This window comes from Arachis hypogaea, chromosome 19 (assembly GCF_003086295.3).
Source record: "Arachis hypogaea cultivar Tifrunner chromosome 19, arahy.Tifrunner.gnm2.J5K5, whole genome shotgun sequence".
In the NCBI taxonomy this organism is placed as follows: domain Eukaryota; kingdom Viridiplantae; phylum Streptophyta; class Magnoliopsida; order Fabales; family Fabaceae; genus Arachis; species Arachis hypogaea.
The window spans coordinates 18,767,068-18,839,156 of record NC_092054.1 but is presented as its reverse complement, the minus strand read 5'-3'; the positions used below and the strand labels follow the sequence as shown (position 1 = coordinate 18,839,156).

General features: G+C 31.9%; 2 protein-coding genes and 1 long non-coding RNA gene across 3 annotated transcripts; 1 reads left to right on the top strand and 2 right to left on the bottom strand.

Moving 5' to 3' along the window:
* Positions 1–607: 607 nt before the first annotated feature.
* LOC140181782 (uncharacterized) lies at positions 608–7,892 on the bottom strand. The gene is made up of 2 exons (XR_011877089.1): positions 7,464–7,892; positions 608–2,226 (listed from the first exon to the last, which is right to left on the bottom strand). It is a non-coding gene; the product is annotated as an uncharacterized lncRNA (long non-coding RNA).
* A 17,012-nt stretch (positions 7,893–24,904) lies between these two features.
* Positions 24,905–32,519, top strand: LOC112775199 (seed linoleate 9S-lipoxygenase). The gene is made up of 9 exons (XM_025818688.3): positions 24,905–25,338; positions 27,972–28,258; positions 28,807–29,047; positions 29,617–29,940; positions 30,251–30,336; positions 30,425–30,532; positions 30,637–30,938; positions 31,288–31,551; positions 31,642–32,519. Exons 1-9 carry the CDS (start codon positions 25,107–25,109, stop codon positions 32,393–32,395), a joined length of 2,598 nt encoding a protein of 865 aa, XP_025674473.1. The 5' UTR covers positions 24,905–25,106; the 3' UTR covers positions 32,396–32,519.
* Positions 32,520–35,089: 2,570 nt separating this feature from the next.
* LOC112779426 (linoleate 9S-lipoxygenase 1) lies at positions 35,090–42,288 on the bottom strand. The gene is made up of 9 exons (XM_025823692.3): positions 41,789–42,288; positions 39,765–40,051; positions 38,189–38,429; positions 37,584–37,895; positions 37,410–37,495; positions 37,029–37,136; positions 36,609–36,916; positions 36,247–36,510; positions 35,090–36,041 (listed from the first exon to the last, which is right to left on the bottom strand). Exons 1-9 carry the CDS (start codon positions 42,030–42,032, stop codon positions 35,288–35,290), a joined length of 2,604 nt encoding a protein of 867 aa, XP_025679477.1. The 5' UTR covers positions 42,033–42,288; the 3' UTR covers positions 35,090–35,287.
* Positions 42,289–72,089: the final 29,801 nt, after the last annotated feature.

Below are 72,089 nucleotides of genomic sequence, written 5' to 3'. Positions count from 1 at the left end.
TATGATTCTATTAAAAAAATAAATTAAATAAAAGAATTAATCATAGATAATAATAAAATCATAAATATTGGATTCCAAATTAATATTAAGAATAAGATTATTGAGAGTATTGGAATAAGAGTACGATGTAAAAAAATACTAAAGTAACATTCTTAGTTAATACTTAAAAAAAATATAACATATTTGATTAAATATTCTTTTATATATATATATAAAATTTATATTGTTTTATTTTTATTTAAAAATATATTTTATCTATTTTTATATGTTATTTTTATTTTAATAAGTAAATATTAATTTTATTATAAAATTAATTAATAAGATCTATTTAAATATCTAAATTAAAATGATAGGATAATATAAAAAAATTATTTAAGTTGAACTCTATTTTAGTAATTTTTTATCTAAAAGTGATTTTGAATGGTACAAGCCAAACAACATTTATTTTACTATAATCAATTTTGATACAAAAACTACCAAACATAAATCACTTTAACACAAACTTATTTTTTTATCAAAACCAAGTTTGCAAAATCAATTTTATGCAAACTCTCGCTTACAAACTGTAATCCAAATACACACTTAGCCATACAACAAGAAGCACAAGTAGAGTTATAAACACCATCTTTATTTATTGGAAAATGATTCTTGGCAACAATAGATTTTACAACTGAGAAGGAAGAATGTCCAAAACATTTGTGATAGACATCTAAAGAAACATAGCGAGTTAAGAACACACTAGCATTAGTAGGAGTAGTTTTAGGTAGGGGTGGGCAAAAAAATCCAAATTTTGGATTTTAAACCAAATTCAAACTAAATCATTTAAAAAAAATTAATTTTAAACAAAAAAAAATTCAAACCAAATTATATTTATTTTATAATTTGGTTTTTGATCCAATCCATTTAAACGGTTTTAAATTCGGATCCAGATCCAGATCCAAATTAAGATCCAAATTAATCAGCGCCTCAAGGTATCTTCTTTCCAATAATTTAATTGATTGATTTCTCTTTTGCCGTAAATTTACGAGTACATATAGAACTATTTATTTACCATGATTTCTCATTACATAACATAGACTACCAAAAAATAAATAAAAATGATAGTATTATTATTATTACAGAAATGTTTGATAATAAAAAATAATTAAAAATTATTTTATTTAATATTTATTATAATAATTAATAAATACTAAATAAAATATTTTTTTTGGTCTCTCTGACTTTATCGTTATTATTATTGTTAGGTGTAAAAAAGTGCATGCGTGATGTTCTTTTAATGCAGTTTGAACTTGGCAATTGTCATTACCACGATTTGCAACTATATATATATATTTTAAAGCAATAATGATGATGAAGATCTATATCTGATCCGCTAGTGTGTTACGCTGTGAATGTTATAAAAGTTGCAATCATGGTGGATGGTGGACCCTCAAGATCGTGCCATGACAATATTCAAATCAAATGTATGGTTCTAGTGACAAAATTAAATGTGTTTAGAACTTTAGATTATTCAAATTTCAAGCAGGAGCAATAATAATGTTTCGTCCTCAAATCAAATGTTCAAGAATTAATTTAAGAAAAAGAAAAAAACAACATGGGTTGTTGCATATATATATAGTAATTTGATTATTTATTATCATATTTAATATGAGTAGAGACACCAAAAAATGTATCAAAATTGTTCTAAAAAGTTTATACTTAATATTTCAATAAAAATAAAAATATCTATTTAATATACTAAACTTGGATTTTCCCAACTAATGGAAGTAAAGTGTCAATTCTTAATTTGGATTTTTAAAAACTAGTTTTAAAATTAGATTTTTGGTTGAAGAAACTGGTTTTAAAACTAGATTTTCGAAAATTGGTTTTAAAACTGGATTTTTGGTTAAAAAATCTGGTTTTAAAACTGGATTTTATAAAAAAAACCGGATTTTAGATTTGGATTAAAAAAACCGAATTTAAAATCGGTTTGTAAGTAAAACCGGATTTAAATTCTAAAACCGGTTTAAAATTAGTTTTTATTTTTTCAAACTAATTTAGAACCGATTTCTCTCTTCAATCCAGTTCTGGTTTGGTTTCATAAACCATAAAACTGGTTCTGAAGTGGATCCAATTTGGATTTATAAAAATCCAAACCATGCCCGCCCCTAGTTTTAGGTATAGAACACATTCAAATTTGTACATGCCATGTTTAGCTTTGCCTCGAAGAAGAACCTCCTTGGTAGCCTACGATTTAATCAAACAATAATCAGGCAAAAAAATTGAAATAAACATGGTTGTCCCTTGCGAATCTTGAAACATTAATAAAGTTCTGTGTTATGGAGGGAACATGCAATAAATCATATGATCTATAATGTCGTCTTTGAGTGCAAGGATTAAGTAAAAGAGAGTTAACAATGTGATGAATGGGCATGCCTACTGATAAATTCTAATTTTGTGGTTTATCTTGAGTTGAATTTAGTGGATTTTATCAACTTATCTCACATTTATTCAATGAAATAGCATGGTTTTGTGAATTTCTCCTAAATTGTGCTTAAGAGTGAAAACATACTTTTTAGGCCTTTAATTTGCTAAATTTAATTCACTTTGATTTCACTAGTTGCCTTGATGTGTTTGCTAAGTGCTTTCAGGTTTAGGAGGCAATGATTGGATCAAAGAAGTGAAGAAAAAGCATGCAAGATGGAGAATTCATGAAGAGATGAGGATTTGGTGGAAACCATGGCCACGCGTACACATGACTCACGCATATGCGTGACACTTGTCACGTGACCTCATTAAAGGAACACGCTGGAGGCGATTTCTGAGCTGCTTCAGGCCCAATCCAACTCATTGCTGAAGCTATTAGAGGCCAAATTCAATAAGAATGAAGGGGGGAGTAATTAGTGTAGTGTAGAAAATATGCTTTAGGTTAGTTCTAGAGAGAGAAACTCCATCTTCTCTCTAGAAATTAAGATTCTTAGTTTAGTTGTCTCTTAAATTTAGGTTTTGATTCTTGTTTTCAATTAGTTTTCCTTGCAATTTCTTATTCTTACATTTTAATTTTCTTAGTTCTCTTGTTAATTTCTCCACTTTATTACTTTTAGTTTATGAACTCTTGTTAATTTTAATTCCATTTAATACAATTTGATGTTTTATGTTTCTATGATGTTTGTTTGAGTTGTTATTATTTTCTTGTAATTGGTAGTTGTAGATTTTATTAATTCATGCAATTTCCTATGTTTTCTCTTTTTTGCACACCAAGTATTTGATAAAATTTTTGGCTTAGTTTTAGAGTAGATTTTGTGCCTTCTTGGCTTGGAAAGAGAAATTAGGTGCTCTTGAGTCATTAATACCCAACTTATGTTGGTGATCTAGAGTTGTTAGTTAATATTGTTTCCATTGATGCTAATCTTTTGCTAATTCAATTAGTAAGTTGATTAGGACTTATAAAATGAGATTAACTAGTCTTATTTGATTTTCTTCTGATGTTGGAGATAACGAAATAGGATTATCTCTTGGTGATTACTGTGTTATGATTAATAACTAGGATAGAAAACCTTAATTCTCAATCCTTGCCATGAATGCCTCTTTTTAGTATTTGTTATCTTTAGTTGTTTGATTTACTTTTATTGTTATTTAAATTTCTTGCCATTTAATTTCTTGCTTCTTTATCAACCCACTCCCGTGAAACTCATAACCAATAATTGAGCATTCGATTGTAATTCCTAGGGAGAACGACCCATGAGCAATACTCTCGGTTATTTTTATTGGGTTGAACTTGTGACAACCAAAATTAAACTTTGATTGAGGGTTGTTTGTCGGTTGGGAACTATACTTGCAATGAAGTGATTTCTTTTATTGAGAAGAAATTCTAGACCGACGATAACCTCACATCAAGTTTTTGGCGCCGTTGTCGCGGAATTGCAATGTGTGCTTGTTATTAGTTATTATCCATATGTGAATACTGTGAATATGTTGGCTTTTTGTGTATTTATTAGTTCTTGCTTGTTTTAGGAGTTGTTTTATTTTTTTTACTAGCTTTTATTTTTATTTTCTCTTGTTACTATGAATTCTCATCCCTTTGGCTATGAGTTTGGTTCAAACTATGTTGTAGAAAATAGAAATGGGAACTTCTACGAGAATTTACATCAAGGATTTGGAAATCAAAAGTGGGAGGAGTCTCAATCTTATAAACACTCTTCTTGGCAACAACCTCCTCCGGTTTCTTATGGGTACAATCCAACTCCTAATGTATACCAACCTAATGGATGTGACGGATCTTCTTGTGATTGTCAAAACCCCTCCTCAACATAGCCTTCAACAACCTTACTCACAAGTCCTATACCACCATTCACCTCCATATGATCCTAACACATATCCATCATACCAACAACCATATGAACCATATCTAGAGCCACCACCATTCCAATATCAATACTCCCAAGAACCAGCAATACCATATACACCACCTCAAAATATGCACCAATGTGAACCATCTTCCAATTATGAAGCTTTCTTCCCAAATAATGAGCCTTCTTTTCTACCACATCTTTCATTGGATGAAGTTTTTCAACCCCTAATGCAAGAACAATAAGAACTTCTAGCTCGTTGCCAAAAGCAAGGGAAATTCGTAGCTAGCTTAATCGAAGCGGTGAGCCATTTGGCATCATTGTGCTCAAGTATCCAAGACACCCCCATTGTTGAATGTGTAGAATTAACTGAGGAGCACAATAAGAAGGAGAATTTGGAGCTTGCCCCACTACCTGTATAGACTTGTTCTTGCCCATGGTAATTTGATTGATGTTGAAGATAGTTCACATCATTAGTGCAGTGATGTATTGCCCTTGAATTTGCATACCAAGAGGGATTTCAGATGCTTCATGGGGCGGCAATCATAGCACGAGGATTATGAAAGGATGTGGGTGGTGGAAGAGTCGTGTTTGCATACGAGGATTGGGGATGAAACTATTGATTTTGAAAACATTGGACAAACCGAAAGAAGCAAGATGTAGCAACATGACCCAATTTGCCACAAATTTAGTATTGAGGTCGATTAGGTGAAGGCCAAAAACTTTTCCACCACAACCTGATCAGCCTTCACGTCCTCTACGGCCAAAGCCTCCTCATCCAGAAAAACTATTGTAGCGATGACCCTGGTATGAAGCTGAAGAAGAATCATATTGCTGGTTGTTTATAGCACTAGTGTGAGCAACATTAATCTGAACCATAGATGTATTTGGCTTTCTAAAGCGCTTAATAATGTCTTCTTGTGCCATTAGAAGAGCCTTAAGATCAGGTATAGTATAGGGTGGTTCTTTGATAGTGACAAGAGTTATAAAAGAATGATGATTTTTATTTAACCATCAAGAATCACATTGGTGTATTCAGAATCAATGATGGGAGCCCCAACGGCAGCTAGTGAATCCGCTAATTTCTTGATTTGTAGAAGATATTCAAATGTAGAACCAACCTTTATAACGGACTTGAGTTCTTGTTGAAGCTGGCGAATGCGAGTTTTCATTTGAGAAGCAAAGTATGTATGGACTTTACTCCAAATTTCATCAGCAAGTTCAAACCCAATAACATGATATTTAAAGGAAGCATCAAGTGAAGCAAAGAGCCAAGAATGCACGTTGTAATAATCGGTATGCCAATCTTGATATTTCTTGGATTCTGTTTGTGAGACTTCTTCAGGAGTAGAAAATCTTGGAAGAATTTTGGAAGGATCTAGATGATCTTGTCATTTCTAGCCACATATTGTGAGTGTTGCAAGGTGTCTCCAAGCAAGAATATTTATCTTTAGAGAGTTTATCAGCAAGTGGAATTGAGAGAGATTTGTGAGGTGATTGAGTTATTGTGATGGATGAGGAATTGGAATAGGTGACACGAGATGAGAGTGGTGTAGAGTTTGCTGAAGAATTTGCCATGGATCATGTGGCTCTTTTGATACCATGTGTACACGCAGAGTAATAACAAAGAGAATGAGAAATTGAGAATTTGTATTATCTATCTCTTTACACAATGCACTTAGGTATTTACATAATGCACTACCTAGGATAAACTACACTCAACTATAGTTACATTTAAGACTGATTAAAGAAAGGTCCAACTTCATAGACTAAATAAAGATACATGAACCCATTAGACAATCCTAGTATCCAAACTCACAAAGTTCAAGTGTAGGGTTCTCTCTAAATCCCAGCAGGGTCAATATACTAGCCACATCAGTTATCTCCAATCTCAGTTCTTTCCACTAGCGGTGTTCACGATGTAGTTTGGTTAAGTTTTTTAGAGAAAAGTCATCCGATCTAATTGTCTAATTAAACTGCAGTTCGGTTTGGTTCGATTTTTTTACCGAAACCATCCAAACCAAACCAAACCAATTAAAATCGGTTTGGTTTGGTTCGGTTTATTTGGTTTTTCAATCAATTCAGAAAAAAATACTACCATACTATTTCACAAAGTCATAACATTGAAATCAATAAATACAAATACAAAATAACTAACAAAGTCTTGATCCAATGAAATTCAACGACAAAAGAAATTAAAATACGACAATTAAAAAAGTTTAAAAGTTCAATAGTCAACTCAACCAAAAAAAAATATAAATTTTCAGCAAAAGATAACCACGTTATGGTGTCTTCTCCAACAAAACAGCTAAACTTCTTTATGCAAACCAACTTGAAATAAAAAAGCAGTTACATAATAAGAAGTAAAAACACAACAATAAATACAAATTTGTCAAACCTACTCTATTATATTTGGTAATTTCGTACCACATTATTGATAACAGTATGTAGGTTTAATATAATTTGAAGATGAAAACATGTTAAATTGATTCTTAAGTGGATTGTATTTTCAGAAAACCTTTAACAACTACCATATGCAAAAAAGGGAGAGCTTTCTATTTTAATTGTTAAGGACATCTTTGAGCTGGAACATTGAACCATAAACAGTGAACAACATAACAACAATCAGAATCAATTTCAGTAAATCAATAAGAAGTAAACAAGAAAATCTCAACCTGATGCATGGTTAATCAAGTATATATCGCATAATATTTGTTTTCCCCTTAGAAATCAAAGTACCAATTTCCACATCCTAAAAGTTACAATGCATGCCCAGGCCTCAACCTCATTAATCAATTTACTAATGGAACTTAGAATAAGAAACAAATTGATTCAAATACAGGGACAAGAGAAAACAGCTCCATTTTAGAAACGAAAAGATTTATAGTTAACAAAAACAACAGTGCAAAGCGAACATGATAAGCGGACACCACAATCAAACAAGATGAAATCATATTTGTAGAACTAAGCTAAAATTTACAACAGAAAAGGATTGCAGATAAATTGATACGGTATAGAACGAATGAATCTGTTAGGGTGAAAAAAGCATGAAAAGATGTATTTCATTGGTAAAGTAAACAAGTCGTAGAAATTGAACAACAATGAATCAATGATCATTGAATAGAAATTGAATACCTAACTTGGAGGCTCCATATCTGACTTGACTCGGTGGCTGGGTGTTGTCTGCGAGGCCATAAATGATGTTGTGAGTGGCTAGGTGGTGCTATCTTCGCGAGGCTAGAAACGGTGTTGTGGGTGGCGGCGGGGGTGGTGCTAGCTAGTGCTGGGTCCGCAACGGTGGTGCTGAATGGTGCTGTCCGCGAGGAGGTGCTGGGAGGAAGGGTTGGCGGCGCTGGGAGGTGGTGGGAAGAAGGTGTTCACCGATGCTGGGAGGTGGTGGGAGGAAGAGGTTCGCGCGAGCTGGGAGTGGGAAGTGCTGGCTGTTGGGAGAGTGGGAGTGGCCGCGGGTTTCGAGAGTAGAGAGTGTAGAGTGAGAGTGAGAATTGGCGGCTAGGTTAAGTTAGGTCGCGTTGGGAGGGGAGGGTTGGTTTTGTTTGGATTTTTTGTCAACTGGTTCGGTTCGGTTAGGGTTTTCAATGTCAGAACCGAAAACCGTACCGAACCACAATAAAAACAGCAAAACATGGTTTTTTTGGTTTTTTTATTTTTATTTTGTTCAATTTTTTATTTTTTGGTTCGATTAGTCGGTTTTGTTCGGTCCGGATCGATTTTAAACACAACTACTTTCCACTACATCTCAACATATTTATTTCCAACATCACAGTTGATTGATGTTCAGTATATAATTCAATAGTAACAAGTACAAATAATGCAATTCAAGCACAATCAAAGAGCAAATACAACAAATAGTATATTTAGCAGTTAACCAGAATTATTCACATAAGCAAACCAAGTACAACAAGCACACCCAAACAATAGCAAATAGATATACATGATGCATGCCTATCCTATTGGCCATGAGCTTACGTGTCGATTATACTGCTAAACCCGACACAAAATCTGACTGGCATCTACCCGGATTAGTCTCTCGGTGTGCATCCCCATGATGAATTAAACAAGTCATGATACCATTATGTCAACGAAGAGTGTTGTCTCACATTCTCCTGGAGGAATAAATCGTGCCAAGACAACGAAGAATCTTGTCTCATTTCAACAGAGAGTGCCGTCTCACCTTGCACCGAAGAGAATGTGGGCAGGATAAAACCACCATCCCCACATCACACCACAACCATGAAACAAGCGGGATGGAACCTCAACCCTTGCCCGGTGCAGGTGCAACATCAATTCACAAGTGGGACAAAACCCATGACCTTGTCAATCAATAATCATTATTAATCATAAACACGCAAGCAAGACAAACCTCTATCCTTGCCAATTCAGTCATTTAAACCACAATTAGTCAACATCAATGTCTTTAATCAATTTCATAATTATTAGATTCATTAACCATAATCTCTTTGTCAATTTAATAATTCATTACCTCGTGAGTGAGATAACACCACCGTCCTCACTGCAGGCGGGATAAACCTCCGTCTCCATAACAATTTAATTTGTCATATCACTAGAGCTGTCAAACGGGATAGCCCAGCCCATTTAGGCCCGGACCGTTTAAACCCACTTCATTCGTGGGCCATAATTTTTCAACCCGGACCATTTATGGTCAGCCCGATGGGTTAAACAGGCCAGCCCGTTTATTATTTTATTTTATTTTTTGAAAAATATTTTGACAAAATATACCACTTTTAGGTCAAAAATCTTAAATAAACAATATATTTTAGTTGATGGATCGGATTTTCGGGTTGGATCGGGAGAAATATCAATTAAATGTGCTATTTTTTTGAAAAAAAAATGTAAAAAAAAAATAAATGGGCCACCCGTTTAGCCCGTGGGCTAGCCCGTTTAACCCGTCATTTTTTCGGGTTAATCGGGCTCAGCCCGAAAATTAAACGGGCTTAATTTTAGAGACAAAGCCCGCCCAATGGGTGAACGAGCTGGCCCGATAGGTTTAACCTATTTTGACGGCCCAACTTGAAAATCCCCAATCACCCGAGTTAGGTTTTGCACGTACACGCGAGGTGTGTGTACACACAACTCCCCTATTTTTTAGAACTGTTGTTTTTGAATTGTTCTGCCTTTCCAGTGAAGAATGTAACCCCCTTTAACCTCCGTATGGAGTTGAATAACTAATAATTGTCATGCATGCGCACGCCTCATGCGTACCACTTTCAAAATCAACATAAATGCCATTTCCAATTTTGCACAACTTCTGCATAATGCCATTTTTTCAAATTTTCAATTCTACCACTTTCAAATCAACATAAATCAATTCCTAGGCCCCCTCTATGCTCAATTTTCAACCCCAATTCACATCCTAGCCGCTAAGGCCTAATCTACCAATTCAAACGCAATAATCCATTTTCAGTTTACATTAATTTCATTCAAAAGCTATAATTCGTTCACAGTAACAATTCCACCATATTCAGTACCTCCATTAAGGCTTATCACTTACCAAATGGATGCATCTCACCCAAATACGGTCTCCGGCCCAAATTTTCATACCAATAGCCATTTTAGGTAATCAAATCACAATTTATATCAAATTCAATCATACTCACACATATAGCTCATCACAACTCATTTCTCAAATCCATGCCACATCACAAAATCAATCATTCATTAACCAACCATCAACTATTCATACTAATCCGTCAATAATTCACAACAACAATTATTTCCATTCAATCCTATCCTAGGGACATTTAACCTAGGTTTTTCACATAACCTTACATAATATTTACCCGAAACTAAAACTCGTACTTTGTTGACGGCGATTTCTCAACTCCTAGATTTCCTCTCCGATTGCACCCAACCTTTAATCAACCAACCAATTCTCCACCAAGTTCTCTGCAATCAACCCAAGAGTCCAACTCGCAACACATCAAGTCATTGAATCTTTTTCCTCCGTCAATCTAAGTCAAGCACTCAAACAACTCTATTAAATCCAAATTCACCAAATTCTCAACCTAGAGTTCATATAAAATGGAGGCTTAAAGAAGAAAAATGTCATCTCACCTTATCCCACTCGAAATTTGGATGAAAACCAACTATAATCTATGTTAGAGCTTTCCTATTGAATCAAAATCACAAAATTTCAACACTAAACCCCAAAAAATGCAAAATCAGAGAAGAAACAGAAAATATAACAAAGATTTTGAAATTTTTTACCACAATAATTAGATAGAAATGAAGAGAAAGTCGAGAAAAATGCGCGGCCACAAGCGGCTCGTCGATCGGAATTACGGTTTGTGATATATGTGGATTTGAACATATGAGTGAATATTGAACAAGGGTTTCTCTTTTTCTCTTTCTCAAGCTCTTCGAGCCAATTTGGGAGAAATGTGATGAAATTGGGTAAGTGAGGGAGTTTATATGACATGAGCTTGGGCTTTAATATGGGCACATTATGATTTTAGCCTATTGGCCCCTCCGAGAGCCAAAATCTTTAAGATAAGTGTTTGGGTTTTATTCTAAACATTTTTCTTGTTATTTTTACCGTTTTAATTTTCTCGCATGCAATACCGGACAGATTTAAGCCGGTGAAATTTATTTTAATGTCGGTACGCATTTTTGCGCAATTAATTATATTTTTGTGTTCAAATTTATTTTCTAACTTAATTTTTCACCAATAATTCTCCAAATTATAAATTTTAAATATTTAACTTTTCTTTTTGTTCATAGTTAATTTATTAATTAATTATTCATTATTTATTTAAATTTTACACACTAAGGCTACCAAATCAGAATAGATTCAAAGTCTGGAGCCCTGTAAACTCACTAGGCAAAAATGCAACTGTACGAGAACTAATGAATGATATCATCAAAGAAACATTCATAGAATTTGAAGCACAGCAAATACTAAAAATTCATCTACCAATTACCAATAAAAAAGATGAATATTATTGAAAATTGACAAGAAATGGTGAGTTCAGAGTCCGAGATGCATACCATAGAATCATGAAAGATAGAAACCTCCAGAACAAAAGCAGAGAACCCAACTGAAAAAAATTATGAAAAGCCAAAGTGCATCCAAGAGCCATCAAGTGTATGTGGAGAGTGATGAACGACTCCCTCCCAACCCGGCTAAACCTGTAGAAAAGAGGGATAAATTGTACAGCCTTATGCCTAATTTGCTGGAGAGAATGCTGGAACATGGCTTGGACGACTGCTGCAAATCCTGAATCCCCACATGCAAGGACTCCTCTGACTGGAAGAAACAAAGCGGTGTCTGGCGAGCAGCAAAGCATGCTAGCAAAAGTAGCGGAGAAAGCCATGAAACTTCATGAAGAGTTTAACAAAGCCAAGTGCAATTTTCCCCGCCTGGAGCTAACAGCGAAGTTGTATGGAGGAGCCACCTACCCACAAACTCAAAATTAATGTGGATGCTTCATGTAGTAATAAAGGAGAAGTGGGAGTTGGTATTGTTGCAAGAGACTCTGATTGTATCATTTTGATGGCATCCATGTGGAAGACCCCTTATCCTTCCAACCACATGAGGTTGAAGCTCTAGCGTGCATGTTGGGCTTAGAAAATGCCTTACAATATTGTGTTTTTGAAGTGATAATAGAGAGTGACAATGTGGAGGTAATCCTGCCTTAAGCAAGCGTCCGAGGTTCGAATCTCGCCTTGTGCATGCAGCAATTCATTGGCCAGTGACAAACTCTTAAATAAAGTTCTGATTCGCGACGAATTAATCCTTGATCTGTCGGGTTAGGAGATACTGTGGGTAATAAAAGAAACGTAGAGATAATCCAGAACATGAAAGCACATAGTCCACACAGCAATTATTTTGGATCTATTATTGTTAATTGCCTTAATTTAGCTTCTAACCTTAGATCAGTAGAATTTTTTCATGTTAAAAGAAGTGATAATAGGATAGTTTATAAATTGGTTCAACTAGCTCTTATCAATTCAAGTTCAATGTGAATGGAAGATGCGCCCCCTCACATTTGTAATCTAGCCCACTTTTTTCATGGGGTCCCTCAAAGCCCCTGGGGATGATGGGCTTCCTACGGGGTTCTATAAGGAGAACTGGTCCATAGTGGTAAGCTAAGGGAGTTTGTTTTTAAATTGCTAGGCCAATCCCAATGAGATCAAAGCTGTGAATAATACCCTCCTACCTTTGGTGCCAAAAGCTAAGTGGAACATCCGGAATTCATAACCCAGTTCTAGCCAATTGCACTGTGTAATGTCACTTATAAGGTGATTAATAAAATTATTGTTAACAGAATTAAACCCATCCTCAATGATCGTATCTCTCCTGCCCAAACCAATTTTATTTCAGGTCATCGTATTCAGGAGAACATCATAGTTGCTAATGAGATCATTCATTCAATGAGAAGAATCAAATCAGGAAGTGGTTTCATGGGTTGATCGATCTCGAAAAAGCATATGACCATGGGAGCTGGGATTTCATTGAGCAATCTCTCAAGGACTTCTCCCTCCCCCCGGAGCTGATAGAGATTATTATGATGTGTGTTAAATCGGCCAGCTTCCAGGTTTTTTGGAATGGAGAGACAACCAATAAATTTATCCATTCTTGTGGTATCTGACAAGGAGATCCATATTTTCATTATTTGCATGGATAGACTCTCGCATCTCATTGAGGATTTGGTAGAAATGGGAGACTGGAAACCCTTCTTTTTTGGCAATAGAGGCCCAGCGATATCTTATCTTATGTTTGCTGACGACCTCATTGTTTGCGGTAGCATCAGAATCACAAATGAGAAAGATCATGGGTTGCCCCCAAAGATTCTGTGATTCCTCTGGTCAAATTATAAGTATCCAAAAAATCCAAATTTACTTCTCCAAGAGAGTTGCCAATTCGACTCGAAGAGACATTGCCTCCTGTTCAGGTTTTACGGAGACAATTGAAATTGGTAGATATTTAGGGGCCTACATCCTTGAAGGACGAAACAAAAAGCGAGCTTATGCTCGTATACTTGACAAAGAAAAGATCAAACTTTAGGGCTGGAAACAGAAGTGCCTTTCAATGGCGGGAAGAGTGTTTTGGCTCAAACTGCCATCACTCGGATGACGTATTACCAAATGCAACATGCTTGCATCCCTAAGATGGTGTGTCATGAAATTGAGAAGGCTCAAAGAACCTTTGTGTGGGGATCAGACCACAACACATGAAGGCCTACCTAATCATTTGGAAAACTTTATGTATGCCCAAGGAGGCTAGAGGTCTGGGATTTAAGAGCTTAGAAGGTATGAACACTGCCTTTCTCTTAAAAATCTGTTGGGAGCTAATCAACAACCCCAACGCTCTATGGGTTAAGGCCCTCCATAGTAAATATGGTTTTCAAACTCACTTCCTAGTGCGAGAGCTATTGGGGGGGGGGGGTAGCGACCTCTAAAAAAGCTTGTCACATTTATGGCCTATTATACAAGAAAGCTTAATACACAGGATGGGTGATGGTACCTCAACCAAGTTCTGGAAGGATGACTGGATCAATTTAGGAAGCCAACTTCTGAATTATAAACTTTTCAATGTCAATTGCAAAGGTAAGGATGCGAAAGTTTGTGACTATGTGAATAATGAAGGAGATTGGAAAATTGAGGACCTTCAACAACTCCTACTGGTTAATTGCATTCAAATCATATGTGCGCATCCTGTCCCAAGAGTCACCGATCCCCCTGATAAGTTAGCCCAGAATCACTCCAAGGATGGAAGATTCTCTATAAAGTTTGCTTATCAACACAGTATTGGAGCCCTTTCCCGGGGCAGGGATGTTTGGAAATGTATTTAGGCCTGGAGGAGACCACAAAGGATGAAGTTATTCCTGTGGCAAGCTACCTATAACAGAATCATGACAAACAAGAGAAGAAGTTAATGGTTTGGTATTTCACCTATGTGTCATCATTGTGGGATCAATATTAAAGATACCCTTCATGTTTTTAGAGATTATGGTATTGTTAAACCTGTTCGAAAAAAAATCATCAAACAAAATAGCATTGCAACCTTCTTCCAGTTGGACTTGGTGGAATGGGTTGAAAAAGGTCTCGGTACCAATTGGGGCTTCTCTAATCATAAAGACTGGATAAACATCTTTATTGTGTGCTGGAAATTTTGGAATTGGAGGAACCAGAAAATTTTTCAGTATCCCTACAAGAGACCGTTTGTAGGTTACATTATCATCCAAGAATCTGTTTCTGAAGTGGAAAAAGCTATCTCCAAATAGAGTTTGGGGCGTCATCTCAATGCCTACATAACCTATATTAAATGGCACCCCCTCCGGAAGGTCGGGTCAAAGTCAATACAGACGGAGCAGCTAAGAACAATCCTGATAAAGATGGGTCTGATGGCGTAATTCAAAATAGTGATGATAAATGGGTGATGGATTTCACCAGAAATTTAGGAGCGTGTTCTATTTATATTTCAGAATTATGGGGGCTTTATTTAGGACTGAAAATGGTGTAGACCCTAGATTTTAGAAGGGTGAAGGTGGAGCTTGACTCGCAAGCGGTCATCAGTAATGTTATTTAAAGTAAAGACTCCATTGACGCTGGATCGGTGCTCTACTGCAGAATTAAAGAATACATGGGGAGAAATTAGATGATCCATTTGGTTTATATCTATAGAGAGGCTAATACATATGCCGACTAATTAGCTAATTACAGCCTTCAACAAAATTATAGTACTCATTACTGGAATTTTTCCCCGACAGAAATTCATTTTTTGTTATTTGATGTTGAATCTGGGGTGTCTCATCCCAAAAATGTAGCTGCTGTTTAGTTTCGGTCCTTTAACCCCTCTGTTCACAAAAATAAAATGAATACTACCTATTTACATGGTCAAAAACAAATACAAAAATACAGAACTATGAGTCACGCATGCCAATTATATCATTTTAGGATCACAGGTTGACACACCAATCATGAAATAAAGAAGAATAAACAAACCAACTTGTCCACCTCGGGGAATAAATTGGGCTTTTTAATACATTTGGTGATCAAGAAGAAGATGATAGACCAACATTAAAATAAGGGTGCAGCCAGTAGCAATAATATATATGTTGATGACTACTTAATGTAACGTTTATGTTTATCTTGTTTTGTATAGCATTAAAAAATATATGAGTTATGTTAAGTAACTAATAATTTTCTTGAACAACATTAATAACGAATTTTAAAATTGATCTAATTTAAGTAAATTACACTACAACTCTAAATTACTCACATAAATCTTGATATTAGAATAACTATTCACACACTTAGTGAAGTAAATATTCGATATATTCATTGTTCGCATTATTTAATATTTTTATTGTTTACCTATACTTTTTTTAAAAATATATATGCAGGTGTTGTGTTTGGAATTATTATGAAAAAATGATTGTTTTAATAACTAAAGATGTGAACCAAATTAGGTTGGTTTATTAATTAGCTCATTAGTCTGCTTAAATAAATATTTGGGGTTCGAATTTCATTTTGTGTACGCAACAATCTATTAGCTAATGACAAATGCTTAAATGGAGCTCAATACCACAACAAATTAATCCTTGATTTGCCGAGTTGAAAAATACTATAAAAAAAAAACTAAAAATGTGTAATTAATTTCCATAGTCAAATAATATATTATTATTATTATTAATTTTAAACCCATTTCGGAAATTTTGTACTTAAGGTTTTGAATTTTAGATCACTCCATAGTCCATATGCAACAGGAGTTCTATTTTAATAAAATTATTTTAAAAATATTCTGGTTGTGTCATTGACAATGAAAGGCACCAAAGGAAAATGACCAAAATTAAAGAAAACATCTTAATAACATTTTATAGGCTCAATTGGTCAGGGTAAGTAATTTAGTATTCTTCTTTTTAATTAAGTCCTGAACTCAATTCCCATTGCAATCACTAAATAAAAAAAATAAAAAAAAAAAAACATGTCATGTATTTAATTATGTAGAAAACTTTTTTTTTTATTTTTAATTTTATTTTAAAAAAAATTTCAACTCTTAATCAGTTCCATAGGTTTTTTATTTTAAAAATACTCTTTTTCATCTCAAAAAATGTTTGATTTTACTCAAATGTATAAGTATCAATTTAATATTTAGATAATTATACGAAATTAGTCTTATTTTTTTGTACTTATATTGTTTATTATGTTTCTCTTTCATTAAATGAAAAATATTAGCAACCGAGCGATTCATGAACATTATTAAAGGTATTTAAATCCAAGTAAAATTTTTCAAAATATTTGTTTGCACGCAATTCGAGAAATTACATATATTATATCCTCACCAACAAAGTGTTGATGATCAAACTTACGCTCTAATATAGTTCGAGCGAAACTCTACTCAAATCACAAATGCATTTATTCTTATTGGTAACATGAGTGATGGTTATAGTGGCTAAGAGAAGGGGCTTTGAATCTTAGCTTCTTTTTTGCTTGATAATACTTGCCTTCTTTTGAAATCACTTCTGGAAATTTTTTGATTTTTTATATCGTAACTAGCTACGAGACTTTTTTTTTGTCTCGTTCTCAGCTACGAGACTTTTCTTTTTGTCTCGTCAGTCAGCACGAGATATTTTTAATTTTATCTCCTGGACAGCAGAAATAGAAATGGAGTACAAAAAAGAGAGAATTACACCAAGATATATCCTGGTTCAGCTGCTAAGTGCAAGGCAGCCTACATCCAGTCTCCATCACAACAATGATGAAATTTCACTATAATCATCCTTGATTACAAACACCAATTCTCCCTAGGAACTACCCTTCATATCCGGGACAAATTCAGAATCTAAACCCAAACTGTACTTGACTTGGTCACTGCCAAGCTTTCAACTGTAAAGTGCTAACCCAACTTACAAGGGGATTCCCACAGAATTATGAAACACAACACAGATGTACAAAGGACCTTTAAGGACATCTATGGATTTTTCTTTTAATTTTGCACTCTCTGCCTTTTTCCGCTCTATGACTTTTTCTTTACAAACCTCACTGTTTGCCTTTTTCCCATGAGACTCAAGACATGACAAAATTAAACAGAAAAATTACAAAATGAAGAACATTGAAGGAGAAGAAATCTGTTAGCTTGGGGAGCTATAGAAACTCTGTGCTCACTCTTTTCTTTTCCTTGAATCAAACCCTGACTGTTCACCTTTACTTATAGGGAGAAACCTTCAAGGTTGAAACCAAACAAACCAAGCCAATCTTCTTCTTCTTCACACAGAACCGGTTCGGCCAGAGAGAGAGAAAAGATAACCCATGCAAAAACCAACATGCAATTACCTCTAGTCCTTCCTTGGTCACCACTCTTCATCAATCCGAGCCCTTCATTCTTGTCTTGCTCTCCAAAATGAACTTCTGGCCCTTGATGCTTCATGATGATGATAGCTTCATCTGCTCCAATATTTGTCTCTTCCATCACGTAGCCACTGTAGCTACCTCCTGTGATAGTTGAGCAGAATTAGAGACAAGCCATCCTCCCAAGATTCTTCTTCTCTGTTGGCCGAGATCTTCACTTTCATTTTTGGTATGGAGGAGTCAAGATCTCTTCACAAAATCTTACCACAAGTGAAAGAGGATCTTAGCCACAACATACTTTTAGTTTGCTTTTTCTTGTCATCATTGTGATGGTCTTGTTGCTTGCACCATCTTCTTTTCGGTGACTAGGTGTACCTTCCATGGTTGCTGGATAATGACCGAAATAGAAGAAGGAAAAATGAGAGAGAGAAGATAGAGTTTAAAAGAAAAGTAATTAAATGAAATAAAATAAATTAATTAAAGTAAGTTGCTTTTACTTCCCTGAGTTGCGTGTAGCAATGAAGCCATCAATCAAATCAATGACAACTTCTCTCTCATAGTTTTCATACAAGTATTAACTTCACTTTAATGAAATTTGAATTCCACCACATGGTTAAAACTTGAGGTCCGTTGGAGGCAAAGAATATTTGTTTTCCCTCAATAGGTTTCGGACAAAGCATGCAAAATTATTTGGGCTTGTATCAATGATAATTAAAACTGATCTAACTAACAATTTGCTTCTGCCAAATCACTTAATCATTTTAACCAAGGCTGAGTATTTACAATCATATTAGGCTTATAATGATCATGATTGAATTTTGGCCCAAATCAATTCAGCCACAATGATTTAAAATCAATTTGTATCAATGCTGAATATTTTTAATCAAATTTGGCTTGTTGCTGGTTTCTTTTATTTTCGGCCCCCAAACATACATGTATAGCAAAAATTAATTTAATCAACATATATGAATTAATATTTTTACAATTAATTAAATTAATAATGTTTAGTCATCACAAATGTTAATTTAGAATTTTCCAAACTCATAAATGAGAATCACATTTTAATTGCTTCTTTAACTTCATTTCGAGTTAAGCTTTGAAGTGGTTGCTGAAATTACATTGGAGATTTAAAATAGTCGTTAAAATTAATAATTATTCATTTTTATTCTTGAAGTTATATTTTTGATTTAAAATTGTCTTTCAGGTGCATTTCGTTTGTCTGGTGTTACCGAAAAGTTGATCTGAACTCTTCTATAACACGCTGGACACGTAATAACTAACTGATATAGATTAGTAAACTTTAGTGTGTGTTTGGATTACAGTTTACAAATGGGAGTTTACATAAAATTAATTTTAGAAACTTAATTTTGATGAAAAGTAAGTTTGTTTTGAAGTGATTTATGTTTGGCCATCTTTATATCAAAATGGATTATAGTAAAATAAATATTGTTTGGATTACACTACTCAAAATCACTTTTAGATAAAAAATTACTAAAATAGGCATCAACTTAAATAATTTTTTTATATTATCTCATCATTTTAATTTAGATATTTGAATTCTTATTAATTAATTTTATAATAAAATTAATATTTATTTATTAAAATAAAATAACATATAAAAATTAGCAAAATATATTTTATATTAAAAATAAGAAATATAAATTATATATATAAGAGTATTTAATCAAATATATTATATTTTTTAATTTTAAATATTAACATAAAAATATTAATTTAATATTTTTTTACATCGTATTTTTATTTTAATATTCTTAATAATTTTATTCTTAATATTATTTTTGAATCCAACGTTTATAATTTTATTAATATCTATAATTAATTTTTTATTTAATTTGTCTTTTTTAATGAGATCATAATCTATATTATAAAAAAATTACAATAAAAAATTATATATACCAAAATTATAATTATAAAAAAATACTAAAAATAATAAAATTAAATATTTTGGTAGTGATGGAAACAAATCTAAAAGTTCTTGATGATGTATTTTATATAGTATATTTTTAGTTTTTTACTATTATTATTATTTATAGTTAATTTTTTGTTTGATTTACTTTACCTAATGGGATCAATAAATCATATTATAAAAAGATAATAATAAATATAATATACAAAAATCACAATTATAAGAGTGTATAATGTCAAATAAAAATTTAACAAAAAAAATAAAAATAATAAATAATAGAAAAAGAGAGCTCATAGCCTCGTATAAAGAAAAATAATAAGAATTCCATAAATAATACAATAACATGTCTAAAGAATAAAATTGGTAAAGGAAAAATAGATGTTTAATGTTAAAACGAAGAAACTAGAAATTGTTGTTTCTGTTAAACGTGATTTTGACTATAAAATCACTTCTACGTTTACCAAACCAAAAATTAGCCTAACAAAAAATTGAAACTTTCAACTTAAACGTATTTTTTTTCTTCAGACGGTTTGCCAAACACACCCTTAATCCCTAAATCAAAATTAAAAATCCAATCTAATCTCCAAATTTAAAAAACACTCTCTGCAGTCTCTACTCTTCTCTTCTCTTCTAACCTCCATTCCAGGAGCTACAAAAAGAATCCCACGTGCTTCTAAGCTCATCAATGCATGAGCTGTGATTGTACCGAAACCCATTGAGACTTATCAAAAGGCAAAAGACACATGACAAGTGCAATGTTAAAAATTGGGGTTATACTACCGTCATGAAATGCAGAAGTAGGATAGCAGTAGACAAACTTACCAGAATTTTCGTTTCTAACATTGCCAAGAGATCCTCGAATTTTTTCATATGCTGCAACATAACAATGATGCATACACAAATAAGCCAGATGCTAAATTAGGCTACATGATAAACATGAAAATTCTCAACAACAATTAAAAAGTATAAGAAATTAGCAAGATAATGAAGCATATGGAGAATGCTTACAAAGAAAAGCTCGATGCATGAATCCAGTTCCACGAGTGTCACTACTGAACACATTCCTGTAACCAACCAAGTCCCTGAACAAGCAACAACGAAGAAGTTACTTGTTAGACTTGTTGAGTACTTCACATGATTTGATTTCACTATAAGTGTGTTGTGAAAAAACTTATGATCAATTGATCACAATGTAAAAATATTTTATTACCAGCCATGGGGCTAAATTTCGTAAGTTCAAATTACTCAGTTACATCAATAGACTGTGATAAAGTTCTAGCCCTCTATTAAAAATATGGACTTCGTCAGTAAGATACGACCAAACCTTGTTTGAATTACTGGCAAAAACTATTTTTGAGTGGAAAGTATAAAAATTAGGTCAGACTATTTAACTGATGTATGTTTAATTATTTAAGAGGAAATTAATAAGAGATTTCTCCCTTACAATCTTCTTTCCTGGTTATTTTAGAGTAATATTTAAAAGAAAGCCACAAGGATTGCAACATGTTATCCTTATAGGAAGAAAAAGCACAATGAATAAAAAAGAAAGAAAAATGATAGACCAATGTGATTCTATCAAAATCAGGTATATACTCTAATCTTCCTCATATGTTCACATTTCTCCCATTTTTCAGAAGCTGCATATATAGGTATTGAACAAAAGCACATTGGGAGAATTAGAACTTGAAATAGTGCTTGCACCGATTAACTTCATTACTTGTTCTACCATTTACACGTTTAAATTAATCTGGCATGCACCAAGCAGTGCCCCAAAAACAGCTTCATTCGGTTTCATTGGCATTCTCTTTATCAAGTCATAACCTTTCTTTAACCTCCCTGTTCTTCCCAATAAGTCAACCATGCATCAATAGTGTCTGATTCCTATTTTAATTCCATATCTTTTCATTTTAGCTGCTATTTCCAAAGCCTCATTTACCAAACCACCATGAGTATAAGCAAAGAGCACGATGAGACAGGTGATTGAATCAAGTTTTATATTTGATTATTCCTCCAATCTGCCGAAACCCTTCACCCTTTATTTCTTTAAAACGTTGCAGTGCTTTTTCACCAAATCCATTCTGGACATGTTCAGCAATTATTGAATTCCAAATCTCCACCTTGTGTTCTGGAATGCGCTCGAAAATCACCCTAGCCTCTTCGACACTGTCCTTCTTGCAATAACCACAAATCATAGATAACCACACAATGCAGTTCCTCATTGGTATCTGTTCAAAGATCTCCTTGGTAGCTTCCATATCCCCATTCCTAGCATACACATCAACCATTACAATCTATGTCACGCGTTTTTTGCCTTATCCGGAACCTTATTGAACAACCTCCTAGCGAAAAAAAGAGAAGAGAGGGAGTATTGTAGAGAGTAAATTTTAAATTTGGAGATTAGCGTTTTTAATTTTGATTTATGGATTAAATTGTACCAAAAAAATTTACTAATCCACATCAGTTAGTCATTACGTGTCTAGTGTGTCACAGACAAAGGAGTCCAGATCAACTTTCCAGTGACGCCAAAATGTGTCTGAAGGATGATCCTCGGTCCCAGAGTATAACTTCAGGAACAAAAATAAGTAATTATTAACTTTAAGAATTAACTTGAGTCTTGAGTGTAATTTCAATAATCACTTTGAGGCTTAACTCATTTTATTCTTTTTTATAAAATTATATGGATGCTTGTTTTTTGTCCAGAAAAGGCAGAAACAATGAATCTTCGATGCGCCTTGAGTCCTTGCCTTATGCGTGATGAGCCAATTTAATTACACCATTGTTACGCCTTATAAGCAAAGAAAAGTGTGTTTACGAATTTCGTGGATATATATGTGTAGAAAACTAGAAATTATAGTTAAAAATGATAAATAAATTTTAAAGATTTATATTTCGAATAAAATAGTCTCCGCAGAAAAAAAGTATTAATAAGATTATAGTAGATGTGGACATATTATTTTTAAATTAGTTTTTGGATAAAATGTCTTAATTTAAATTAATTTGACTATTTTGTTATCTTGTAAGACTTTATTGATATTTTTTTTAAAGATTAATCTTTCTAAAATGTAAACCTCTCAAAAATTTATTTATCATTTTACTTTATAATTAAATATTGATTCGATTTTATTAATATTATATGTTTTGAATTTATATTTTATTTAAAAATTTAATTTTTATGTACCATTAATTTTATACAAATACCCAATTAATGTTTATTACATTAATTTTATATATTTCTTCCACTGTATGTGATTAGATGACGGTGAAATTCATATCATGTTGTGTATTTATTTATTTAAGCCTTCGTCCAGTAGTAATAAAAGAGTGAATCAACTTGATTTATAATAAGATTTGTGTTTTTAAAAACACATGGAAACTGTGTTTGGAATGATAAATAAATTAAATGGGTACTAATAATCCATACCGAAAGGCATATTCTAATTTAACAGGCGATATGTATGATGACAATTAACTTTATTTTTTAAAAACTAAACCTACTTCGTTGCAAGTTTATGATCATCACGTTTAGCATATGGATTTTTTTTTTACACTTAAAATAAACCATTATTGGAACCCACAGGACCAGGCACGGGCCTACTTACTAAAATGGGGGACACGATCTCCCCACTCTTATATATATATATATATATATATATATATATATAAAATGTGTTTTCATTCTAAATTTTAAATAATTTTACTATAAATAAATTAAATTCAATTGTTTAAAGTTTTAAATTTATTTTTTTATTTTTTTATTATTTTAATTATTAATTAATCTAATTAAATTTAATCTTTTTTCATTCTCAAATTTTAGTCATTACTCTTTTATTTTCTTAAACTCTCTTTTTAATTTTATGTTTTTAATCTTTTTTTCTACTCTTTGTTTATTAGTCATCTTTTTTTCATCAAAAAATAAATTTTAAATTCTTTATGTTTTTTTATATAGTTCTCTATGGCTTTATGCATCTTATAATTTTATTATTTCTCTTTTTAATATTTTCAATTATAAATTTTAACCCAAGTAATTATAATTTAGGTGCCAATAAGTTATATCTCAAATGACATAGTCTCTCCATACTCACAATTCACCTAAGAGATCACGGGTTTGAGTTTTTCTATCTTTGGTAAAAAAAATTATTATTTAAGTATTAATCTAATTTTTTATTTACTTCACGAATTTATATATGTTATTTTATTATCAATTTATTGCTCCTTATTATTTTGGTTTTTTATCTTTCATTCTATTCTATTATATGTAACTATGTTGCATATAAATTTTTAAAGTGAATAGATCAATTTACTAATTTAGAATATATTTTTTTATTTGTAAAAATATTAATGGAGAAATATTCCAAAAAAAAAAATTTTAGAATCTGAAGTCACTGTATTAATCTTTTTAATATGAAAAGCCTGATAGTTAATCCTAGACAACGATACAATAAGTATTTTATATTAGTAGACAGTAATGGATCTTTTTACAGTAAAAGATAATTAAAGTATATAAAACATAATAATAATTTTTATAACATAAATATTATGTATACATAAAAATGCAACTACTAAAACATAATAATAAATACATATATTGTTTAACTCATTGTTAACGTGTATTCTATAAAAGTAATTATTTTTTATGTACACGTACGTAGTATGATTATTATTATTATAAATATATTTTTTTATTATAAAATATGATTAATTTTTAAAATATCTAATTAACAAATTAAAATAGTAATTTAAAATCTACTTAATATAATTTAAAATTTTTTAAGTTTTATGTTTTGAAAAGATTAAATAATCTTTTCCTTGACCATATAACTAAAATGTTTCTCTTAATTTCTATATATTCACTAAACAATTATCTAAAAATTCACCTCTTATATAATTAAAAGTAGTCGACTCTTAATAATATTTATAGTTGAAAAATTTTTTTTAATTAATGTAATTGCTATGACAAAAATTAAAGCTAACTTTAAGAAAAGAAACACCAATAAATAAATAATATTTTTTAAGTTAATTTTTAAAAAAGAATATTAATTCTATTTAAATTTGAGAATTATTAATAAAGCTTTTAAATTGAATATAAATACTAAAAGTTAAATTAAAAATTATTGTAAAAATCAAATTTAATAATTTAATAAAAATAAATAAATAAATATTATTATTATTCAAAAAAATTTTAAATTGTAGCGCAGAAGTATTTATACCTCCAACAATATAAATAAAATTATCTTGCTAGTAGATGATTTCGATGGTTTAATATACATCTAATATAATTAATAATATAAATATTTGATCGAATCTTGTTAATATTTTTAGTGCGAATCAAATGGACATTTTAGTAGTATCTAATTTGATTAATGTGAACCATACTTTTCTTCATAGATTGTACTTGTTACTTGGTCTATAAATAGCACAAAACATTCCTTTGGATCGTCACAAGCAACCAGCTTCTTCCACATATATAATTTTCCAATATAGGAGTTTTCTCTACGTTCAAGAAAGAACAATTTGAAAAGATGTCGTTTCTCTTCAACAAGGGTCAAAAGATCAAGGGGACTGTGGTGTTGATGCCCAAGAATGTCTTGGACTTCAACACCATATCCTCCATCCCCAACGGCGGCGTTGCCGGGGCATTCGACGGCCTCCTCGGCACTGCCACTGACTTACTTGGCCATGCAGTTGATGATCTCACTGCCATCTTTAGCCGCCAAATTTCGCTTAAGTTGATCAGTGCTACCAAGACTGATGGTGCGTTAATTTCTTTTTCATCATCATTTCTTCCATGAAATCATATTTTGATAAGGGAAAACATATTTTCTTCTAATACATAATAAGCACTAAAAGTTGCTTTTTCTCACAGAATTTTTTGTTGGTCCTCTTGATATATATATATATATATATATATATATATATATATATATATATATATATATATATATATATCATTTTTACCTTTAATTTTAAATTTTGTAATATGCAAAAAGATTTTTTATTTTTTAAAAAGTTAGAAAGAATTTTTTGTTTTTTTGGAAAATAATGTTTATAAGGCTAGTTGAATTGTCTAAATTAAATAACATAATTCTTTTTTTTTTAGTCTACTATTGGATTACTCTGTCTTCTTGTCTTTCAAGTTCTTGTGTTTGACAATCAACTCTAACTGGCCTTTTGAAATTAAACAAAGAATTAATAATATCAGAAATTAGTTTAAAAATGATATTTACTTCTAATATATTATAATTTTATATTGTTAATTAATCATATATATGTAAACTAAATCTACTTAGTGTGTAAAAAAACATATTTGCATTGTGTAAAAACCTTGTAATATTATTTATCGCAAAAATTTAATATATATATATATATATATATATATATATATATATATATAATTTAGTTTTAAATATATTGCAATTTTAAAGAGAGGGAAGGGGGGGGGGGTTCTTAACTCATTTTAACTAGTACTTCGAATACATTGATTACCTATACTCTTTAAACCTTATATGTAACACTTTTAAGATAATGAATATAAAAATTGGAAAAGAATTTTATACTGAATTAGTGAATTAGGTACGTAAACTATGCACAAGAAAAAGTTGACCAAAACCAACAACAAAAACAAAATATAGGTCAACATCTAACCAGTATTATTATTATTATTATTATTATTATTATTATTATTATTATTATTATTATTCCCACCAGTTCATGTCCGTGAAAGTGTGCTTTTGAACTATGATTATTCTTTTGGAAGAATTTTAAATATACTAAATAAATAGGTGTTTCAATAATTTTAATAGTTAATTTTAATTATAAAAAATATATATAATATATATTAGTTAAAATTAATAGTTAAAAATTATTAAAATATCGATGTATTAAGTATATTTAAAATTTTTTCTATTCTTTAAGATAGGGTCAGATCCAATAATCATGATTGTTACCTAACCACCGAAAAAAAAAATCATGATTGTTACCCACTCTTGTTGTTATGCTAATTTATTCACTAATTAAATGACAATTTTATATATATTACTACTCTTTAGTTTCATCCACGCATGTTGCTAATATTTTTATAAGTAGTTAGGGCATAAAATATTGTGCAAGGAGGAATGCCCTATTTTTTAAAATTTGAAATGGAAGATAGAAAAATATTTTATGTTTGAATATATTATAAAAATGTGTCAGAATTAGAAACAGTTAAATTGTTTAAATATAAAAAATATGTATGTACTTTTTCTAAATAAAATTACAATTAGGATCATACATAATAAAATACTATTTTATATTATCATATGATACTTTTGAACAAAAATTTAATGTATTATTTATATATTTCTATAAAATAAAATAAATGATTACATAAATTATTAAGAAAAAATAGTTATATTATATTTTCTATATTATTTTAATTAAAACATTTATTTTTAATAAGAATATGAAATATAAAAAATAAAATTTTTATACATACATACATCATACGTGTAATGAGGACACACTAAAATAAGAAAAGATTATTCTAAAAGACAGTTAAAAAGATATAATTATTAAAAAAATTAATATTAAAAATGGCCAAATTTTTTTAGTGATGTACATCTTTACCATGGTTCTCATTCTTTTGAGATGTTTATAACGGTTGGGTTTATATATTGGGTTTCTATTATTAATGAGAAAAAAAAGAATGAAAGATCACAAAAATAAAAAATAAATAATTAATAAAAATTATTATTATTTTAGGAGAAATAAAAATTGTTAATATAAAGATTATAAACAATAAATAAATAAATAATTAAAGATATATTTATCTTTTTTATAAAAAAATTTCGTTCTTTTTCTTAAATATTATAAATATTATAAAAAAAATTTAGTCCTTCTTAATAATTTTGGTGTTAAAGATCTTTTTTAATAATTAAATTTTTCTAACAGTTTTTTAGAATAATTTTTTTCTAAAACTACTTTTTTAAATTTTAAAATGAAATTAAATTTAGTTCTAACCAAGATTTTGGTTATCTCATTTTTAATATTGGTATAATAGTATCAAATTTTAAAGGTATGCATTTTTTTAAAAGAATGCACTTATTCCTTTCAAAAATTATGAGAATAAATTTGTAAATTAATGATTTATTCTTCTCTCTCCTCAGTTGCTTCTTTATTCTTACCTGCTTCTCAAAAAAAAAAAGAGGCAAAAATTGATTATTTTCTACCTCTTTTTAGTTTTTTAGAAGTATAAATACATAATTGAAAAATAAAATAAATAATCATTTTTACCAAAAATAAAATGTGTTTCTTTTATGTTAGAACTTAGAAAAGCAAACAAACAAAGCTGAATATCACTGCAAATTCTTTCTTCTTTTTTTTTACATTTTGTTACAATTTTTTTTCAGCAAACGGAAATGGGAAAATTGGAAAGGAAACTTATGTAGAGAATCATCTTCCAACCTTACCCACATTGGGAGCAAGGCAAGAAGCATTTGATATTCATTTTGATTATGATGCCGAGTTTGGAATTCCAGCAGCATTTTATCTCAGAAGCTACATGCAAACTGAGTTCTTCCTCGTTAGTGTTACTCTTGAAGACGTTCCAAACCATGGAACTATTCACTTTGTTTGCAACTCATGGGTCTACAACTTCAAAAATTACAAAAAGGACCGCATCTTCTTTATCAACAACGTAAGCCCTTATACATGTAAACGTCACATAACTGAATTCAATAATTTTCCAAGTTTAAGAAAATAAGAAGAAATATATGAATAATTATATTTTTTATTTTATACAGGAATTTATTTTTGGATTTGTGCAGATTCTTTGTATAGACTTTTTTTCTCTTTTTATTTGTCTTTGCTAAAATTCATTTTGTTTTTTGAGTCTTCAAAAGTCAAAATTTAAATTTTTAGCTCATAGAAGTTTTGATATTATCTCATAAAATTAAATTATTTTTTTTTAAATTTAAACTAAATTTAAGCTGATAAAATAAAACACATGATAAAAAAAATTATATGATTTATATCTATAAAAATAATTAATAAAAACTCACGTGCAGGCAACTTTATATAAAGTTGATAGTTGAGAATCGCTAAATAATTTAAATGTTTTGACTAAATTTTCATTTAAAAACTTTCAGTTATTAACTATCAACTTTATAAGAAGTTAATTGCATTTAAATTTTTACCAAAATAATTATTATTAAAATTTTTAATTTATATATAAATATATTGCAGGTGTTTTTACCTAGTGAAACACCTGCTTCACTATTGAAGTACAGAAAAGAAGAGTTGCAGAACTTAAGAGGAGATGGAACAGGGGAGCGCAAAGAATACGATAGGATTTACGATTATGATGTCTACAATGATTTAGGTAATCCAGATCGTGGTGAAAAGTATTCTCGCCCAATCCTTGGAGGCTCTTCCACTCATCCCTACCCTCGAAGAGTTAGAACTGGTAGAAAACCAACCAAAAAAGGTAAAACTTAATTCTAAGTGTACTCAAATTATCAATTTAGCCGTCGAGATTTTAACATGTTAATAAATTAGTATAAAAGAATAGAGTTATACTACGAGTACACTAAAATTAGTCACTAAAGTCAGTTATCAGTATAATATACATGTTAAAATATAAATACACATTGAAAATAAATTAAACCACACATGTATTTATATACAAATACATTGGTGACTGATTTTAATAGCTGATTTTGGTGTACAAAGAGTATTTTTGAAAAAGATATTATATTTTCTCATGACTTAACAATGATCAATGCATTAAGGAATGTAACTTTTAAAAATATCAACGTATTGTGAAATTAGTAATTTAAAGATGAAGTACGTACTTGTTGACAAAAAAGGTTCCTCATCATTAACAAAACTAATATTCGTCATTAATGTAACATAAATCTAATGATCAATGCATTTTATTTTCTCATGTAGTATATATTAACAAACTAAAAAGTGGTTGCACTCAAACATAGATCGTATTGTAGAGCGGATTATTTATCGCACATAATGACTTTTATTTTTTTTTATTCTGAATAGATCCTAAAAGTGAGACTCCACCAACGGAGACTTATGTTCCAAGAGACGAAAATTTTGGTCACTTGAAATCATCTGACTTCCTCATATACGGAATCAAATCTTTGTCTCAAAACGTGTTGCCTCTTTTCGAATCGTTGATCTTCGATTTAGACTTCACACCGAATGAGTTTGATAGCTTCGACGAAGTACGAGAACTCTACGAAGGAGGAGTCAAACTGCCCACAGATATGCTCAGTAAAATTAGTCCCTTGCCGGCGCTCAAAGAAATATTTCGGACTGATGGCGAACAAACACTCAAATTCCCACCACCTCATGTAATCAGAGGTATATATATAATATGGTGGAAATTCAGGTGCAGTCAACTTCGCGTGAAGTTGATAGCTGAGTGCCGTTAGATAAAAAAAGTTGATAGCTGAGAACCGTTAAATGATTTGAATATTTGACTAAATTTTTATCTGACGGCTCTCAGTTATCAAAGTTGACTGATCACTGTATAACATATTATATGTATGTGTCTATGTATGTCCCCATAAAATGAAACTACTATAACAATATAAATAACTTGATGCCTAAGAAATGCAACGTTTTGACTTAGTTAATTAATTAATTAATTCTTTCTAATTATTTGAAACAGTTAGCAAATCTGCATGGATGACTGATGAAGAATTTGCAAGAGAAATGCTTGCTGGTGTAAATCCTTGTGTGATTCGACGTCTTCAAGTAAGTTCAAACAGTTTCTACCATATTTATATCGTTAACCATTAAAAAATTAAGTTTTTCTCATAATATTGTTTTAACAAAATGACAGGAGTTCCCACCCCAAAGCACACTAGATGCTACCATCTACGGTGACCAAAACAGTAAAGTTTCAAAACAAGAGATGGAGACTAACCTAGATGGGCTCACAGTGGAACAGGTATATTATTAAGAATTTCCACATAATCAAACTCATATGCTTATTTTCATGAACCAAAATTATATACATAACTAATTAATTGAAATTACATATACATGGTACAGGCACTTAATGGTAATAGATTATTCATATTGGATTACCATGATGCCTTCATGCCATATCTAGAAAGGATCAACAAAATTGCAAAGGCTTATGCTACTAGAACATTCCTTTTCTTGAGTGACAATGCGAAATTGAAGCCAGTTGCCATTGAGTTAAGTTTGCCACATCCTAGTGGAGATCAATATGGTGCTGTTAGTAAAGTCATCTTGCCTGCTTCTGAAGGTGTTGAAAGCACAATTTGGCTATTGGCCAAGGCTCATGTAATTGTCAACGACTCGTGTTATCATCAACTCATGAGCCACTGGTATGTATAATTTTATCTAACTAACTCAATCTTGAATGAGTATCCGGTCAATATTCAAATTCCTCTCATTTCTTAAAGATAATATATTTTTTAAATTAGTCTCCAAAAGATACAATTATAAGTTAAATTGATTTTTCTGTTTGTTAAATAATGTGTCACGTTAAGTGTCACATGTTAACCAATTATTTTATTACGCGTGATATTAACTTATCATGTTATCATGCTACATGACAAACACATCTTCATCTAACTTACGAAGTGATTAATTTGAATTAGGGTCGTATCTTTTAGAGACTAATTGATTAATATGATATGGTTATTGATCTTGTTTTGTTGATGGGGATTATAGGTTAAACACACACGCAGTTATTGAGCCATTTGCCATAGCAACAAATAGGAATCTTAGTGTGCTTCACCCCATTAGTAAACTCCTACACCCTCATTATCGTGACACCATCAACATCAATGGACTTGCTCGTCAAGCACTAATCAATGCAGGTGGCATCATAGAGCAATCATTTTTGCCTGGCCCCAATTCCATAGAGATGTCTTCAGCTGTTTACAAGAATTGGGTATTCACAGACCAAGCTTTACCAGCTGATCTTGTTAAGAGGTAATGCAATATTAAACAATATATCTTGGGGTGTTAAATACTTAATAATTGGTTTTGATGATCCAACTCAACTGTTTGTGTTTGATACAGGGGATTGGCAATTCAAGATCCTTCTTCACCTTATGGCCTTAACCTAGTGATAAAGGATTACCCTTATGCAGTTGATGGACTAGAGATATGGGATGCAATTAAGACATGGGTCCAAGACTATGTTTCCTTGTACTACCCTTCAGATGAAGCAGTTAAGAAAGATTCAGAACTGCAGGCATGGTGGAAGGAAGCTGTAGAGAGGGGTCATGAAGACTTAAAAGACAAGCCATGGTGGCCAAAAATGCAAAGCATTCAAGAATTGATTCAATGCTGCTCTATCATTATATGGACCGCTTCGGCGCTTCATGCGGCCGTTAATTTCGGACAGTATCCATATGGAGGTTACATCCTTAACCGTCCAACTCTAAGTAGAAGATTGATCCCAGAGAAGGGAACTAAAGACTATGATGAGATGGTGAAAAATCCTCAAAAGGCTTATTTGGGAACAATCACACCTAAGTATCAGACCCTTGTTGATCTCTCAGTGATTGAGATTTTGTCAAGGCATGCCTCTGATGAAGTGTACCTTGGGCAGAGGGATAATCCTAACTGGACAAGTGATTCAAGGGCAATACAAGCTTTCAACAAGTTTGGGAGCAAGTTGGCAGAGATTGAGGGTAAGATTCAAGAAAGGAACAAGGATTCCAGTTTGAGCAATAGGTTTGGACCTGTTGAAGTTCCCTATACTTTGCTTGTTCCTTCTAGCACTGAAGGCTTAACTTTCAGAGGTATCCCTAACAGTATCTCCATCTGAAAATAGGGTTTCTTTGGAGTTTCATTTTTATTTGTTGCCATTTCTAATAACACCATGATGATGCATGTCATCCATATGATCATATTACTGTATTTGAATAATGCCCATCTCGGTTAGCATTTAACATAGGCTTTATTAGAGCAATATTACAGAACAACACAATTTATGTTTTTAACTTAGTCAATAATAATTAAAAGTATTCATTAAAAATATTGTGTTAAGTTATTAGGCTAAAAATATTGGATTGTTGGTTAAAAATGTTGGCCAATATAAATTAAAATTATTGGTTTTTAAGTTTTTTCTTCTTGATATATGACTTGTATCATTTTGAATAAGGAAACTATTTAAATAAAGACTTTTAAAACGTTTTTTTTAAATATTTTTTAGTAATTAAAATTTAATATATATAATCAATTAAATTATATTATTTTTGTTAAAATTATATCAGATAAATTGATTTAGTTGAAAAATTGGTAAAACAAACATTAAACTGATTAAAATTAATATTTTTTTATAGAAAATTACTATAATAACTCTATTATAAAAAATGACTAATATATATATATATATATATATAATTTTGAGAACTCTAAATTCTAATCCTATGGTAACATAGAGAGAAGAGAAAGATTAAAATTTAAGGTTCTCAAAATAATAATAATAATAAAGTATTTTAGTCATTTTTTATAATAAGGATATTGTACTCATTTTTATTAAAAAATATTAATTTAGAACGATTCAATATATAATTTATTGATTTTTTGACTAAATCAATTTGTCTGATCTAATTTTAATAAAAATTATACGATTTAATAATTATATGTATTAAATTTTAATTATTAAAAAATATCTTTAAAAAAAAGACGTTTTAAACGTTTTTATCTGAGCAGCTCCCAAAATGTTTAATTATAACCCCAAGGTAGCGTTTGGTAATTAAGGAGTACTGAGATTGAGACTAGAGGACTGGAATTTAGTATTGTGTTTGGTGACTAGAGATTAAAACTAAAATTTTAGGCTCCATCTTCAAATTTTCAATCTCTTCAATACCTCGAGAAAGTAGGGACATAGAAGACTGAAATTTTTGGAGATAGAGATTGAAACTTTAATATCATTTTATTCTTGAAATACTTTTTTCAAAATTTTATATTTCAAGTCTACCCTTCGTCCCAACTCCACTCCACCTCTTACCCTACCACCATACTTCTGCCATCACTAAAGCATAACCATCAATAATAATATCAAAAACAACAACAATCTCATCAACATATATTAAAATTAGATTCATCAATATATATCAAAATCAGATTCATCAACTCATAACAAGAGAAATTTTAAATTAGAATTAAAAAGAGAAGAATAGTGGGAGAGATTAAGGTAGCGCGAAATTGGAACTGAGACTACGTGACGAGCACGGTAGAAAACAGAGGCAACACGACGCGGCGCGCGAGAGAGAGAAAGGGAGGGAAAAGGGGTTAGGTTTTATTAGTAAGGGTATTTTGGTAATCTCACTTATTTAAGTCTTTTTTATATTTTAAATCAAACAAGATACTGAAACATAATTCAATCATATACATTTTATACCAACACACAATACAAAAACTTAATTTAGTCTGTCTTTCACTTTTAATTTCTCTTCTAAATGCTACCCAAAAAAATGAAATAAAAAGGAAAGAAAAACGAGTTAATACTTAATTTGGTCCTTGAACTTGCATGTGAATCTTAATTTAGTTCCTGAAATTTTAATTTCCTCTATTTAGTCTCTAAATTTTATAAACATGCCTCACATTAGTCTCTGGGATGGTTTTTAGTTCAAAAACGTTAAATAGAGCGTTGAAATAGATAATCAAATGCCATACTGAAACTTGTAAAATGATGTAGTTTTAGTTTTTACATTCAAATAACTCAAAAATGATGTCGCATCACTTGTTTTGGTAAGTAAAGTTTCAATAAACACCACTTATGATATTGTTTTTGGGTTATTTGAATGTCAAAATCAAAATGACATTATTTTACAGAGTCTAGCGTAGCGTTCGCCTATCCATGATAGCATTCTATTAACGTCTATACATTGAATTATTTCAAGAACTAACATGAGTCATGTTCGCAAAGTTTGGGGACTAAATAAAGGCAATTGAAACTTTAGGGACTAAATTGAGACTCATATACAAATTTAGGGACCAAATTGAGTATTATCTCAAAGAAAAACACAATTAAACCAATTTCCTATTTTAAAATAGCTTAGTTGAAATCCCTTTAATTATAAATTAATTTATTCAACCAATTTGGGTTGGTCGAGTGGTTAACTCACTCATTCGCTTAAGCAAGTGTCGAGGGTCTGAATCCCGCCTTGTGCATGCAGCAACCCATTGGCAGCGGCAGACTCTTAAATGGAGTCACATTCGCAACGAATTAGTCCTTATCCTGTCGAACTAGAAAATATCGTGGACAACCAAAAAAAATAAATTAATTTGTTCATTCAACATTTTTCTTTTATATTTACACAATTTTCATAACATTTTTGTTTTATATTTACACAATGTCATTGCCTAGCTGTAATTAGCTTCATCTTATTAATTGGTATTTCATAAAGATGTCTAGAATAAGCATTATTCATGGCAACTATGTATAATTTAATGTACCTTAATAATTTGTTACACATACACACAAGAACTACACATAGATAACAAGCATATCTTTTATTAAAAGGTGCAATATTATTATTATTCATCATAGTAACAAGGGAGCAAACTGATGACACATACATATCCAAGCACAATGTTGAGGTGGAATCTAACATGCACATGACAATACCACAAAGATATGCATAAAACAAACTTGCATCTCTGTTATTACAAGAGTAACAATCTGCAAAGGAAAACGCAGGCACTCAATTTAGATAGAGATACTGTTGGGAATTCCTCTGAAAGTAAGGCCTTCATCACTGGTAGGAAGGAGAAGACTGTAAGGCATATGAGCAGGTCCAATTCTGTTTCTAAAGCTTGGTTCTTTGTTCCTCTGCTCGATCTTCGCCTCGATCTCTGCCAACTTGTTTCCAAATTTCTTGAAGGCTTGTATCGCCTTCGAATCCGATGTCCAGTTTGGATTGTCTCTCTGCCCAAGATACACCTCATCAGAAGCATGCCTTGACAATATCTCAATAACCGAAATGTCCACTAGGGCCTCATATTTCCCTGTAATTGTTCTCAAGTAAGCTTTCTGAGGGTTTGTAACCAATTCTTGATACTCCTCGCTTTCGAGTTCCGGTAAGAATTTTCTGCTAATTGTTGGCCGGTTCAGGATGAAGCCGCCATAAGGATATTGGCCGAAGTTAACAGCTGCATGAAGGGCCGAACCGATCCATATAATAATGCTGCATGACTGAACCAGGTCTTCAAGAGTTTGCAGTTTTGGCCACCATGGCTTGTCTTTCAGGTCTTCATGACCCCTCTCTACAGCTTCCTTCCACCATTTTTGGAGTTCAGTGTCTTTTGTGACTTCATTATCTGAAGCGTAGTACAAGGAGACATAGTCTTGGACCCATGTCTTGATAGCATCCCATATCTCCAGTCCATCCACTGCATAAGGGTAGTCCTCGATCACGAGGCGAACGCCATGGGGGGCCGATGGATCCTCAACTGCCAATCCCCTGAATCAAGATAAACAATACAATAATGACTTGTCATCATCAATGAAATAATTAATCTTATGTTAAACAGTTTGGTCAAATACGTCAAACCATCTAGCAGTTCTTAACTATTATCTTCACATGAAGATATTTTCTTGTGAGTAGTCGGTATCTTTCACTAACTGTCTAATAACATAATTACAATGTATATAAAGATTATGATTACCTCTTAATAAGATCAGCCGGCAAAGCTTGGTCAGGGAAAACCCAATTCTTGTAAACTTTAGAAGACATCTCCACAGAAAATCCTCCAGGCAAGAATGATTGCTCAATGATACCACCTGCATTAATCAGAGATTGTCTTGCAAGTCCATTGATATTCATGGTGTCGCGGTAGTGAGGTTCTAGAAGCTTGTGAATTGGATGGAGCACACTAAGATGCCTGTATGTTGCAATGATAAATGGCTCCATTGCAGCATGAGTATTCAACCTTTAATTCGTTACATGAAAAGAAAAAGAAATTAGGAATGATTACTCAAATAAGAATATAAATTAGTGAAATTTGAAAAAAGAAACAGAGAGTTATACCAGTGGCTCATGAGTTGATGATAACATGAATCATTGACGACGACATAAGCCTTGGCAAGAAGCCAAATAGTACCTTCAGCACCTTCTTTAGCAGGCAAGACAACTCTGCTAACAGCACCAAATGTGTCGCCACCAGGGTGTGGCACACTTAATTCAATGGCCAATGGTGTCAATGTTCCATCATTTTTCAAGAACAGGATTGTCCTTGTTGCGTAAGCCTTTGAAGTCTTAAGCCCGTTTATCTTCCTCAAGTATGGCATGAATGCATCATGGTAATCTAAGATGAATAATTTGTTCCCTTCAATCGCCTGTTACATTACATTGCATGTATCAATATTTTGTTTTCTTAATTGAGTGAAAAAAAGAAGCTATTTATATATGGATTTGTTATGAAATATATGTCATTAATTAATTAATTACCTCATCAACAGTAAGTCCTTCTAGGTTAGTCTCAAGGCTTTCTTTTGTAATTGTACTCGTCTGATCACCATAAATTGAGGGATCCAGTGTGCTTTGTGGTGGAAACACCTAATATTATAAGAAAATAAAATATTAGAAACAATTGCCTCCACTTTAGATAAAGAAAAATTTTACTTATTGTAGATTAACAATCAATCATTAAGTATTTGTGTATTAATATTATCTTATTTAATTTATTTTTAATATATATTTTTATATTTTAATATGTATTATATACAAGTGACTAATTAAATAGATGGTGTTTTTTATTGATATAGTATGAATCTTATATAAGACATGGTTGAATATGAGAAACAATTTATTCTTTTAAAGAGTACTTACCTCAAGGCGTTTAATAACATTGGGATTTACTCCAGCAATCACCTCTCTGGCAAATTCTTCGTCAGTCATCCATGCAGACTTACTAACTGTTCACGATAACACAAAAACTAAATTATTTTCTGTTTACATTGAATTAAATAAATGGAAATGGGCAAAGCATAATTAATAATGGACCTTGGATGACATGAGGTGGAGGGAACTTGAGAGCTTGTTCACCATCTGTACGGAAGATTTCCTTAAGAACTGGCAAGGGGCTGATATCGCTGATGATATCAGTAGGGAGGTAAATTCCACCCTCAAAGAATGCACGAGCATCGTCGAAGCTATCAAACTCGCTGTTCAAACCAAACACTGATTGGAGCCTTGGCAAAACATTTTGAGCCAAAGATTTGATTCCGTATGTAAGGAAATCCGAGGACTTCAAGTGACCAAAGATTTCATCTCTTGGAACATAAGTACTTGAGCTTGGTGCCTCACTGTTGGGATCTGTTCAAAATTTTACTTTTCATGATTACGTTGGAGTTTCAAGGGGACAAGAAGAACACTAGAGTAAGTTGTTTTAGAGTAAGTTGTTTTCACGTGAAGTTGATAATTAACTGGTGTTAGATAACAATTATTTAATAAATTTCAACTAACAACTTCACATAAAAATAACTACGTAAATTTATATTATAATAATTTATCCTGTTAATAATAAAAAATACTATATGGTTACCAAAAATTAGCCACTAATATGAAACTGCGTCAACATCATTTAAACAAATTAAAAAATTGCTAACCCTTTTTAGTCTTGCGTCTGCCAGTTCTACCCCTGCGAGGGTAAGGATATTCGGAAGATCCTCCAAGAATGGGGCGAGCAAGGCTGTTATCCACATCAGGGTTACCCAAATCATTGTAGACATCATAATCATAGATTCTATCTGCTTCCTTGCGTTCCCCTGTTCCATCTCCTCTTAAATTTTCCAGTTCTTCATTTCTGTACTTCACTAGTGCACCCGGGGTTGCACTTGGAAGATAAACCTGAGATGTAGTATATTCAATTATGTTATTTTTTTCATATACATACACAACCTTTAGCAACGGTTAATTTCCGTCACCTAAAATACCGTTACCTTAACTTCAAAGTGTTGTTAATTTTTTGGTTTTTTTATTTGAAAAAAAAATTATTTATTTTGTTTTTTTATTTAAAATATAATATATTTATGTATTTATCTTTTACTAGAATATTTTGTTGGTACAATTGAATGTCTTAGAACTCAATCCTACTAAGAGTTAATTCCAAATATAAAAGTACTTAATTCTAGAGATATAATAATTGTCACATAATTATAAACATCACAAAAATTATATCCTTGATCGACTTCTAATATTTTGTTATTTTATTAAATTTATAAAAATACTTAAAAAAATATTTTTTGGTTAAAAAATAAAGAAGCAAGGGCACCTTTAGTCTCTATTAGTGAAAAACTCAAGATTCATTTTGTGTTTAGTAAATTAAAAAAAAAATCATGTATTTATACTTGCAATTTTTTAAAGTTAAAGATACTTTTAAAAGCACCTAAGAGATAACTTTTTAAATTTGGTGTGTGCTTATTAGAATTAAAAAAATCTAATATAATCTTATATAATAATTAATATTTAAATTAATTCTTACATTAATGTTTATTATAGTTGTTCAAACTTAATCCAAAGCATAAACTAGGCCCAAAAGCAGGAAAAGCCCAAAATGCAGCTGCCCATAATCGATCTCTTCATAGGCCAGATTGAAGCGCTGCATGGTAACTCCTTCACTCCCAAAGAAGTTATAACTAACCCCTAATATCTCTCACCTATTTCTAGAAGAGAGATCTCAACAACTTTAAGATAAAGGGACAGTTATTCACCACCAGAAGTAGAACTACTTCAACGGTGGTTATTGGTTCATCACCTATAAATACACTAACACCCTCAGGTATATTTAAGTTCCAATACACTTAAAACCTGCTAAGACCCTTGTTGACCTAGGTATTAGAGTGTTTTGCAGGTACCACCCCCATCTCCTCACGAACAACTTGGACGACGGCCATACAACTCAGGCCAAGTCAAAAACCACCTCGCTAAGAGTTTGGACCTCACGTTCAAGTCCAAATACAATCCAATTTCAAGTAATCCTCGGAACAACAATATTTTTAAATTTTAAAAACTATTTTACCAAACATACTTGTTATTGTTTGTATTTATTAAAAATTGTTTTTAATTTAATTTACTAAATATAGATGTTATAATTTTAAAAATTAACTCTTATAAATTATTCTTAAATAAAAACTTTACCAAACTAAACCTTAAGTTTAGTACTTGTAAAAAGACTCTACTTACATCATTAGCAAAGAAGATGCGGTCCTTTTTGTAATTTTTGAAGTTGTAGACCCATGAGTTGCAAACAAAGTTAACGGTTCCATGGTTTGGGATGTCTTCAAGAGTCACACTAACAAGGAAGAACTCAACTTGCATATAGTTCTTGATGTAGAATGCAGCCGGAATCCCGAAATCAGCATCATATTCAAAATGGATGTCGAATGCATCTTGTTTGGCACCCAAATTTGGCAACGTTGGAAGATGTTTCTCCAAATAGGTTTCCTTTCCAACTTTCCCATTTCCTTGCCCTGCAAAAATTTACAGATATATATATAAATGTTAAAAACCATTTTCTATTTCATTGGTCATCCAACTACCTTTTAGAAAAAAATTTATAAATATATTTGTACATTTTTTTGGTGAATTAAACAAAACAAATTTTGTCTGCTCAACTCACATACTTCTTTCTATAATCTGTAGTTAAAATTGAACCCATTAGGCATCATAATTACCTTTCATTTGAAGTTATTATGGTGTGAAATTGTAAATAGAAATATAACCCTATAATAATAATAATAATAATAATAATAATAATAATAATAATGGACCAATAATTGTGCTTCCAAAAATATATTCCTTGTGGGGGAACTAGATGGGTTGGAAAAATAATATTAAAATAAACACGTGGCTAAGAATAAGCAGACAAGGTAGAACTAAAATTAATTTTAAAATCCAATCATTTGGACATATTTTATGAGTGCTGGTTGACGCATAATGACAATGACTTAATAAGTATAAATAAACGGAAAATTCATGTGAATTATTGACATATCGGGTGACAATAATATTATTTATCACTGCTTCAATCGAATTTCAGCCTTTAAATCACTATAAAAGATTTATATTCTATTATTTTCTACATGAATTTTGAATTTTTAAATACAAATTATTATATTTTATGTTAATAATTATTTTTATAGTTTGGTACGAAATTTATTCAAACACTCAAACTCTAGTTTCTAACATGTAATAAAACTTCTTATTCTTTTCTTACGGTTTTTTTTTTTTAATCTTTTATCATATAGTTAAAATTAAAGTTTTTTCTTCTAAGAATATAATTTTTTTTCTATTATTACATATTTTTTCTTTCTGTTATTTTTCTCATACTTTTTCTCAAATCAATATAACTATAACTTCGTATAGCACCACAATTATCATTACTTAGAAAAAAGATGATAATAAAAGAAAATAACATTTTTAGAAAAAATAATTAATTTCGACTAAAAGATTAAAATAAGATAAAGTACAATATTTATTAAAAAATATATTTTAAAATTTTAAAACGAAATTAAAACTTAATCTATTTTTAGAGACTAAAAAATGTTTTACCTTATTAAATATTATTTTTAATTTGGATCTCGCTGATTGTCTAATATAATACATCCTTAGATGTTCAAATATGTTTTTCTCCCTTTTGTTTCCTTATGATGATGTGCTTGTGATTCTCATTTTTTTAAAATGAAAGGAAGAAAAAGAAAAAAAATTTAAAGAGTTAATAATAATAATAATAATAATAATAATAATAATAATAATAATAATTTGAAATACTTAATATTTATTCATTCATTCATTACTTTATTAAATAATTCTTAATTAAAAAATTACGTCTAATACTTAAAGTTTAGTTTATCCTTCAAACTTATTTGAGGAATTTTAGGTAGTAAACACTTTTTTTTTCTCTTATATCTGAATTAATATTAATGTTCTTTTTATATTAGAATTGTTAGCCTCTAATATTTTTTAACTTATTTCTTTTTTTATTAGTTTTTAATAAAAAATTTAATTTTAATGTACTAAAATATTTTATACAATTATTTAAATATATTTATTTTTTAATAACTATTAACACAGTTAAAATAAAAAATAGTTATTTTTACTATATAATTTGATGTATCAAAATTAAATTCTTTAAGATATAACAACTATGAAGAAACACATCTAAGAAGTAAATATATATGAGAGACAGTAAAGATGAGATGACAAACCATCAGTCTTGGTAGCACTGATCAACTTGAGGGCGATGCTACGGCTGAAGATGGCGGTGGCGCCATCGACAACCGAGCCAGCCACATCACTAACAGTGCCAAAGATTCCGCCGACGGCGCCGGAAACACTGCTTCCGGCGGATGTTATGGCATTAAAGTCCAAAACATTCTTGCTCATAAGCACAACGGTACCCTTGATCTTCTGGCTATTGTTGAATATACCAGTCCCTGGAATCGAAAACATCTTTGTTATTTCGTTATTACTTCCTTTTCTTCTTAGAGAGGGTGAAGAGAAGAATAGTGTGTGAGGAAAATGGAAGCCAAGGTATAAAGGTATTTATAGACTACAAACTACAAACATATTCGTTCACTCACTGAAGTGTGCCTAGCGTGGGTTCTTTTTTTTATTATAAAAATAATTGAATCCTTTTTAATAATATTCACAACGAACCGGTTTTTGACATATGTAAAATTTTAAGAGCTTAATAATTTCTTTGTCCGTATGCAGTCATATGTTTCACATATATATAGAAAACAGAGAAAAAAGAAGAAGAAGAAAATAGGTTTACATTATTTATTATCTTTAAAAAATTGCTTCTATTTTATACGTGGCAACAACATACACCTGCTTAAATATTTGTGTAAAAGTTGCTATAATAACGTTCTATAGAAACTAAAGTTAACTTCTAATAAAAGTTAATTTATATAATCCTAATAATGTAACTTATTTAGGATAAGTTTAATATAATGAAGTTAAAAATTATTCGTAGAAAAGTTTTATTTAAATAGAGTGAGAGCAAGTTCAAAACAAAACATTATAGATTCAAATGAGAGATAAAATAATGCAATCGGCAAACTTACTATAACATCATTAATAATTAATTAGTACATGTTAACATAAGTAATAATTAACATAAGATTTTGCAATAAAAATTATATTAAATTATTTTATTTTATTTAAATTGGTTAGACTATTTGAACTTTTGAACCAATCACTCGACCAATTTATTAATTGGTCTGATCCTCAATAACTTTGGTTGTAAATTGTGATAATTGATTATTTTAAGTCATAGTTGAAACCATAATTTAGATTAATATTTAATAAAAAGTGTATTTATAAATCCTTTTAGATCACGCTTAAAATTGTAGTCGCAAACTTTTTAGGTCACGCATCAAAACCGTCACTATAAATTCTTTTAAGTTGTGATTCAAAAGTATGATTCTAGACCGTTTTAGGTCACCAATTAAAATTGTAACTATAGATCTTTTTATGTCACGATTTTATGAAACTGTGACTATATGCTTTTTCATATCATGTCTTAAAATCGTAACTATAGACCCTTTAGATTATGTTTTAAATTCGTGAATATAGATCCATTTAGATCATATCTCAAAATCGTAGCTATAAAACCTTTTAAGTTATGGTTTTTAAACATTTAAACCGTGACTATAAGTAGTTTTAGATCATAATTTTTAAACGTTATATGAAAAAGCATGGGTTAAAACTTAAAATAGCTTTATTGAAAAAAGGTTATCCTCCACATCCATGACTATAGACATCTGATCTATGGTCACATTTTGGAAATAAAGAGTGACCAAAAATTTTTTCTTTAAGTCACAGCCAAAAATCATACCGTGATCATAAAAAATTTTAGGTGACGATTTTTAAATATGGCTAAAAGAACCGTGACTTAAAGTCTAAAATATTATAGTTATAGATTGAAGTTTTAAAATTAAATGTGACAACATGTAAAAATATTGTAATGACATATAATTGAAAGAGTTATCTGAATTTAAAAATTGAGAAACTAATTTAATTATCAAATAAAAATCAGAAAAATCAATTTGATATGTATGTTCTTACGACGACAACAACGAACTAACCACCAAGAGTAATCTTTTAACTAGATTAAAAGTGTACAATAATACTATTTAATATTGCAATATATATGAAGTTATGAATCACATTTATAACATCCTAAACTTATTTTATTTAATTTAATATTTATAATTATACATTTATAGTATTTAATATTATACATTTATTTTAACGATAATTAATGAATAAAAGATAAATTATTACTAATTATGACTCCAAAACTTTGTTTCCAAAACATTTTTGTAAAAGTTAATGGTAAGTAAAAATACTTATTTGATAATATTTATGAAGTTGGTATTTTCAAATATTATTATTATTACTGATTCATATATAAATACCTACAAATTTTCATGTAAAATATAAAATCAAGATTGAGACTTGGAATGGCTAATAGATATTTCTGTAGTTTAGAAGATGACAATTGGTTCAACATTATTTATATTCAATTTGCCACATGGTCCTTTTACGTGTTGGAACTTGGAAGTGAAAGCGACGGAATCAACTTTCTCTATGAAATAGGCTCTTTTTTTTTTCTTAAGAACATCGATGTTATATTTATATGAATTTCATATAAGCTATTTTTCTCTTTCTTTGTGTTATACTGATTTAAAAAAATTGAATCCTATTTTTTTTTATTATAAAATTTTTAATATCAAACCACACTTATCTCAAAAAAAGTATATTGATAAATAATATTATATCTAATACTTTATATACTAGCCTTAGCGTATATATATATATATATATATAAGGATTAAAAAAATATTTCGAGTAGACAATAACATCTAATATAAAAACTCAAGAAAAATGATATTAAAAATATTATATAGATAAATATTCACCAAAATAATTACTTTATTATTTAAATGTCTCTATACTTTTTTAATAGAAGTATTTTTGTGTCCTTATATGAAGGGTTATGTGTTTGGTAAAATCTTATATATTTTAAAAAATTATGTTTCTTGGCTTTTCAAAATTTAATTTTTTAAAATCATAACAGTTATATGTTTGGTAAACAAATAAAAGTGACTTTTAATAAGTATAAGTTACAATAATAATATTTGTAAAATAATTTTATAGACATAACAATGTTATAGAGAATTAGCTAGTTTTATCATTTTGAAAACCACATACACAAGCTAGTTTTGGAAGTATATATCTTTATAGGCAATTTCAAAATTACTTTTTATAAACTACAAGTGTAATCATATAATCTTTTTAATTTATCAATAAAATGAGTTGTTTTTACTTTCAAAAAATACAAACACTTCTCCGATAAATTTTATTAAACTCATCCTAAGAAAAGTTAAATAAATAATATGATAATATGACAATTGTAATATGTTCTTTATGAATTAATTATAGACATTTGTGCTTATGGTAAATAAATCAAATTTTTTGTGCTCATGTACTATGGCAATTGTAATATCTTCTTTATGTTAGTTATAGACATTTTATTTTGTTCAGTTTTTGTTAGTTTAATTTAGCTTCTTATTCTATGAGTTTTGATATAAAACTACCAAAAACAAATAAACAAAAGGCTATTGATGTTGTTTATGCAATTATTATGATGAGTTTTTTTTTTTTTTTTTGGGAGTATATTAGAGTATATACAAATGCTCATATCAGAATTTTTTTTTTAATTTGATAAAGATATAGGCAGATTTTTAAAGTGTGGCAATAGATTCATCTAAGCACACAATTCAAAAAGCGTGACAATAAATTCAAATTTAGTCATGTTTTTAAAAGTGTGGCTGCAGGTTTTGTGTTAGGCACGCTTTAAAAGCGTGGCTACAGATTGAAAGAAATTGCCACGCTTTAAAAGCAAGTCAATAGTCAATAGATCTTCAATAGTTAGCACATTTTTCCACTAAAAAAGCATATCCAAAAAGTTAGCGTAGCAATTGATTCCAAAAAGCGTGGTCATAGAAAATTGGTCACGACTGAACAAGTGACCCTTTGAAAAATGTAGCAGTAGCTCAAAACATGACCAGTTTTTATTGCCACACTTTTTTTAGCTTTCTATAACTTTTAAAGGGTCGCAAAAGACAATTTTTTTTTTGTAGTGCAACACATGCATTAAGCAAGTTAAGAGTCTGGTTTATTTTCGTTTCCATTTTCTATTTATATTTTAAAATTTTTTACTTTTAAAATTTCAATTTATCAATAAAAATAAAAAATTTGTTACTTTAATTTTTGCTATTTTTTCTTTTCCTTTTTTTTTAATCATAAAAGTATTCAAAAGTGAAAATAAAGAACACAGACCCCTATAAGTGAGAACAAAATCTGTAAAGATATATATTTAATAAATATTATGATTAGAAATTTCATTTATTAAAAAATATGGTTTAGAATATCTTATTTTATACATACAAGTTTAAGAACTTTATATTAAGAATTAGTTTATGAGCTAGGCTTGACTTAGACAAATTCAATTGAAATAATATAATATTCTGTCTATTTTCTGATCATTACTAGATTACTAATATATGTTTATTTAATTTGTGCAAATTTCACATATTAGAATTTTAAACATAAGAAGAATGTGTTATATTACATTTTTATCGATTTTTATCAAAATCTGAACATTTTCTATTTCATGAGCTAATTTTGAGATTGAAAATAAATATATTCAAAAAATTAAGATATTTGATTCATAATATAAGAAATGCGTAGAGTAGATGTCATCTTTTCTTTTTTCTTCTCTTTTAATTTCACATGACAAAAAATTAAATTAAAAAAAAAAAACAAAGAAAGCAAGAAAGAAAGTAAGAGTATGCATTCATTTCACATTACAAATTGCAATCAACCTATCACGTGCGTGATTTTCATATTAAAAATACTATTTCTACGTTAAAATTAATTATTATGTATTTATATATAAATATATATTTAATTTAATTAATTTTTAATATATATTTTATATTTTAATATATATTTTATTTTAATAATTAATTTTAATATATACTTAACATGATTTTTCCGTATATAAATCGTAACCATCTATAGCCTTGAAAATAACCAGTACCACACCCTTTTTTGGCAGTATCATAATGCCATTCCTATAAATATTAATAACATGCTTCGTTCTGAATGAGATGGAGCCCCCCAGTTTGCCACTTGGTTTAATATATACAGGTGAAGACATGTTGGCATCGTATTAAAGTATTGTCATATTTGTTATTTATCGTGCCATTTTATTCTGATATATAATATAGATAAAAAAAATTGTAACTGAATTGAATATTTACTGTCATACTACTCTATATGCTTTTTTATATTCAAATCTTTTAAAAAGTTTGTTATGTTTGATTATTAAGGTAACGACAAATGTTAATATGCTCTGGAAAAAATTAGAGAGTGTTGTGTTCCTTAAAAAATAATTTGTTATTCAAACTTAAAGAGGAAAAATAATGATAGTCACCCAGATTACTCTATTAATATAACCTTATTTTGAAGATGTTGTGGTTTATATTTTATAATTGGCGGATTCAAGCTCGCAAATCATGCATGTGTCGAGCATTGAGCACCTCTCTTATAGCACTCTTACTTAGCTTATTTAGTAAAGAACATTTAGGGATATAATATATAAAATAATTCACATATATTAATTAGAAAGAACTAATAATGTACATAAAAAAAAGTTTATTTCATTGTATAAGTATACCTAATTAATTACATATGATGTCAGTTAAAAATGGTGTGTTTAAGGCTCAATTCAATTGAAATCCGATTCAGATCCAAACATATTTTATTAGGTCTGAATTTGTCATTTTTGTTTGATATAGTTTTTGAATTGATTGCTTTGGCCATGCTGATAAAACTTAAAATTATGTTATATTTTATATTTAATTAATATTTTTTATGATACAGTATTATTTTCAGAAAAATTTACATAAATAAAATAATTGAGATTTATATTTATGTAAATACAACAATCTAAAATTGATTATATCAGTGTCATATTTTAACTCTATATAAATTACAGCTGCTAATCACAGTTTAGCATTTGTACATAAACCACAAAATTTCTACTGCGGTTTATCCACAATCGCATGTACGATCTCTAAGTGAAACTTGATATATGCCAAGTGAGAAGCTATCAGTAAGAATCGTCTCAGCCACAGTATACTTGGAATGATATCTGTCGAACAAAGTGACGGTAAAACATTTCGAATCTCTCAAATTGCGCTCTATTGCTTTCACCAAAGCTTGGCAGAATTGATTACCAGTCCCCAATTGCACCTCTGTTGTTTGTCTTCGGATAACAAACAGCTCTGCAAGACTTCCATATGTGGACTTGACCAATGATGTGACTGGGAGGTTCCTTGTACTCTTTAAGACAGAATTAACACATTCAGAGATGTTGGTGGTCATGTGGCCAAAGTGTCTGCTGCTATCCTGGTGCTGGGTCCACTTATCATATTCCATTTGGTTGACCCAATCACACATAGCCGGATTCGCAGTCCGCATAATATCGAACCAATAATCAAACTCTGCCTCGGTCTTCGCATATGCAGCATTCATAAGTAGCCTCTTTGAGTCTTGACCCTTAAAACTCAGCAAAAAGTTTGCCACCATATAACGAATGCAGAATACTCGATAAGCACGCGGAGGTAGCCAGCCACTATTACGGACTTCCAGGGCAGCCTTGATGCCATTGTGCCTGTCGGAGATAACAAGAATATCCTCTTGTGGCATCACATGCTATCGTAGGTTGGACAAAAAAAAGATCACGATTCTGCATTTTCTCCTTCCACAAGTGCAAACGCAGCCGAAAAGATGTTCAAGTTTCCATCTTGCGCTATAGCTAGAAGCAAAGTACCTCCATATTTGCCATACAAATGAGTACCATTAATGCTCATTAGTGACCTGTAATGTCAAAAGGCTTCAATACAAGGAGAAAATGTCCAGAAAAGACGATGAAAGTACATTGTAGATTCATCAACCTGATCCCCAACTCTAACTGGAGAAAGTCTTCAACACAGCAATTGTGCTGGCCATGGTGAACTGGACTCCAAGCATCCAACATGGCAACTTGCCATAGGACTCTTTCCAATCTCCATAGATTTGTGATGTTCCTTTCTGCTTTGCCAGCCAAACGTTCCTGTAAGTAGGCCTGAATCTATATGTTGCTTCTGTTGCTTTTTTTTTTGAACAAAGGAGCTCAACACAGTACAGTGGAGTGAAAACTAACAAAAATAAAGAACATGTAAAATAATACAGAAAGCTATCCCTAGTGTCATCTCCGGCATTGCCATCAACAACAAAAGGGGTCCAAACCACACCACTCTGTATAACTGACTATGGATTTCTGGAACACCTCCTCCGTACTTCCTTCCTTGTTATTGAAGATCCGCTCCAAACGTTCCAAATAACCGAGAAAAAACATATGAGTCATTTGTTGCCCTCCCCCTTCCTGTTAGCAACACCTGTCCAACTTTCGAAGTGTTCTTTTAGTGAACCCGGAATAGACCACAATCTCCCAAAGTCAGATAGCCATTGACACCACACCTGCCAAGTAAACTCACAGCCCAGAAACAAGTGATGAATATATTCAGCATCTTTGTTACACAGCACGCATATGTTATAACCATGACTAATAATTCCCAGTCTATGCAATCTTTCTTTAGTGTTCACTCTTCCTATCAAAGTAAACCAAATAAACAACTCCACTCGTGGTGGAACCAATCCTTTCCAAATAGTTCTGGTGAAGCTATAGCTGGTTATTTCCTCCGAGAACGACTCTGACTGCACCACCTGCACAAAGGAGTTAGTTGAAAATATACCTTCCTTGTCGAACTTCCAAACAACTCTGTCATGCTTATCATGTGCTAGCTTAATTGGCCTTAAAGTTTTCGTGTAATTGATCCACTAATTCCAACTCCCATTGGTATAAGTCTCGCCTCCACTGGAAGTTCCAAATCCATTCTAACCCATCCCAAAACCCACAATCCCCTATAACAGATCATTTTTGGTTTGAAACAGAGAAAAGCCTCGGAAAACTTATCTTTAGTGAACCACTTTGTAGCCAGACATCTTCCCAGAATCGAGTCCGCCTTCCATCACCCACCTCTATAGATAACCCCGTAATCATCTTATTCCTCACATTAGTATCCCTGATCTGCATCTGGCAGATATCCTTCCATGGGCCTCCTCTAGAAGGTAATGTCTGAGCCGATAGCATCACATTGGGGTTCAAGTCATAGCAAGAGCACACGATCTTCTTCCATAAAGGATACTCCTCTTTTGAAAACCGCCACCATCACTTGAAAAGAAGTGCAGTGTTTCTAATCACTGCATCACCCACCCCCAGCCCGCCCATATTCTTAGGTGCCTGAACCAACTCCCACTTAACAAGTGCCAAACCATTTCTACCTTCCTCCTTGCTCCACAGGAATCTCCTCTGCAACGATATCAACTTTTCTACCATTGCCTTCAGCATCTTATACAGACTCAAGTAGTACACCGGCAGGCTATTTAACATAGATTTAATAAGGACAAGCTTACCCGCTTTATTGAGTACTTTTGCCTTCCACAAGCTGAGCTTCTCCTCAACCTTGTCAATTATCGGTTTCCAAGTCCTAACCAGTCTAGGGTTAGCTCCTAAGGAAATGCCAAGATATCTTACTGGAAGGCTGGCTTCCTTACATCCCAATAAGTTGCACATATTGTAGGACCACTGCTGTTCGTAATTTATTGGGATTAAACTTGATTTATCAAAGTTAATGGTTAACACTGACATCATCTCAAAGCATCTTAGCAACCTGGCATAGTTCCTGATGGTCTCCTCCTCTGGTGGACAGAATAATATAGTATAATCTACAAACTATAGATGTGATAACTCTATATTGTCCTTTCTAATCAGCAGTGGCTGAATACGTTTGTTCCTGACTGCCTCCCCTATCATCCTATGCAGAATATCAACAACCAGAACAAATAGAAATGGAGATAGTGGATCACCTTGTCTCAAGCCCCTCTCCAACTTAAACGGTTTAGATGGAGAGTCATTAATCAGGATCGACATAGACGCTGTACCAATATACTCCTTCACCCATTCCCTCCATCTCCAGCCAAAGCCCATCTTCTGTAGCACTATATCCACAAAATTCCATTTTACCCGGTCATAAGCTTTCTGGAAGTCTAGTTTAATGATTGCCGCTTTCTTCTTCCTTGCCTTTAACCAGTGCACTGTTTCACAAGCAATAAGAGCCCCATCATGTATTTTCCGATCCTTCACAAATGCGCTCTAAGTCTTCCCTACCAGACCTGTTATGACTGATCTCATCCTCCTAACCATCACCTTGGAGATTACTTTATAAACACAACCTACCATGCTGATCGGCTGAAGGTCCTTGATCTTCTTTGCTCCGGTAAACTTAGGTGCAAGGGCCACCCAAGTAATATTGGAATCAGAAGGCAATCTTGACAATCGAAAGAAATCCAGAACAACTGCTATGAACTCTGCCACAATCTCATCCCAGCACTTCTTGATGAAATTCATGTTATACCCATCACTCCCTGGAGCCTTGGATGATTCACAATCCCAAACAGTTTCTTTAATCTCCTCCATTGTCGGTATTCTCTCCAGAGCTATCGAGTCTTCTTCATTAATCCGATTTACCAGTCCGTCCCTGAAACCCACAACCGGTGATCTCTCCTGGTGATACAGATCTTTATAAAAATCTCTGATAGCAATCTTGATCCGAGCTTGATTTCTTATCAACCTTTCGTTGATTACCAGTGCATCAAGTCTATTGTTTCTTCTCCTCGCTGAGGCCAAGTTATGGAAGTACGTAGTGTTCTTATCCATATCCTTCACATGCTTTGAGCGCGACATCTGTTTCCAGTGTATTTCTTTTCTGACATACCACTGCTTGTAGCAGCTTACTAGCGCCTTCCTTCTAGCCTCCATAGTACCATCATAAACTCCATTTGCTACCAACTCGTCTATCTTCCTTATCTCCTCCTCAAAGCACTGTATTTTCTTATCCATGTCACCAAATTTCTCCTTATGCCATCTTCCCAAAGGCACTGTTAAAGCCTTCATCTTTTCTGTGAATTGTACCGCACCAAGATTCCTCCATTCTTCTCTGACCAATCTTAGGAAACCGCCATGTATAAACCAGGAATCCAAGCTATGAAATGGTCGAAGGACACCTCTGAATATAGTATCCTCCACGATGATTGGACAGTGATCTGACAGGCCTCTCGGCCTCCTTTTAACCGAATCTCCAAAAACTCCTCCGTCCATTCTATACTCAGTAAAACTCTATCATGCGACTACAAGAGCGGCCTCTAAACCATATAAATTTACGATCATTCAACGGTAGATCCACTAACTGCATGTCTTGTATCCAACACTTAAAATCTTCTGCAGACCCTGTTAACCTGTCCTGACCTTTCCTCTCTTCCACCTGAGTAACCTCATTAAAGTCACCCATGTAGCATATTGGAACTTGACATAAACCAGCTATAAAACTCAGCTCCTCCCACACAACAAGTTTTTCCATTCTAGTATGAGCACCATATACTAAACAGAAAGCACAAGGAAAATTATTTTTCAATAAGACTCCTTCGACACAACCATCTCTCCCCTTTGTAGCAGTTATTCATTCTAAATAGCATGACATCCCACATTAACAACAGCCCCCCAGACGTGCCATCCAAGCCTACATACTCCCACCCCACAATATCGCTCCCCCCAATAACAAATTACATCAAATTTAGTGACAACTTGCATTTTAGTCTCAATCAGACCTAACATATTCAGCTTCTGTTTATTTTTTAGATCTTTATCCATACTCAGCTTACCAACCCCCTTAACCCCCTAACATTCCAAGAGCTGAAAATCATTTTAAACCTTTGTTACACACCTTTTTGAGCTTTCTCGGTCTACATCGACGTGCCTTTTCTTTCTGCTTAGCCAATCTCCTCTTCTGAGCAAGCGCCTCATTCTGTTCTTGAAGAATCGCCATTATGTCATCATCCTCGCTGCACTGAACCGCTCCGGATTCTACTGCCAGCTCCCATGCCTTTTTATTTTCGACCATCTGCGCTTTTCTTTCCTAATTCATACCACCACTGAGCCCCCTGGTTCCCGGATTCAACAGCCACACCTGTCCATTATCACCACTGCCCTCATCAAGCCTTGCACAAGCCAGATTCATACCATCTGCACATGTCTCCTTGGCCTCTCCCTCAAGCCCATCTGCCCTGGAGGAACCGACCACTTCTATCGCCGGCAGAGAGTTCACCGAGGACGAAGAGGTTCGGTCCAATGGATCCAACCCAGCCGCGCCGTGTCCAGCCACCACACCTACAGAGCTGCACTCAACTCGACAACCATCATGATGGCAAGCTCATGAGTCGCTGTTGCATCGTGCTTCACCGGCGCCACCAGCATCTAGGCGCATCCCTCCGGCACGGGTGTACGCAGCTGCGCACAATCCAGGAGAAGGAAAGCATGCGTCCAGGTGGAGTCCAACCCGACCCCTCGTCTTGGTCCAGCCTTCCTCATCAGCACCATTTGGGCCTTCGGTTGGTGTGAAGCAGCCCATATCCCTTACTGTCTCACTTCTGCCATCCGCCTCCTTAATGGGCCAACCCTTAAGCCTGTTTGCTTTTGTTTTTTCTTACAACAGCCACCAGATTTTTGCCCATCAAGCCCATAATCCCAACTAGCCATTCTTTCAGACTCACCATCAATAACCAGATCACGACATCCCTTGAATTCAGCTAAGCCATCAATAACAGCATCCTCCGTTACCCTCAAAGTTTTAAAGTCAATTAAATTGCAATAACTCCATTCATTCAAAATATTTTCGGGAATTACCAATCTATCCTTATCAGCTTCTCCCTCTCTTGGCACCCCATCAACTACCGGATCTCTGCTTGTCACTGGTACTATCGAGTTCAAGCTGCTTGTACCCACAATCTCGCAAGCTTCTGGGGGACTAGTTTTGCTCACGTCCTGAAGCTTACAATTTGTTCCAAAACTCTCGTATCCAACCTCTTTAACCAGGACGTCGAATCCACTAGTACCAATAGTGATGTGAATCCACTCACTGATAGTGTCCATAAGACAAGTATCGATTTGTACCCGTCCCACGCTAAACGAGAGACATGATTTCGTGGCTTCGTCGCACCATACAACTTCTCCCCATTGACTGCCTATCAGCTTGAACGTCTCCTCAGACCACGTATGCAAAGGGACACCAAAACACTCGAGCCATACCCTTCGAGTTTCGCTACGCTCCTCCTCGTCCCATCTCCATACGCTATGGAAGAAATTCAAGATATTGTTCATTTTGAATGTGAAGGCTTCTTCAGCACTTAAAATACTATCAAAAGTCAGGAGTGCTTTGTACGCTCCTAATTCTCTTACTTCCACGACTTGCGGCACATTCTTTCTTATCATGTCCCTCAGGGAATTGTAGTCGATAGCCTTAGTCGTACCGCCTATTAGGCTTCTCTGCAACCAGACCAGGTTCTCTTTTGCCACGGACACTTCCATCTTCTTCGTCCACCCATTGCCGTGAGGGTCTCCTTTTTTCCCCTCTTTCCTTACCTCTTCCACTTTTCTCCCTGGAGCCTTTTGGCTAGCCTCATTTTGAGGTTGAAACTTTACTGTATTCTGAACGTCAGGTGCCTCCTGATGTCTCTTGATATTCGTCGCTTCGTTGGTACGTCGATATCGAGCTTCTCCTACCGAAACTACCTTGCCTTGTAGTCTCGTCCTATTCATTTCCGCAATAGCCTTCAAAGCTCCACCTTTCGTTGTATACCGGATGAACGCAAAGATATACGCTGTTCCATTTTTTTGTTTCCGTGATAAGTAAATATCATTTATGCGTCCCGTCCAGTTGAACAAATGATATAGCTCCTTCTTCGATATGTCTTCTAGAAGATGTTCTACAAAGATAGAAAATGATTCGTTTTCCAAACAGTAGTACTCTTCTCGATACCAAACCCTAGGATCTCTGTTCAAATGCCTAACTCTACCCTTCCCGGTGTTTTTCACCCCTCATTTCTCTCTCTCTCTCTAACTCTCATTTCCTTAGATGGGAGCTGCAATCAATCAATCCTTATCTTTTCTTTCTCTATCAATATCATATAAACAAAATTCAAACTTAGTCCCCATCTTACATGTGGATGCATTGTATGTTATAAAAGCAAGAAAAGTTGCATGGCCCGCTTCTGTTGCTTCTTGCAATACCTTTATCATAACTGCAGCATCCGCTCTAACTAACCGAAAGATTCTCGCACAAATGACGTGGTAATCAAGCTGTCAGTGATCGCTTGAAATCGATGTAACTAAGCAAGTCTGCGGTCCATTATGCCTTCTAACCTCCTAGTTACCTTTTCGTGCATGAAGTGAGATGCGAATCAACCAAGTACAACCTTTGCCAAATTCCTTACATTTCCCATGGTACTTAAGATGATCTGACTCTAACACCCTGCACTCGACTTCACAACGGACGCTAAAATCCTTCACACTTAACACAACTTCCTCTTTACTCTAGAATGATTGCCCAATCTAAATTTCTATAGGAATGGTTCCATGATACAATTCTTGATCCCTAAAGCCAGCATCTACGTCCGGCTGTTGCCCAGTAGGCTTCAAGTTTAGGATTGAAAAATGTGGGTACTACTGTGTGCCGAAACTTGGTGGGCCATACTGTGTACGTAGAATGCTCCTTGTATCATCATCACTATCCCAACTATATCGACAGGCTCTTCGTCCGAATCATCCTCTCACATTGCATTCTCAACTCGATCAGGTTCACTGTCGCCTACACAATTAAGAACCATGACAGGAGAACTAGCAATCTCAATTGCCAGCTGTCAGAATGAACAGTTCTCTAATGCTCCACAACCATCTTCATCCGCACGGTTCAAATCAACTACAAAGGATGGAGATACAACGAACGGACAAGCCGGTGCAACCACAGGCATCGAGTTGGAAGCACCCCTCAAGGCAATCAACAGAAGATTCAGAGCTGATGCTCCAGAACTGTCAACACCATCCTCCAACTTTGCATATAGCTCGTGTGTTCTGACCTCTGAAAAACTTCTCTGACGATGAAACAGAACCTGCAGATCTTCATCAGACCCTATCACAAACGTATCATACTTCACACTGGTTGACACCACTGCAATAGGGATCTTATAAAATAACTTCTTCACCCACGCACTTAGTCCCAAAACACCCTAAGCTTCTGCAATATACTGATTTTTTAAATCTGACAAGGTATTCAATGAACGGATAAATACACTCATTGGTTTCTTATCAGTGATTTTGCTTTTATGAATTTTTCCAGAAAAATGCACTAGTGCTAAGAAACTATCATCCTCACTAGACATTGTGAAAATGACACTCTCTTTGATAATTACCTTCAATTAGTATATATAGAGCCTACAACCTTCATAAACTACAGTAGGGATCTCGCGGTTTATGCACAAAAATTATCTCTTCATAAACTGCAGGAGGGATCTTGCAGTTTGTGTACAAACATAGCTCTTCATAAATCGCGATAGGGATCTTGTGGCTTATGTACAAATACTAAATCGTGATTAGCAGCCGTTGTTTATATATATAGAGTTAGAATAGGACACTGATGTAATCAATTTCAAATTATTGTATTTACGTAAATATGAATTCTAATTGTTTTTATTTACGTAAATTGTCTATATTTTTATTTTAAAATATTTTAGTTTTATATAAATATTATATAATATTTATTAAATTTAATATTTAAAGTTAAAATTTTATTAAGTTATTATATAAAATTTATGATATTAAATACATTAATTATATATAAATTAATCAATTTAAATCCATTTATTTCAAATTGTTTTAAAATCGAATTTAAGCCCATAAATCTACATCTAAATCAATAAAAAGAAAAAAAAAATTAATACTACATATTTAAAATTTTTTGTTAACAAAATTTAACTAAATTAGTATAACATAATAAAAATTAGCTATAACTAATATTATTATAAATTTTATTATTTAATTTAATTTAATTTAATTTATAAAAAAATTTAGATGTATACATTATTCAAAAGAAAATCTACATGTAAGTCTAATTAAATCGGTCAATAAATCCAGGAGAACTTAAACTAACGCATGGGCCATTATTCTCACTGCTCAGTAGCTACAGCGTCATTCACCTTATGATTTTATTGTATGAGATTTTAATTTGAAGGAGATCACTTATGATTTAAGAGCACATCAATAGTTATTTCTCATTAATTGTATATGAGTTTCTTTTAAAATCACAAAAAATGAAAATAAGGTCACGTCTCACGTCAATAACGTCTCACGTCAATAAAATAAGAAAAATTTCTTGACTGCTGAGGAAGTAACTTTGACTGCTGAAGAAAATTTAGTTTAAGGCTTGGCGTGTGGATAAGTGCGCGTAGCCGCGTACAGGTGGTGATCAGGTGGGAAATTTTTTTTCGTGCTTTTAGTTTTTAACATAAAATGTTTCTTCTGCTGAAGAAATAATTATTGGATAGAGATATAGTTTTTTTAAGTGATAGCACCGACGATATATGAGTTTAGGAGAGAGAAAGTATATTTTGTTCCATGAAATTTCTTATAAATTATGGCTAATGAAAATTTAAATTAATGGTTAAGATTTAACAAATTTTAAAATTATATAATAATTAATAGTTATATTTAAATATTATAGAAATAGTTGCAGTAAGAAATTTTATTTAAAATAAAATGATAAATAAATTCTTAAAAATTTATATTTTAAACAGATTAATACCTAAAAAATATATTAATAAAGTTATCTAATATAACAGATGTGGAACACTAATTTATCTACGTTTATTATTTTAAAAAATTTTATTAATATTTTTTTTAAAGATTAATCTATTCAAAATATAATTTTTCATGAGTTTATTTGCCACTTTACTCTTTTATTTTTGTCCTTTTTTTTCTCTCTCGTACTTCATACAACCATTACCACCACTATTAAAACACCTTTTTTATTTATCAGCATACCTTACTATATAGGAAAAATGCTTAAAGAACCATGATGTTGTTCTTGGCAACCACACTCTCGATAGCTGCAAGTAGGTCATGCCGACACAAATTGCTATTGCCGACGTTCCTGCATCCATCAAGTGCTACCTGCTGCTACTACCATAACTTTCGTTGCCGTGAGCCAGAGGACCCGCCCATCTCCTTTACCTTCGAATTTTATTTACAAGATCGCCATCATCCTCCTTCACTCCGAACCGAGTCATAATTCGGTGTCTCCGTCATCGATCTCTTTTGTTTACCATCACTACCCATCAGTGATGAGCAAAAATTGAATCTCACAGATACCGGCAAGTGCACCGGATCACATAAGAAATACCACAGTTAGTGAATATCGTTCCCATGAGGATTAAAGGATTGAGCAATCAAAGAGCAGATTAAATACCTAATTAGATCAAAAGAACCTAGATTTAAAGAGGACAAGATTGTGTTTTGCTAAGAGCTTGAGAACCTTGAGTGCTTGAATGCTTATGGACAAGAAACTTGAATGTTGATTTGGCAGAAGACAATGATGGTGAGAATCAAGGGTTTCAGATGTGTTTATGCTTTTAGAAAAATTAAACCTTATTTACTCATCTTGAAGTTTGCAAGGATCTTTCATGAAAAATCTTTAGTAACTGATTTTCAATTCCTTGGTTCCTCAGTTTCTCAAGTATTAATTAGTCGTCAATTAATTAATCAAGAGATTAAGCACAAAAACTAATTTAATTTTCTAATAAGATTTAAAAGTAGTCCTCAAGTCGAATTACATGTCACATATTCAAGCTAGTCCTGTCTAGTTAAATCTTTAGAAGAAAAATACAATTTTCAAAGGTTGTTCTAATCCGAGTTATATGCCACTTATTCAAAATTAGAATGATTAAAAATCATGTATGTGTCGCACACTAATTGAACCACTATTCCTAGCCGAATTCAAAGAGTCATGTGAAAGTGTTTTCAAGATATAATTCAAATATCAAAATTTTCAATTATGATAAAATAATTCAAAAGAGATTAGCATACCTTTTGATATCACTAATCTGAATGAAGAATGAATAACTTAATCATGAAATAGATCAATGCAAAATTTCAAAATAAAATAAACGTAGATAACCCATAGAAAATATAAACAGAGCTCCTAACCCTTTGACAGAGGATTAGTTACCAATGAAAAATTAAAAGAAAACAAAACAAAAGAAATTAAAAGAGGAAGAGAGACACGTGAGGGATCCGAAGATGCTCCCCCCGGATGCCCTTCTCTTGTGAACAAAGTTCACTTATTTATATCCTAAATTCTAGAATTCAAATTCAAAACTAATCCTAACTTATCCTTTGTAAAGAAAGATAAGATAACTAACTACTTACTTCAAATTCAAATAAAAACAATAACTCAAATCTAATCTAGAAACAAATCATAACAACCAAATCTTTCATGTTTTTAGAAAGAACTAATAATTAATCTTCTGAAGTCTTCAATATTGTAAATGTGATTAAAGCTTTTAATGATGTGGATAATTAAGTTTGGGCCTTAATTGTTTCTTCCTGAGAGTTGTAACTATCCTTAAGCTGGGCTTGCATTAGAAGAAATTGATCAAAAGTCCAACACTTCCAAAGAAGACACACACGTCGGGCATGTATGTTGTCCGCCAGGCGTGCTGGAGTTGCAAGGGGAGTCCGCCGAGTGTGTTAGGAAGGTCACCGGGCGTAGGAGTGACGAAGGAAAATCGTCGGTTAAGAATTTATTTCAAAAAGAATTGCATTGCAAGTATAGTTCCAAACCAACAGATAACTCTGAATCAAAGTTTAATTTATTTGTCACTTAAGTCAAACCAATAGAAATACTGAGAGTATTAGATCTCAGGTTGTCTCTCAAAGGAATTGCAGGGAAGTGTGTATATTACTGGTTATGGGATATTTTTGGGATTTTGATGACAAGAAACAAGAAATGAAAAGTGCAAGAAAGTAAAGATCAAACAAAGAAATCAAATACTAAAAGACACTTTTGGCAAGGGTTAAGAATCAAGGTTTCCTATCTAGATCATTGACCATAACATGGCAATTACAAAGAGTTAATTCCACTTAGATTTCCTCTAACATTGGAGGGAGAAATCAAATGGACATAGTCGATCCAAAAACCAACTAACAACCCTAAATTGTTAATCACATTGGACATCAATAACATCAAGTCACCTAAGTCCTCAATATCAAAGCAAGAGTGCTAAAAATCTACCATAAAATTAAGAGAGACATTTTATCAAACACTTGGTGTGCATAAAAATAAGAGCATGGTAAATTACAAGAATAATAAAATGTAAGACTACCAATTGCAAGAAATCAATAACAACAACTAGATTAAACCACAACAAAACATAAAACATTAAATTGCATTAAAGAAAAGGGAATTAACAATATTGTTCATAAAACTAAAATTGACAAAATAAAGAGATTAACAAGTAAAACTAAGAGAATTAAGACAATAGAGCAAGGAAATATAAAGAGAGTTGAACTAAAACAAGAATTAAAACTTAGATCTAAGGAAATTTGATTTAAACTATCCTAAATTATAGAGAGAAGAGAGAGCTTCTCTCTCTAGAAATCTAACCTAAAGCAGGACTAAAACTCAATTATGACTACTTGGTTCATCCCTCTTCCATCCTTGGCTTAAAAGTATCAGAAATGAGTTGGATTGGGTCCAAACCCCCCTCCCCAGAAATTGCCACTCACGTGTTCTCTTTAATGAGGCACGTTCTGGTTAACTTGCATACGGGGCCAAATGCTCACGTACACGAGCTTGCACAAATCCACGGTCGCGTACGCGGACACACACTCGAGTACGCGGGACCTGTAAAGTTCCAAACTCAATTTCTTCATGAATTCTCCCACCTTGCTTGCATTTCTTTCAATCTATACTTGCCTTCTAAGCCTGAAATCACTCAACAAACACATTAAAGCATTGAATGGAATAGAAGTGAATTAAATTTATCAAATTAAGGGCCTAAAAATCATATTTTCAATTTTAGGCACAATTTAGGAGAAATTCACAAAACCATACATACTATTTCAATGAATAAATGCAAGAGAAGTCAATAAAATCCACCAAATTAAAATAAATAAATACCATAAAATGTAGATTTATCAAGGAGCTGTCCGCCAGGCATAGGAGCCATCTGCCAGGCACAGGAGCCATCCACCGGGCGTGCATGTTGCAGTGTCTGGGGTGCTATTTTTTGTGTCCTAAATATGGAGGTGGTGCATGGCTCAAAATAAATGTCAATTATAGACATATGTATATCATTTTGAAGCTCTGGACGTTACCTTTCTAATTCAACTAGAATTGCCTCATTTGGACCTTTATAGCTCAATTTATGACCGCTTGAGCGTGAAGAAGTCAGGGATGAGAACTTGTACACTGGGCTTATAATCATAGCCTCCTGGCGTGCATGCAATTTGGAGGTTTGGGCTCCACTTTTCTTCCTTTTAGACACGGTTTTGCTCCTTAGGCCACGCTTTTGCTGTACTTGTATTTTTCTTGTGAAGAAGCTTTGATTCTTATTTATTTTTGAGCTAAAAACTCCTGAAAATACCGAAACACTATTCCAACTCTAAATATTTGATTATTTATGTCTATTAGAAAACATAAGAAATTTGATTTCAAACCAAAGAAAATGAATGGAAAAAATCTTAAAAATTGCTTAAGATGACATGTCATCACAACACTAAACTTAAAACTTTACTTGTCCTCAAGCAAAAAGAAAAATAAACGGAGTTTAGCTTAATGAAAAAGATTTGAAAAGGTTTTCAAAATTGATTTTGAAAACAGAAGTGGGATTTATGATAATCCTTGTGATTACATTCGTCTTCTCTTATTCTTTATGGATATTGCATACTTAGACTTTAGGAATTTTCAAAAGCTGAAATCCGAATTTCATTATGAGAATTTTGGGCTTATATGACTTGAAGGCAGTTACGTCACATTTTAATTCGGAGGAAAGATCTTTGCGGCTTTTGACTCTAAGGGTTCTGTCGCAAGGCAACTCTTAATGGGATTCCGATCAGTAATCCCGGTCCATTTGGCCTAAGTTACCGGGTGATAAATCACCCTACGGATATAACTACGCAAGCCTCTCCTTGGCACAATCACCCCACAAGCATATACCTAGGATTTTATTTTTAGACATCGATGCCCAGATCTTCTTTGGACTTCTTAATGTTTTATCTTAGGGAAACTCTTTAAGCGGACTTTCAATCAATAATTCCAGTTCAGTTGGCCCAAGTTATCGGGTGATAAAGCACCCATCGGATTTACTTGCCAAAGTCTTTTCTTAAAATACAAACACCACAGACACATAACTAGGCCCTAGTCATTGGTTCTTAGAGCCTTATAACTTTTGATTTCTTTATCTTTCGAGACTCTTCCCCATTTTTTTGTACTGCTTCAAGAAATTGATTTGAATTCTCATAATACTTCTTCAAATTTCTGTTTTTGAGGGATGATAGCCGAAGCCCCCACACTCACTCGTCAAAATGCGTCATACTAGGGAAAGGTATCCACACCCTTATAAGGCATGCTTCGTTCCCCTCTCCAACGGCGCTGGCATATCGATCCGGACTCCGACTCTGATACCATCTCTAATAGCCCAGACCATCTGCTAGCACGATATTATCCGCTTTGGCACACAAGGTCTCACGGTTTTGCCTTTGACTATAGGGATGATAGCCGAAACCCCCACACTCACTCGTCAAAATGCGTCATGCTAGGGAGAGGTATCCACGCCCTTATAAGACATGCTTCGTTCCCCTCCCCAACCGATGTGGGACCATACAGAATATGCAATGCATGCATAAAAAGATAGAAAAAAGAAATAAACAGAAAAGAAAGAACACAATAAAAAGAAAATTGTTAACCACCAGAATATAAAATTCATCTTACCAAGATCTTACCAATTACTTGTTCCTCATTACTGTTTTCTTTATTCTTCATCATCCAGAGGCTCATGGTGTTACCGACACTAAACTTAAGGGTTTATACCAAAATTAGAATTTAACAAAATTTAGCAATAAATAGTGTAAGCCATATCAAAAAGTATACGTTCATAAAAAAGAAAGAAATAGGACGAATGCAACTATTAGTAAAGGAACAAGTAAAAGAAAATAAATTTTGATGCAAAAGAAAAAAAAAAAAGAGAAAACATGGGAGAAATCTTTAAAGAATACATAAGAAAATAGAAGAAAAAATGAAAAATAATTTTAAAATTTTAAAAATTTCTGGATGTTCTCTTTTTTTTTAAGTTTAAAAATCAAGAACAAAAAACAAAAATTTAAAAACACAGTTTAAAATTGTTTTAAAGAGGATGCATGTGATGATTTTTTTAAAAAAATATTTTACTAAATTAAAATTAAAAATTTTTTAAAAAATTTTAAAACACAACGTGAACCAAAACTAAATGTGAAAGAAGAATGTGAAAGAAGAAGAAGAAGAATGTAAATATAGGATACTTAATTAAAATAGAAAAGATAAAGATTTTTTCTTTATCTTCCAATTAATTAAAAGCAAGGATTCTAATGGAGAAGAAAAGAAAAAGATATTCACTGATTGGATTTCTTTCAACAACTTGGTTACCTCTTTGTAAACAACTTCTTTTATTGGATTAAGTCTTCTTTGTGTTTATACTACAAGTTTAGAATCTTCTTCTAGTGAGATTTTACATACGCACATGGCGGGGTTTATTCCCTTGGTGTTGTTTGAGAATGTCTTCTCTCTTGTGTAAGTGTGTGCTGGCTTCTTTTCTTTTTCCTCCTTAGATTGTTGTGGCAAATTAGTTAAAGCCATTTTATTAGGTACTTCTTGGTTTAATGGATTAGCCAAGTCGCTTTCTATGGTTTCTTCTTATTTACAGAGATATGGACCATTTACATGAATTGTGAAATATTTTTCCGAAGAATTTTGCCTTTTTGGCAGTTGCTTGGCAACATGCTTCACTTACATCTCTAAATTTCTGATAGAAATTTTTCAATTTTTGAAGTTTGTTCTTTTTTTTGCATGAAGGAGGCAGTGGCTTAGATGAGTTTTTCTATCTTACTTTCAAGAGCTTGTTAAGACATCTTATCAACGATTAAATCTATTTTTCCTATGATAAGTTTAAAAGGTGATGGTTCTTGAAGGATTTGATCTTTAACATTAAAATTTATTTGCTTGTTTGGCACATTGAAGTATCCTTGTTCTTGACTCTCCCATTCAAAATTTGGATAATTTCTCCATTCAAAAAGATATGAGTAATTTTTTCGGCTTGTAAAAATATCCCAGTAGCTCACACTGCGTTTGTTTCACTTGTCTTATGAAATAAGCGAGTTGCAGGAGCAAGAACTTATGATTAAATAGGATTTTTTTCAAAGCATCCAACTCCATCATTCCTTGTATACACAAACAAAAAAAATCAAAGAATATTTTGGAATAAAAAAATAAAGAAAAAAGAATTTAAATCAACTAAGGGAATAAAAGAAAATAAAACAAGATCTACTTTAGAAAATAATTAGATAAAATAAAGAAGATAAAAGAAAAGAAAAAGAATGTAGAATGAAAAAAGAGAAAGGAAAAATAAGAAAGGAAGGAAAAACACGTGAAAAAAAAAAAGAAAAAAAAAAGAACGTAGAAAAAAAAATAAAGAAATTAAAAGTGAAATAAAAGAAAAGAAAGAAAACAATATCTAAATTAGAATCTACTCAGACGTATATTGTCAATCTTAATTAATCTTCGACACCAACGTAAAAAAATTGATGAGTGAAAATTGAAGCTCGCGGATACCAGCAAGTACACCAGATTGCATAAGTAATATCACGGTGAGTGGATATCTTTCCCATAAGAATTAAAGGATTGAACAATCAAATGGCAGATTAAATACCTAATTAAATCAAAAGAACCTGAATTTAAAGACGGCAAGATTGTGTCTTGCTGAGAGCTTGAGAACCTTGAGTGCTTGAATGCTTACGGACAGAGAATTTGAATGTTGATTTGGGAGAAGACAGTGATGGTGAGAGTCAAGGGTTTCGGATTTGTTTATGCTTTTAGAGAAATTAAACCTTGTTTACTCATCTTGAAGTTTGCAAAGATCTTTCATAAAAAATTTTTAGTAACTGATTTTCAATTCCTTGGTTCCTCAGCTTCTCAAGCATTAATTAATTGTCAATAAATTAATCAAAAGATTAAACACAAAATAGATTTAGTTTTCTAGTAAGATTTAAAAGTAGTCTTTAAGTCGATTTACATGTCACATATTCAAGCTAGTCCTGTCCAGTTAAATCTTTAGAAGAAAAACACAATTTTTAAAAGTTGTTCTAATCCGAATTATATGTCACTTATTCAAAATTAGAGTGATTGAAAATCATGTATGTGTCGCACACTAATTGAACCATCATTCCTAGCCGAATTCAAAGGATTATGTGAATGAGTTTTCAAGCTATAATTCAAATATCAAAATTTTTAATTATAATAAAATAAGTCAAAAGAGATTAGCATTCCTTTCGATATCACTAATCCGAATGAAGAACAAATAACTCAATCTTAAAATAGATCAATGCAAAACTTGAAAATAAAATAAACTTAGATTAATAACCTATAGAAAAGATAAACAGAGTTCCTAACCCTTTAACATAGGATTAGTTACTCATGCAAAAGTAAAAGAAAATAAAACAAATGAAAAGAGGAAGGGAGACACGTGATAGATCCGAAGATACTCCCCCCGGATGCCCTTCTCTTGTGATCAAAGTTTACTTGTTTATATTCTAAATTCTAGAATTCAAATTCAAAACTAATCCTAATTTATTCTTTGTAAAGAAAGATAAGATAACTAACTACTTACTTTAAATTCAAATAAAAACAATAATTCAAATCTAATCTAACAACAAATTCTAACAACCAAATCTTTTATGTTTCTAAAAAGAATTAATAATTAATCTTCTAGAGTCTTCAGTGTTGTGGATGTAATTAGTATTTTTAATGATGTGGATAATTAAGTTTGGGCATTAACTGTTGCTGAGAGTTGTAACTATCCTTAAGTTGGGCTTGCGAAAATTGAGCAAAAGCCCAAAATCACACTTCTAGGGAAGGACATACATGCCGGATATGTATGTTGTCCGCCAAGCGTGCTGGAGTTGCAGGGAGAGTCCGCTGGGGGTGTTGGGAAGGCCACCGGGAGTAGGAGCTATCCACCAGGTGCAGGAGCTGTCCGCTAGGTGTAGGAGCCATCCGTCAGGCGCAGGAGCCATCTGCCAGGCATGCATGTTGCAGTATCTAGGGCATTGTTTTTCGTGTCCCAAAGATGGAGGTGGTGCGCAGCTCAAACTAAACGTCCACTATAGATATATACATAAAATTTTGAAACTCTAGATGCTAGCTTTCTAACACAATTAGAACCGTCTCATTTGGACCTCTATCGCTCAAGTTATGATCGCTTGAGTGTGAAGAGGTCAGGGTTGGGAACTTGTACGCTGGACTTGTGATCATGGCTGCTCGGTGTGCTTGCAATTTGGAGTTTGGTCTCCAGTTGTCTTTCTTTTGGGCATGGTTTTGCTTTTTAGGCCACGCTTTTGCTGTACTTGTGTTTTTCTTGTGATAAACTTTTGATTCTTGTTTGTTTTTGAACTAAAAACTCCTGAAAATACAGAAATATTATCGCAACTCCAAATATTTGATTATTTATGTAATTCTATTAGAAAACATAAGAAATTTTATTTAAAATCTAAGAAAATAAATGAAAAAGAACCTTAAAAATCGCTTAAGATGAAGTGTCATTAGTCAGCAGCATCTCACATACTTCTTTTCCTCTATGGTGTTGGCACCATGACGTCACTATAGGGCACCACGACACCAATTTTCGTTGTCACAGCTTAAGTTTCTCCAAAGAAGAAGATGCGGAAGAGAGGTGATAATTTGATAGTTTTGTAGTGAGATTGGCTTTGATCATAATATTCTCAAAGTTTATATGCATAACAATAAAAATAATTTTAGAAAAAAAAAAAGCAATGATGTGATGTTGATGTTGTCATCCAACTCTTCACTGTTAGCGTCCATGTGTTTCACTAGACTAGAGGTGGGTCATTTTGAACAAAATTTGAGTACCCAGAATCATTACCACCTACGTCACCAATCTCCGCAGAAAATTCCATCACTTGTTAGGTCATGATTCTTCTGTGGACATTAAATATTAGGCGCACATACTAATCGCCATCGAGGCAAGAAACACGAAACCAAAATACTCTATTTTCTATTGGTGCTAACAACCTATACCCAACTCTTCTAACCTCTTTTGTCTCATTAGCACCCATGCTTGTCAATATTAGGCTCTTCAACTCAGACAAAGAACTTAATCGATGAATTCGCAAAAGAATAGGACTATCACGCTCAAATACAACCCGATCATCACTGTTTTTCATGTGATAATTAGGATATACACTCACAAAAATACTTGTAGAAGAAATGATATGTTTGTAAGGAAGGCTAATACTTGCATATCTTTTTATTGTTGCTTTTAATTTGTCATATTCTATCTCATTTACAGTGTAAATAAATTGATTATGCACTCATCTCGTTTACACTATAAACAATACGTGTAATTTGTTGTCTCCCATGTGTCACATGTGTATCTATTTTTCTTGTTTAAAATATGTGTCTTATCTCGTTTACAGTATAAACAAAATACGTACATAATCAATTCGTTTATATTATAAACGAGTTAAATAATAAGATGTAAAAATATAAATTGTCTCCAAATCATCCCCTATTTAAAAATCTCATATTTTTCTTCCTTTTTATAATCTTTAACAAATCTTACTGCATCTTTTTCGAAATTATTCGGGATTTTAAATACAGTAACTCAAATAGTAGTACATCAAATTATCAATTGTCCTCTTATAGTAGCACCAAGAAAAAATTGTCGTCTTATAGTTTTTTATGTGTTCAAATTATAGTAAACGGTGACTGTCCTTTTAACCGATGAGCTGTTAGCTATTTAATAATAATAATAATAATAATAATAATAATAATAATAGGTGATTGTTATGATAGCTAAAAATATTAAAATAATATTTAATTTTAAAAATATAAAAATAAATAATTTTTAAATATTTAAGATTTAGAAAAAAGACAAATATGTTATTGATCTTTTGGTCCGCGGACATTTATATCTTTGAGGATTTGAAAATATATTTAAGTTTCTGATTTTTTCAAAATCTAGACATATCGATTTCTAGGTCTAATTTGTCCCATTTTAAAAACTCTCCTACGTGTGTATCTGTGTATCGGCCAGGCCAATACAACAGAAGCTATATATGACTTGTTCGTTAGGTCTGCCAGACCCAAGTGAACAGAGGAATCGATGTGTTCAGATTTGAAAAAGTCATGAATTTAAATATATTTTTAAATGATTAAAAATTTAAATATTTACGGGCTAAAAAGTCAATGATCTATTTATCTTTTTTTCTAAAATTTATTATAAAAAATAAATTAAATAAAAATTAAATACTAAATTATAAACACCATACAGATACGGTCTTTACCATAATAATAATAATAATAATAATAATAATAATAATAATAATGTAAAATATAGGTAAACAATGAAAATATTAAACAATGTAAACAATAGACATATTGGATGTTCATTTTACTAGTGTACGGATGATTATTTTAATATTAAAATTTAGAGGGTTAATTTGGAGGTATAGTATATTTTTATTTGATTGGTAGTTGTTCATATTATTCAACAAAATCATTATCCTCCTAGCATTCTCCTTATTATTATTATTATTATTATTCCAATTCAATGATGATTGGTTTCTTGGGCACTGTGTAGATAAAAATGGTTTATTTTGTCGTGGAGAAAACATGCACGATCTGCAATATCCATTATTATTTCTGTGTAGTACCAACTAGACATTCTCTTTTAATTTTGAAACGTGAATTTCATGGTTTTGTCTGCAATAAATCAATGTTGATATATAAGCAATGTAGACCGGCCAGGCATGGTTTAAGAAATAATATTTTATTCTATCTCAAAAAAAAAAATGGAAAAATAAATAATAATAATAATAATTTAGTTCCCTCGCGGAACATGTGGTTTCGAAGTTGATAGTGACCAATTTACTATCAAAATTATTGTGTAGGGTTGTTAAAAGTTGGCTAACAAATGTTGCAGAAGATACATTTTATTTTTATGACAGTTATGATTTTAGTAGTTACAATGGTTATAAATAATGATAAAATATAAAAATTTATCTATCTTATTATGTTCTAAGGATATTTATTAAAATTATAAATTAAAAATATTTTTATTAAAAATATAAAAAAATTTAAAATTTTAATATATTTATTTTGTATTTACTGAATACAAAATTTAAAATTTTTTATTAATAGTAAATTTATGATATATCTTTAAGACACATGTTAACTAAATTCAAATATTAATATTTAAAAAGTGTAATAAAAATTAAAGTTATACTTTTCATTAATTGATAATGTTTTAATTTAAAAATAAAAATATGATCAAATTTAAAAATACTATTAAATAATAAAAAATATAATATTAATTTTAATTATTTTTTTAAATATTTTAATTTTTATAATTATCGTAGTTATTATAATTATTACATAATTACTATAAAATCCACCATATTAGACATTACAGTGGAATTTATTTTCAAAAGTCAACTTTTTATGTCAGGGGGAATGCTCAGATCGATCTAGTTAGTTTTGTAGTCTCCATCTATATACTTGTCATGTTGTTTTCTGACCCGGCCTAACAATAATTTTTGGGTCATGAGCATGTGATTAATATTTATTTTAAATTTAATTTGAAATAAAATTGATTAAAATATAACATTAACAGTCATAACTCATCTTTTAATTATTTCCTAAGTTTTCAATAAAAAGTTTGTATGTTTTTTAGTATTTTAAAAAAAATGATATATAAAAATTTGAATTGTTATTTAAGAATCAGAAATATAATTAGTAAGATGAATTGAAATTTTTAATCATTATTTTAAGGTAAATATCAAATTAATGATGCAAAATAGTTTAATATCGATCACAGGATTAAATTTGTAAACTCTATTATATAGGGTACTAAACTTTCCCATCCAAAAATCTTCTACGACATATTTTTTAAAAAAGCTCCACATCTGTTTTAAGTAATTAAGTCGAACCAAATTATTTTAACTTATTTTTCATCTATTTGCCAGTAAAAACTTTTAACTAACTGATTTTTAATGTTTTTGTTGCGATTTCATTTCAGATTTTTTGCTTTTTTTTTTTCTACATTTTCAGCTTCGTGATTTTATTTTGAATTTGTTGCTCTTCTTTTCAATATTTTCAGATATTTTGTTATTTTTGTTTACGTTTTCAAATCTTTTACTCTTCTTCTTTGCATTCTCAAATTTTTTGCTTTTCTTTTCTAAAATAAAACATTGAGAGCAAACAATGTTTGAGTCAAACTCGAATACTTTGAACTAGGGTGAGATAGATGATGCAAGTTCCAATACGTTGAACCAGCACGAGTTGGATAATTTTTTCAATCGAATATAGTCGACTTAGTTTGATTGAGAGAATAAATTAGTGTTGATAATTAAGGATTCGAATTTGATCGAAATCTATGAGTTTTGAATTGTTTTGAATTTGATTGTGAAAATATTTTTATGTTACGTTTAATTAGAGTTTCGGTGTTTTTTAGAGATAAAGAATGGTATTGTACTGATAAGTTCGTTTTTGTTATCGATTGGTTTGTGAAGATCAGTGTTACTTTTGATAAGTTTTTTTTTTTATAAGAAAGATCAGTGTTACTGATTTGGTGTTTTCTACATTAAATTTCTGTGCTAAATGGAATTAGTGATTGGGTGTTTAGTTTTATGTGATTTTCATTTAGCAATGAGTTGATAAAATTCTTTGATTTCTATAACACCCTACCACACAGAGCTTTACGCTTAAGTCGTAAAATAGAGGCGGTGTGGTATTACGACTTCTAAAATAAAATATATATATACGTATAGTAATTGAAAGAATATAATATTCGAGGAGCCTTGAAGGATAGTTAAAGCGAAATCATGAAAATTAAAAGCGCAACGCTCGAAAATAATGTTTACTTACGTACGAAGAAAGCTGAGGTACATATACATACATATATAGAAAATTAGAGTAGAGAGTCAAGGATACAAAATATTGAAGCTCCGAGCTCAGCCTGCAAAGTTAAGGCTGGCCAGAGAATATTTACATACATAAATATGAAATCCGAATCCCAAAATATACAAAAGAAACCCTAATTCTCCATAAAACCTCTATGAGGTGCAAAAATAAAATAAGTTCATAGGGAGAGTCTATACACAAGATGTATCTAAACAGAACAAAAGATAATATCCCAAAAGTCCCACTTCGCTGCAGAGAACTCCAGACGCCTAGCGAGGAGCCGCCCGACCTACATTTGAAAAACATAAATATCCGTATGGAATGAGAACTGAAGGTTCTCAGTATGGTAATGGTGCCACATACATAAGATATAAGGTCCTGAGAAAGCCAGAGGCAATTCTAGAACTCCGACACTTAGATTATAAAACTTGAAGATTTAAAACGGAAAACCATAAACGGGGTGGTCCTCTAAGGTTCTTAAACTTAACCAAAACCTAACTAAAACACTCAATGCTCTGCCTTTCCTACAATCTCCGGTGGAACCACACAAACAAACAAACAGACAATGGAAAACACAATTAGAGTACAAGTAATGCAGGTAGCAAGTATAACAATTAGGCATACTAATTCACATAGGCATTCCCAATTAATACACAAGCAAGCAAAGCAAACATATGCATATGATGTATGCCTGTCCTATGGCTAATGGTCTCATCTATCGATTATCAAGCCAACCCGACATGTCCAACTGCTAAACCCTAGACAGTCCCTCGTACGCGCATCCCCAAGAGTCTATGCATGGCTTTTTCTGATTCATAAATAAATTCTGCTCATTGGGGGAACCTTCCCGGGGATTTATAAGTGCCCGGTCAGCCTTGCGACGTAAGGTCAACAGAGTATCGAGTCTCAACCTGGAGCACATGGTGGCAAGCCACTGTTCTTTACCCAGGAAAAAAACTCATATCTCAGATAAAAGAAGTGCATAAGCCATATTATCATTCATATTCATTCATAATCATTACATAATCATTTATTATGGCCATAAACATCACATATACGTCATATCTTTGCACTTCTCATACATAATTCATCATATTTCAAGCTTACTTCACCTCCAAGTTACCATCCCTTCCTAACTTCATCTCATCACTAAGCATACAACTAAGATTTATGGGCTAAGAGAGTAAAAATAGAGGTTTAGAGGTTCAAAATT

What these genes read in the sequence shown, in the direction of transcription:
- LOC112775199 (XM_025818688.3), top strand. Translation starts at nt 25,107, where the DNA reads ATGTCGTTTCTCTTCAACAAGGGTCAAAAGATCAAGGGGACTGTGGTG. An exon ending in TAGAAAACCAACCAAAAAAG is followed by an intron (nt 29,048 to 29,616) that starts GTAAAACTTAAT and finishes TATTCTGAATAG; the next exon opens with ATCCTAAAAGTGAGACTCCA. An exon ending in CATCAACTCATGAGCCACTG is followed by an intron (nt 30,939 to 31,287) that starts GTATGTATAATT and finishes TGGGGATTATAG; the next exon opens with GTTAAACACACACGCAGTTA.
- LOC112779426 (XM_025823692.3), bottom strand. Translation starts at nt 42,032, where the DNA reads ATGTTTTCGATTCCAGGGACTGGTATATTCAACAATAGCCAGAAGATC. An exon ending in CAGACGCAAGACTAAAAAGG is followed by an intron (nt 37,896 to 38,188) that starts GTTAGCAATTTT and finishes AATTTTGAACAG; the next exon opens with ATCCCAACAGTGAGGCACCA. An exon ending in AAGGACTTACTGTTGATGAG is followed by an intron (nt 36,917 to 37,028) that starts GTAATTAATTAA and finishes GTAATGTAACAG; the next exon opens with GCGATTGAAGGGAACAAATT.